The following is a 71,838-nucleotide window of genomic DNA, read 5'->3' as shown; positions in this document are numbered from 1 at the left end:
TTCTTCATCTAAAGTTCAAGTCAAACTCTTAAATTGCTTGTTCATTCATTCCGAAGAGATTTGACTCTACCGCTCAATAACGCCAAGCTACCAGGAAAAGAACCTGTTAATTACTCGGGGGCGTTTTAGGTCTTCTATATTATTTTTTTTACTTATAATGTAGGAAGGATACTCCAGTCCCTCGAGATGACGCCTTGTCAGCATAGTTTAAATGAGCACGGCAGGCAGAAGGACAGTTAAAGTAAATATCTTAATATCGTCCTGGCCTTCACTGTTTGCAGCGTCAACTCCTCTAGAGTCTAGTAGCACCACTCTGAACTCTTGGCCTTTGGGATTCTGGAGATCATTGAACGGTAGAAAGATCGTCAGGAATTGGAAAAAGTAACAATGTCAAAAATGACCCTTGAGATATAAACCTTGAGTTTCCCACCTTATATTTCTCTGTCAGGATCCATAATCATATTCCCATGGTCTCGGCTACCATTTCTTGTCCAAGAGGAACACGTCCGATTGGTTAGAAGCTTCATTTAATATGTAAGACTTTCCATCCACTATGGACCAGCAGTTGACACCACGCATACAGGACCTATTAAAAAGGAAGAGGCAAAACGCAAAGTACGATTGGCTGATGATAAATTTCGTCTTATCTGTCCTTCTCTGGGTTTTATGTTAATGCCACTATTACTAAGTTTGTTTTCCATTTTTTCTTTTGTTAATTAATTTTTTAAAGCCAATGAACAAGTTCTCAACCAATATTTTTTTTCATACGGCATGTGCGTACCTTTAGGTGGTAAACATTTGGTTATAAACTGGTTCAACTTCTTAACGAAAAAAAAAATATTCGGATAATGATCCATATTCCAAGTCCTGAGTTACGTCATTAACAGAAAATAAAACGTAACAAAACAACAAATTATTCAATATACCGGTATTATTTAAAAATTCCACATTGCTATTAATTTGTTGATAATTGACCTTCTCTCTCAACATTTATATAGGTCATAAATATTACCATTGCAAGCTTCCTTATCACCTTTCTACAGGGTTCGTACGGTTCCTGGAAAACCTGGAAAGTCATGGAATTTTAGAACTTCACTTTCCAGGTCTGGAAACTCATGGAATTTAAGTGTGGGTCGTGGAAAGTCATGGAAAATGTTTTTTTTTTAAAAAGGACACGATGAATTTATTTTTTTCGCAAAGAAGATGGTAAAAACTTATCCAAAATTAAAGATGATTTCCAACAAAAAGGGTCAAATTTAGAGCGTGGAAAACTTGCAGAAGTCATGGAAACTCGTGGAATTCGAAAGCTCAAAAGAGTATGAACCCTGTTCTACCCTCCCTTTTGGCGCCAAACAAGTTGTAAGTAGTACCCAGGCTTCAAAATTGGACTCTAAAAAACCCTCTGGAGGACTGAGAAACAGTATCCCCATGAGACATTACGCACAGAATGCCACCATATTGCATTCGCCGAAAAAATAAATGACGCGCGAAAAATGGGGACGAGGTGGGGCGTGACTGATCGCATGGGGGGTGGGTCTTGCCCCACCGTGAAAAATTTCCAAAAACACAACAAAAAGTTATCAAAACGTTTGTCAACTCTAAAGTGTAGGGTAATTCCCTAATTCCCTGTCTATTATAATTATATATAAGATATAAATTAATTTTTACCTTTTGTTGTCATCTTGCAAGAACTGTGCTAAGTCATCATGGCCATTAGCCCTGGCAACATCCTTTGGTAGTGGAGGTTGGTCTTATGAGTACTGAAAATGATATTTCTAGCTAGAGCTAAAGAACTGAAGATCATTTGGCTAAACTGCTGAGCATCTGTTTGAGCTGCTCTATAAACAAGTAACTGGCGAACTTTGAGAGCTTGGGCTTGTTTTGTTTGAATCAAAGAACCTAAAGAAGACAGATAAATAGGAAAGTTGTCAGTCAGTTAATCTTCAGGTTTGACTATGACTGCAAAAAGCAAAAGTCCATAGTGGGGTCTGATGGCATGCTCCCCCAGAACACTGTCTTTCTAGAAGCTTTAAAATAATATAGTCCATCCTTTATTCTATTTCCATACACATGCTGCACATCTGTTTGAGCTACTGAATAAACAAGTAACTGAATAACTTGGAAGGACTTCATTTGATTCATCAAACCTAAAAAAAGGACAGAGGCAAAGTTAGTATAAACTTCACAAAAAATTGATGATAATAATAATAACAATAAAAACAACAACAATAATAATAATAATAATAGTAATAGTAATAATAATAATAATAATAATAATAATAATAATAATAATAATGTTGTTCCTCCTTCATATTCGAAGATGACCATAAGACATCTAGATTCTTTGGTGAGTCTGGAGATGGCTGATAAGGCCAATCTGGGCAAGGACGCCTCTCCCACATGTGGAGCAGAAGTGGGTAGGGGTTGTGCTGTTGGTGCTGACGGCTCTTCCCTTGCGTACTGCTCGTTTCAAGTGGCGAACACTTGTCCTGAGCCGCCTGTGTGCAGGTTCACGACTTCAGCTCCCAGTGTATCCTCACCTGCTGCTTCGCCGAACACCTATCGCCACAGGACTTGAAGAATAGGTGGTGGTGATGTCATGACTTGCGTGTGACTTGGATTAAAGTGAGGGAGACATGTGCAGGATCAGCCTCACTCTCTCGTCCTGATGCGCCATATCCAGTGGCAAGACAAGGTCGAGACGACTGGGGACGGACCAGGATGCAGGAGTTGCTGGAAGGTGACAAGTATGCCATTCCAAGGCAGTGGAACCGTAACCCTGGTCAAGGGAGGCTAAGGGTGTACTAACACTTGCCCAAGGTGTCCACCCAGGCTAGTGGAGGGAAGGAGGCACCTTACTGCTCCATTCTAGACCGGCTACAAGCAAGGTCTAGCCACTGCCCTTAGCAATAATAATAAAAATAATAACAACAACAATAACAATAATAATAACAATAATAGCAAGTAATATATATAATAATAATAATAATAATAATAATAATAATAATAATAATAATAATAATAATAATAATAATAACAATAATAATAAAATAAAATAAAATATAGTTTTTCTGGTGCTATCTCGCATAGTCCACCAGATCAAAATCAAACAACACGTTAGTTTTGTTAGTGCACATATGTATGGTTAGAAACTAACCAAATATGCACTAACTAGCTAACTCCAAAGGAGAGGTGTGTTTTTTTTTTATTATTCAGTGTCAACCTAGCATTACAATTTTCTTTAAAAATGGGTCATTCCATTTCTCGCCAACTTCCTGACTTGCTTTGCTGATAACTTCCTTTCCTTCGGTAAATCGATGAGCAGCATGAAATCCAGAGAGCCTGTCGTGAACTTCCATCACTCTTTTCAAGATTACTTCTCTGGAAAGCTATCCAGCACTTTTTGAAGAACATAAGAACAGTTGAAATGACTGCTAATGGTGGTGGTGGGGGAAGGGGGGGGGGGCATGTGTTAACCCTTCTCCCGGACCCCTTTACATATAGTCAGCATGCAATCATTGAAAAGGGACAAAAGATTTAAATGCTACATTGTTTACAGGTTTATGATCTTGCATGCTTATTAAAGTAACAAAATAGTATCATAATTGCTTCTTACCTTGGTCATGCATGATCAACGGACCTTGGTCCAGCCCAAAATTACCATCACTTTGCTCCTGGGAATACAAGGTTGCATATAGAGACTGTAGTGCCTCGTCTTTATACAGGCGCTTCAACACCTCTTGAGTCTTGTGATCCACATAGTAGAAATCTGTAAGCCCCAGTAATTTACCAGCTTGTGTCTTGACCCTTACGCAAATGCGGCCAGGCTTCAAGGTAGCTGAGTACAAGTATAATAAAATCATTTTATAATTCACAAAGAGTCAGACCCATTTCTTTTAGTCTTCTTTCACACCATAACAAGACAGCACTAAATCTCACTTGCTTAAGCAGGATTTAATTTTTGTTTTTCGTTAATGTGCATGGTGATCAGTTATTGATTCTAAATCTAAATTGCGCGGCTTTATTGACATACATCGTCTTTGTCTTGTAACTGTGTAGATGAAAGCACTAACCAACTAACCAAATAAAATGGATGCATGAACCCAAAAAAACTTACATTTAGGAGTAATTCCTGTTAAGGTGGTAGGGTTGGACTTCTTTAAGTAGACAACACGAGCCCCATCAAACTCGGCCAAATATCTTTCTGATGTATTATCTTCAGGAATTGTTTTTGTCAATGTTATATCAAATCGCAGTCCGCCCTGTTTAGAGTAATCAAAATAAAATTTAACCATGGATAACCACTGAAATTTGACATTGGGTGGGGGATCTCCCCAGGGGTGTACTCGGGATTTCAAGTGACAGGGATGATTAAATGGGGGCAAAAATCAAGACCCCAAAAATCGCTAGGGCTTCCAACATAACCCCAAAAATCCCTAGATCAAAAATTGACCCCTCAAAAATCAATAGCAAAACAAATTTGTTTGTGCTTTTGTTACAGAACTATTGCAGCAAAGGCACACAAATCTTTAGAGTGTTTTTAATACTCCAAAACATCCCTACTTAATTAATAGAAAAGCTTGCCAAATTTTCCTACCCAAAAAAATCCCAGAATCGAAATTTCAAACCCAAAAAAATCCTTTGACCATCCCCATCACTTGAAATTCGAGAACCCCCTGGGGGTCCCCTTGCTAAGAAAGTTATGATTTCTTCTATATGTATGTTTAAGTTCATTGTTGCTGTTCATGACTTAATAAACAAGTAAAAACAATTAGCATGTCACAACAGTGCTAAATACCTTGACAATTAATTAAAAGTGATTCTTTTTTACTTTTTTTACTTTTAAAGTTGCAGAATATTCAGTGGCCCTTATGGCTTGTGTGTCCGACTTTGGATGGAACAGACTAGTCTCACCAGGGTCATTCGATAAGCAAGATATCTGCTTTAACAATACCTTATCTCTAACATGCTGCAATGCTGTGCTGCATGCAGGAAGTCTGTAACAAGCTACCAAGCAGCATGCCAACAGGTTCTGTTTGATAGCCAGTATTTGAGTGGATTTTAACTATTGGATTTTATCAATCGCTTTGGAAAGGCCTTGACACTAGCACACAATGGCTTGAACTTGCTTAAAGGTCAAACTGGAAATCTGTAACTATTTCTCTGAATCAGTAGTGAGTTGCTAGACTCATTTACAAAAACACTTACTTAATGCTACTGACTGTGGTTGCATTAAAATGCACCTTTAATTTTCATACAACAAAGGTAGAAAAATAATTCAAAAGGCTAATTTATAAACAGAGACAAGAGTCAGGCCCAGCCAGGGGGGTAGTGGGATACCAATATACCCCATTTTCCCCCCTGGGATACCAAAATACCTGAAAACTGCAAAAACGTCGATACCAAATACCTAAAATTATTAAATCTGACAACAAAGGCTGGTGTGTTGTCTGTGCAAACAATTCTTTTTCGGGCTGTGACTTCCTGGAGGAAATATTATTTTTGTATGTCCAGATAGTGGCCTTGGTTCTTATTTACTGTGTATAGAACTTAAAACAAAACATGTCCTTTTCCTCTTTTTTTAAATGTTTGCAGTGAGCAGCACCTGCGTGAACTACTTTGTGAACATTTTTGTCTACTACATGTTTTGTGTGACCAGTGCTCACCTCTTTTGATCAGGGTGTCTTCAATGACATTTTTTATAAGCAGCTTTCGATTGGGAATAGGTGGATGTGACCACAGAAGGGGCCGTAAGGCCCCTTTCAGCCTAGGGGGGTCTGGGGGCATTCTCCCTCAGAGAATTTTGAAATCTAGAAGATCGGAAATGCAATTTCCAGCATTCTGGGCATCAAAAAGAGTGCTGTTGATCATATATCATGATGTATAAATGGCTGACTATCTATTGTCATCAAACTATCAATTTTCTCCTTCTCATGTCTGCAACAAATTATTTGAGCCTTTTTGCTCTTGCAAACAACTTTTTCAGGATTTTTGTTCCCATCCCCATCTCCAAAAAAATAATGGTCCATCAAAAATTCAGGAAAACAAAATACTTAATACCCGTATTTCAGCAAAAAGATACCGAATACCTAATGGTTAAAAACACCCAAGATACCGTATACCCAAAACCCCTGGCCGGGCCTGAAGAGTTAAGATTGAAGAATGCATCATTCAAAGCATAGTTTACATAAAATTATAGAGATTGACACATTCTAATTTTTTTTAACAGCTTACTATCATTACCTCTATGGAGCCTGCCAAAGGATAGATGGCCACTGCAACAAAATGACAGCTATTATTAAATTGGACTTAAGTATTTTTATGAAAATTAACAACAAATAAGAAAAGAAAACCAAGTTTTCTATAATGTAAGTCCATGCACTATACCTTTTTTCTGGTCATTGTAATTATATGGATATTTAAAACATATTTCATCTATTGGTTCTTTCAGCTCCTCCTCATTAAATATCTGATGGGATAAAAATAATATTCCCTATCTCAGACTTATAATAACTAAAGTACCGGTAGTAAACGAAACATAGGAAGACATAAACAGACATCCTTAAAGAGCTTAATTCTTCTGTTGCTTTAGAGGTGAACCCAAGATTTCCATACTGATGCTGGGGCATAACCAGCATTTTTGCCTAGAATGGGGTTCCTAAAAAATAATGTAATACTCAGCAGCTGGCCTGATTAACCTTCAAGCGATGAAGGCAGTGATCCTTGATTCTGAGCACAAATTTCCAATCATGTCTGAAGTGCCAGATGCAGCTTGCTAGAATTGAAATTGGATATCAACCCAATTTGACTCTCAGTGATTTTTGACAAATTAAAGCATTTTTTTGGACATTTTGGACAATTTATTTATTGCGGTCAAACGCAACATTATATATAACAATTACAATGTAAAAACTTGAGTAGCCCAAATCTGGCACAAGTCTTTAATTTCACACACTAAAACTTTAATTTCTCAAGGGTTAATACTTTCCGCTGTGGGTGATCAAAGCGCATGACTTGTGTCACTCTATAGTGCTTCAACACTTCCGTTCTTGTAGAAAAAACGTGACTTGTCAAATTTACAACGGTACCATTATATAACAATTAAAAAAGTGAGTAGCCCAAATCTTACGTGACATAACCAATTAAAAATGTAAGGGGTTCAGCGATCGAAGGCAACAAAGTTTAAAATGATTAAGAACGCAATTTGTACAGCTGGTACAAGTCTTTAGGCGCTAATATTAATTTAACCTAAAATGATTAACAACGCAAATTTGTACTGGTACAAGTCTTTCACACACTAAAACGTTGCTAATAGTTAACCAAAGGGAACTGATTTCGTGACAGCTGATTATTTCTGATGAGTTGCACAATTTAGAATTGCAACATCATTAAATGTGTTAAGTGATATTTACAAGTGTTTTTGTAGCCTGTTGTGAAATTACTTTTTGCTTCTGTTTAGAACTTAATTCATCGCCATTAGAAAAATAAACAACAACTGTTTTACTAGAAATGTAGTCGTTAGAAATAGTATGTGTAGCCGTAAGGTAAAGAATAACGCGAGGAGAAGCGGCTTTTGGGAATATCCAAACGAAAATTTACTTCTCGATGTGGGGTTAAGATTGCGTGACGAGACAAAAGGTAACACTGTCGCGCGTAACCTTTATCGGGAACCCTGCATTAAGCCAAGTAGAAATCTTTCTAACTCGAAAGGAAACAACTATTTCGATTAAAGGCAAACGTCAAAGTTTACCATTTTTAACCAAGCCAAAGTATATGAGTCGCAAAGCACCCAGCCGTCGCGACTGACAAATACAGCATTTCCTCCGCGAAAATAAAAAAATGCTTGAACTGAAAGACGTTTGAATCCTTCCGTGATACGTTTCTACTCATACTAACTTCATGCAAAAAAGTCAATATCTCGAAGAGATCTTTGATTTTCTTATCTTTTTGTTGTAGTCATTGGCCTTCTACTGGGCTTGCTTGCAGTTCAAGAATTTCTGAAAAAACACCATCCAAACAGGAAATACTCGCGATTGAGGAGCCAAGGGTGGTTGAGGCAAGAAATTCTCCTACCAGTTTTTCGCTTTAATTTCTAAGCATTTTTGTGGGTATGTCATGCACAGTTGATCGAACCAATCACTCTAATTTGGACATCATTTGGAAAGACCTTTCCCTCCTGCAGAGATTGAGTATAAGTGATGCCTTTTTTGATCAAAGATGATAAACAAAGAGCAATGTTCATCACGGCCAGTTTTGGCTGGCAAGCCAAACCACAAGTCAATAGTTGCTGAATACAGTCTTGCGCAATCTGTCCAATTTATGCATCTTTATAATATTGTAGCTAGTTAACCCTCCATATAACATGCGATGTCTTTTTAAATAATTAATTAATAGATGAAAAGCTCATCCCACCAAATTTTTATTCAGAAACAGGGTTTCCGATTTTTTTTCTCTTGAAATCTTAGGCCAAAAGGGGAGTCCTGAAACCCCTGGAACCCTCCCCTAGGTATGTTGTAGGCCGTAAATATTGTTTTTGGTTTTCAAGTTCAATCTGTTAAGTTAACCTGGGTTAATCGGTTTCAACCTGATTAACCTATAGGTTGGTAACAAATTTACATGTAACCCTAAAACCAATTAGATCTACAACAGGTATGCATGTTTTAAATTTTTGTGCACTGAAATTAACTACCAATCTGAATCAGAGAGTACACTACATGGATCTCTGTAGAGCTATATATGTCAATCTTCAGTATGGAATCTTTTGGGTTGAACTTCAGGCATCTCTTGAGTTACCAAAGAAAGAGTGTACAAATGTTTATGAAGAGAAATGTCTGTTTTATTGGGCTTAAAGGGAAAACTGAGATTCACTACAATTTTTTTTTAACATGTCAAATTAAAGAAAATTTCCCAGCCTGAAATTATGCAAATTTAATTTGCTGTGAAAATAATTATAAAAATCAGAGGATTATAAATTTAGCAAGTGCAACTCTTGGTATAAAATTATAATTGAAAAAGACCACTATAAGTAGGACAACTTAAATTTCACTTTTAAGTATACACAGAGAGAGTAATCAAGAACCAAGCAATACTCCAACTTTACACAGTATAGAAGTGTACCTCAAAGCTGGGAATGGTGATGTCTGGAGGATCAAGATCCATTTCTGCACTGTTGGTGTTGTCCAGAAGTGAGCCATCAGTCAGAATACCACTAGTAACATAACTTAGGCCATCATCTGGGTCACTAATGTTTAAGAAATCTTAAAAAGAAAAAGACACATATAGAGGATATTACATGGTTGCGCGGAGATATGAAATTTATCTTCGAGTGTTCAAATCGATATCTCACGAGTGAGTGCAGCAAACGAGTGGGATATCGATTTGAACACGAGAAGATAATTTTCATATCTCCAAGCAACCATGCATGTAATATTCTGTTTATTATATAAACCTACTAATTACGATGTTTTTGACGATTTTCCGAAGATTGCCGACCACAAGCGTAAACAAGATTTGGCAATGAACAATTTGAGGTCATGGTAACATCAAAATCTGTTTCCATGGCAACGTCATATGACGTTAAAGATACCCTATTTTGGATCTTTCTAGGCTCATAACTCAAAAACTATTCAGTGAATAACTGAATTTTCAAGGACCACCTACCAGAATGTAATTTTACGGATGGTACATTAATGCACATTCCCAGTCTAAACTAACAGGTTTTAAAGGTTTTTAAATGCCTTAAATGCATGCGGCATGCGCAGGACAATTAAGAGTTCTATACAAAACCGCTGGTGAATTTGTTTCACTGACATTTGAACTCAAGTGCGCAGTTAGATTACTTTTCTTCTCAATTTCACTTTATCAGCTGCTTTTACACCTGGCTTTTTCAGTGTTTGAAGCTGCTTTACACAGGAAAAGACCAAAGTCTTTGTAAAGCAATTGTCTTTCGACCCCACTACATTCAAAGTTGAAGAAAATTCAAGGACTTTTCAAGGACTTACACACAAATTCAAGGACTTTTCAAGGAAAAATGGAATTCAAGGACTTTTCAAGGACTCCCCCTAAAATTCAAGGACTTTTCAAGACTGTGCGAACTCTGTTAACACATGTCAAAATCTTGAAGTTTAATATTTTAACACATGAGGAAACCTTAAAACAACAACCCTCTCAAATTGCATAACTCTTTATTGATATACACTGCCTTTTTCTTGTAACAGTGTAAATGAGAGCAATATCCAAAAGTCAAAATTATAAGATTGATGCATGGACCTCCAAAAAACTTACAAGGAGTAACTCCAGCTAAGGTGTTTTGGTTAAGCTGCGTCAAGGGGACAGCACAAAGCCCATAAAAGTCTGCCTCATATACTTCTGATGTATCATCTTCAGGCAACTTTTTGCTCGATGTTACTTTAAATGACAGTCCACCCTGTTCAGAGTAAAACCAATGCCATGAATTCAAAACAATAATTTTAATTAAAAATAAAATTAAACCATGGACAGCCATTGGAATTTCAAAGAGTGATTTATTTGATATACAAATGTACAATATAATGTACCTATACCTATAACCGACACCTACAGCTACACCTAAGCCTAAGCCTATGCCAAATATCCTCATACAAAATCATCATTCCTGATCTCCATGAATTTTCTTATAGGATTTGTTGGGAGAATTGGTTGTTGTTTGTACATTTGTTATAATCATCATCATCATCATCAACATTAAAACCATACATGTGGAGATTTATATAACTAGAATTACCTCTAAGGGGCCTGCTGAAGGATCGATGAATTCCTCCACTGCAACAAAAGTCATAAAATTATAACAGTTATTATTAAATTGGACTTATTTTTTTGTTTATATGAAATAAAAAAAAAAAAAACAAATAAGGAAGAAAACCAATTTTTTTATTATGTACAGTGTAAAGTGTATACCGTAAAATTCTGGTTGTAAGCCCCTCCGCTTATAAGCGCCGCCCCCCCATGGTTATAGGCCCATCTACCTGGAAACAAACAAATACATCTGATTATAACCCCCCCTGATATAAGCCCGCCCCCCCCCTCTGCCGGTTGACAGTACTGAACAGGGCTAAATGTTGCTTTATTATGTGTTTTTAACTTTAAAACATATTTCGATCAACACTCCCGTAGCTCCTTCTAAAACGTTTTTTCTGTTCCGCTTATAAGCCCTCCCGGATATAAGCCCCTCCGCCTATAAGCCCACTCAAAATCACTTGCGAAGTTGTATAAGCCCAGGGCTTATAACTGGAATTTTACGGTATACTATTAAATACCTTCTTCAGAACAAATTTCATGTAGTATGTACTTTATATCCTCCTCGGTAAGATCATGTGTCTGGTGAGATAAATACAATATTCCCTAAGTCAGAATTTCTTACAGAAGTAGTAAACAAAACATATAGAGACCTAGCCTCTGTTAACTTAAACAGATATCCTTTAAGCAAGAGCTCAAATCTTTCCCTGCTGAATAGATGAACCCAAGAGTTTTATAATCATGATGAATTTTTGTGCACAGCTGCGAGCAACAACCAATCAGAGAAACTACCCTACATCAATCTCTGTAGAGCTACGTCATCAGTATGAAACCTTTTTGGTTGAACTTCAGACATCTCTTGAGTGACCAAAGAATAATAATTATTATTAAGTGTTCAAATATTTTTGGAACAAAATGTCTGGGTAAGGGAATTGCTGGGGGTTTACTACAAACATACATAGTCAGTCAGTCAGTCATGCATCAGTCATTTATTTATTAACATATCAAGAGAAAATTACCCCAGCCTGAAATCGTGCAAATTTCATTTGCTGTGACATTATCATGAAAACAGGCTGGTGGTATTGAGTAAGACTGTTCAGTAGGACAACATAAATTTTGTCAAATCAAGAACAAATCATTACTCCAACATTGCACAGTATTTAGCAGTGTACCTCTGGAAGATTAAAATCGTTTGCTTCACTTTTGGTGTTGTCCAGAAAAAAACCATCAGTCGGATTACCACCAGTAGCAAGGCAACCATCTTGCTCACTATTGCTAAAGAAACCTTAAAGACATACATGTATATTAACCAGTTATAAAGATAAAGTCTGCACGTGGAACAAAACAGCCCATACTGCTGAAGCTTAATGAAGCAACTAGTAATATGTCCTCACAGGTAAAAAAAAAAAAGGTTGTCTGGGTTTTTGGGTCTAGCTATAGCTAGTGGCCCAAGAATTCAAACAGTACACCTTTATTGGAATACCTATGTGCAATGGTCTCTAAGGTGCCCTACAGTAAGTACGGTATTGAGTTGCTGTCAGTAGTAACAGATGTTGGATTTCCTTTTTGTGTTCATGGTCTTGTAGTTGTTCACAGAGGAAAACAAGTCATCATGATGTTCAAGGCATTTGTTTTAAATATAATCAGATAACCTGTTTATGTGTCACAAACAAGTTAGTACACTCGTCTTGCTAAGGTCTCGGTTGATAGCCATACATGTACAGGTAACTTTGTGGGAAAGTCAGGTTGTAGGCTGATTTGTCCAATAATTTGTTTACATACTTAGTAATTTGTGACGGTCAGTTTTCTGTGCACTGTAAAAATGTTGTTTGTTGTTGGTTGTTGTCTCGACTCTCAGATAGTTTCTGTAATGGGTGATTCCAGAAAATATACATGCCATACCAGGGACGGCTTTTTGCAATTCCCAGGGCAAGGGGGGTTCTTTGAACTGGAATTCCGAAGGCATGCCGGGGGATACTTACGATTGGAATTCCGAAGGCATGGGGTTGTTCCAGATCTTGGATTTCCAGAGGTGACAGACAAGAGTGTGTTTCTTGAAAATGCTAATTTGTGGACTACTAATTCGTAAATAAAGCATGAACTGACGACCACATCGCGGAAGCAGGATACAAGACAAGTATCGATCGATCAGGCCTGTGTTTGTGTTCATTTACAAAAGAAAACCGATATTGCGTACCCCCAGCCCCTCTGGAAAAAAAGATAAATTGTACAATGCTCTAAATTTTAGGGCACCTCTCTTGTAAACAGTTATAGCGTATAACTGAACGATCGGAAGATATGTTAAAATGATACATACATGTACTGTTGAAGACAAAATACAGAAATTTCAGGACTTAAAAGTAAACAGACAAAATATCTGGTAGTCACTTGTCAAATTACCTTGTTGTATAACCATCCATCCCTTTTCATTCCAATTGCTTTAGAAATTTACCGCTAAATGTATCAGAACACAGATTTGAAGAGTGTTGATATAAACATTCACCATATAGACATGATCGCAAAGTCGCTAATGCTCGCTGAGAAAGCAAGATTTAACAGGAAAATAACAAACAAATAGCCAGAAATAACAAGGACAAGTTAATCTTGAGCATCTGACATCATCACTATTTTCATCGCTTATAAACATGAAACTTTTCACAAACAAGGACGATTTCCCTTCGATCGAACGTGAAACAAGCAACGCTTGACACCAGTGCATTTCGGTCAAACCACATGACAAGTTTCGGGGGACTGGTAACAAGTAATGACAGACGAACAAACATGGAGGATTTCAGTGAAATTATTTGCTTTCAGTGTGCTTTCAGGAGAAAGAAAAACCCATTTTAAATTAAAGTAAAGCGATTGTGAATCAAGAACCCAGGGTGCTATTTTTTGCTAAGTAACACATTTGTAGAGTAGGTAATAAATGATTTTTGAAAGTAGTTTGCACTGCATCAAACTTTACCGTCTGGAAATGTAATTTCACTGGCAACCCCCTCCTCTTCGAATTTCCTGGGCCCTTGACCCCCCCCCCCCCCCCCCTCTGGAATTTCCAATTCCGTCCGTGGTGGGGGTATGGATATTTTCTGGAACCACACATTGCCTCAAACTGGTAATGAACATTAAAATAAGAATATTGTGTGAAGTGCGTACGTGCATGTGTACCCTCGGAAGATAATACGATCGAGTTTACGATTCACAAAATATTTAGTCCATTCAGTGGAGTGCGAAACTCTTTTGCTACGCTTCGAGACGCCATTTTGAAGCACATGGGATTGGGAGCGACTGCTGACCTTGAAGGCTCAAATTCAAGATGGCGGATATGTCAGTGCACTCGATCGTATTATCTTCTGAGTGTACACACGTACATCACACGATATTCTTATTTTAATGTTCATTACCAGTTTGAGGCAATGTAAAGTTAATGTAGGTTGTATCTGTTCAACAAGGGTAAGGAGAAAACTCTTATTATTTTTTTTTTACATTTTCATGCCAGAATTGTCCTGAGTCATATAATGACTTTTTCTGTTACAGATCAAGTCATTTGAAATAATGTGATGTAAAATACGCCAAATTGGGCATATTTGCAAACCCTGCTGAGAATTCTAAAGGGCTTGGCGAAGAAAACGAAAAATCCAAACGGGAGGGGGGTTAACGATTATTCCGAGGGCACGGGGGATAATGCATTTTGGAATTTCTAAAGGCAAGGGGGACTAAAAAATGGAAGCTGTCCGTGGTATGGTATGAATATTTTCTGGAATCGCCCAATGCTTAAAAATGGATGTTTTCCACTTTCTCCCATCTCTGTCATGGGGTGTTCTTACACATTAATTTTTAAAAAAGACTACCCGGTACAAAACATATAGGCATCTACATGTATAGCAAACAACATTTGAGCTTTGAAAAAGGGAAAGTTAACATTTTGCCTTACCTAAACAGAACAATATTGTGGTGCCCGGCTAATAATTTATTAAGCGCTCAGTATTTGTTTGTGTGTTGTGTGCAAGTCATTTTACACTTTATTTATTAATTACCATCACAGCTGGTATCCATTGCTTCATCAAAACCAGTGTCACTTGAGGTAGGGTTTTCGTGAGAACTTTTGCACACCTTTGAAAGGAAAGGGAAAAAATCAACTCCCTTTCTTGCCAGTAGAGTAAATATGAGTCTAGTATTAAAAGTACATTGTATTTGGAGAAAGAAGACAAAAAGTTTAATAAATTACGGGCGCTTTCCATTCAACCAAAAATTCCGGAAATTTCGGAACAAGCGCGAATGGTACAGAAATTTCCTGGGAAAGTTTCCAGAAAATCCGGAAAGTGTTGACTTTCCGAAATGCGAACCAATATTCAACCGAAAACCCCGGAAATTCCAGGAGCAAAATCAAATGGAACTGAAAGTTCCCGGAAATTGTTTTCGAAAATTTGGGTCTACCTTGCGAGGTTGTCCTCTTTTCCGGAAATTTTGGAAAAAACTACCATTTTACACTCAGCCCAAGTTCCTTTGGCAGAAAATTTAGCGATTTGGGCAGCTGAAAGCAGCTACATGAGTTAAGAAAATGTTCTTCAGTGAAACTCCAAATAAAAAATTTAGGTTAATTCGGTTGTTTTCGTTGTTGTTTTGCAGGCGGCAGCAAAGAAATGTACAAATATTTATAACGTGCGTGCAGGCTACGCCATTGTAATTCTCATTGAACTTTTTGGGTTGGCGACGTTTTCGTTGCTTGTGTGCCTTTTGAAAGGTCCCTGTATTCGAGGCTACGGTGTCATTCTTGGCGGTTTTTTCAGTGCTCGGAATGCTTTTTATTTGCAAAAATATCAAGTTATATGTGCAGCAAACCTGCCACAGTGCATTATTTAAATGCACTGTAGAAATTTCCATATTCGACGCACTACCATATGCAAATTTTGTTTTGCCTTCCGTGCAGTAAACCGGAAGAGTCGGAAAATACTGCTCCTTTCGCCACTGGAATTTTCCGGAAACTCTAACCAGAATTTTTGGTCGAATGGAAAGCGCCCAGGTACAATTTACATACATGTACATCCTTAAAAGGAATGATGTGATCCTTGCAGTGTGTAAGAACTTTAAGCAATTGCATTTTTTAGCCTGAAATTGTTAGGCATTGAAATTTTTTTCAGGCTAAAAAAAAACACACTGCGAGGATCACGTCATTCATTTCATCATTAATCCACAGTTCACATATTATGTCTTTCATATATTCACTATGTCATGTACATTTTTGTTTATGCATGTATTGTCAAACCATTTTAAGCAGACACTCTTTATTTAGCAGAAACATTTGAAGTAGCAAGGTCCCAAAAAGTTCATACAGACACCTAAAAAGTTTCTTTCTTTTGTTTAACAACTGCATCTCTATGTCAAAGTTGGGTGCACAGGTGATTCTGAGGGCCTCCACTGAGGGCCCTAGCCATGAGTCTCTATGCCATGCTGAAGAATCTTCCAGGCAGACCGGACTGGCTGGGGAAGTCTGAGTCCCTACCGCTTTTTCTAAAAGATGAAGGCACCCAAATGAACCATTCAAGGAGTACAAGACAGACACATAACATGATACCTGCCATAAAAGCCAACACTTAATCTTGATGAAAAAAAGACAGACAGTCACACAACTAATAATGCAGTTTCTGATGGCTGGTTCAGGTGGTATTGTTCTTCATAACGTTTTGAAAGTAGTGAGCTCCTTTTAACTGAGAGCAACACCAGCAGAAGGCTGTTAAAAACAAAAGTGATGACCCTCCCTACATGTTCTTCCTGAACTCATCTAAATGTACATGTATGTACATGTACCTCGTGTAAACTCTTAACTGGCTGTACATTGTTTATTTTATATTTATATTTTAAATTACCTCTGATGAAATGTTGTCTGTCTCCTGTTTACTGTCATAATCAGTCAGCGACACTTCTGATCCAAACAGTGACTTCAATATCCTGGGTGGCATCTGAAACTGTCTTTCAATGATCTCCCCTTTTTCATTTTTCTTGTGTGACTCTTTATACTCCTTAGCTCCTTCTTTTTCATAGGAATTGAGAAGCGCTGACCTCAAGTTATTGCTGGCCTTCTTGTCGCTTATGTTATCAGTTCTTGATTTAAAATCAGTATGATAATGCATAGGGGCACTCGCCCAGTTGATAGCAAAGCGCCCATTGCCATCCACAAACCGTGCATCCTTTCCTTTAATGATCAAGTCATGGATGAAGCAGTACACACCACCACCACTGGTAAACTTGTGTCCTAAACAATAATATCAGAAGATTTTCATTAGGGATCATTTTATGGATCTTGACTGTCGAGTGTCTTTTCTGGCGGGGTTTTGATTTGAAAATGTGGAGATTCACACAAGTCATATTTTCCCAGACTACATTTTTAAAACTTCCAACAAAACAGTGAAAGAAACCCCTAAAAGGGACAGTGTCGCCATGATTGAGCACTACTTAAAAATGCAATGAAGGTGTTGGATAGGTATAATTGGAAATTCACTAAGTAATAGTGGCCTGACCTTGCTAAAACATACTGTACTTGTCATGAAAATTGGTAACACTAAAGGTGGTTTGGCTATAAAAGATAGGAGTGCCCTAAAACTTGAAAATAGTCAGGCTGACATTTTCAAGTTTGACAGTGTTACTTGGAAGAAAACCACTAAAAAACTATTGATTACATTTAATCGCTCCCTAGAAAATGAATGTATATCTTTCTTTTGTTGTTCAAAGGTAATGTTGTTGATCACTGAGTACAACCTCATACATTCTATCATGGTTTACACAAAAACATAGGTGACTTCCCGTGATACTGCCTCCAGAGAGTAATAAGACAAGATTGAGAAAACGGTACTCACCACCCCTTGCCCCTTTCCGAAGAATAATATTAATGACTTAATTAATTAATCAACCATCAAAGTTTAAACCTTAGTTATCATTTTAGCAAATTGTGCTTATCATCACAAAAGTGCACGCTGCACTAAAAGCAAGTACTGTTCTAGTCCTCTCTCTGTGTGTCATGCAACATCGGGTTGTTAAACTCATTTTGATTTGAGTCTCATGAAAGCGAAGGCAAATGACATGCATGGTTAAGCACCGAAAATTAAACATTGACATATGTCTCTTGTAGTTTTAACACAATATTTTAAAATATTCTTGACATTTAAAATGATTTGGCACAACTACTCAAGTAGCTTCAGCAGAGATGATTGACAGCCACCTCAAAAGTACATGTGCATGTGGATTAAGTGACTAGTGGAGAATCTTACATGGAGGGAGGGTGCCCGGGCTATTTTCTTTTCTATTTTTATGTCCAAGCTCTTAACTCTTTAATGTCTGTGCTCTCTTCTTGCCCAAGAAAGCTCGTTTAGCAGGTAGGCACCCGCTTTCCATGTAACCAAGGCCGTAAGAGATGAGCATGCATGCATGTGCAGCCGGGGGGGGGGGGGGACCCATATTAAAGGGACAGGGATGCTTGTCGGAAATTTTGAAATGAACCCCTAAAAGAGATCAATTTGGGCGTGACTCAAGCTATTTTAGACCCTTAAAAGATACCAAAATTCTAAAAAAAGAACTGATATTTGTATTTTAACTTTGTGTTTAACCCTAAACGAGACCCTGAAGGCTAAAAATATTGCCATTTTTCTAAAAACACCCTAAGCGAGACCCAAAGTCCGAAATTGACACCCCTAAGCGAGACGAGCATCCCCGTCACTTTCATATGGGAGTCCCCCCAGGATGTGCAGACAATTGTCCCTCTCAGAGAGAGAGGGCCAAAACTGGACTTCACTTTATAAAGTGCTATTACAATTTTCTTCCCAGGACACAATCACCAAATTTCATCAGTAAAATCACTTAGTAAATAATACATAATATCTTAAGTTTTGATTCATACAAAGCGTAAGGATTGTATATTGGGCAATTCCAGAAAATATCCATACACCATGACGGACGGCTTCAATATTTTAACCCCCCTTGCCTTCAGAAATTCCAAAATGCGTTACCCCCCCATGCCCTCGGAATTCCATAATCCTTAACCCCCCTCCCGTTCGGATTTTTCCTTTTTTCTTTAAGTCCTTTACAATTCCCAGCATGGTTTCAAATATGCCCAATTTGGCGTATTTGACATCAAATTATTTCAAATGACTCGATCTGTAACAGAGGCTGGGATGAAAATGTAAAAAAAAATAAGAGTTTTCTCGTTACTCTTGTTCAACAGATACAACCTACATTAACTTTACATTGCCCCAAACTGGAACAGAACGTTAAAATAACAATATCGTGTTATCTACGTGTGTACTTTCGGAAGATAATACGATCGAGGACACGATCGAGTGCACTGACATATCCGCCATCTTGAATTTGAGCCTTCGGGGTCAGCAGTCGCTCCCATTCCCACGTGCTTCAAAATGGCGTCTCGAAGCGTGGCAAAATAGTTTCGTGCTCCACTGAATGTGCTGAATATGTTGTGGATCCGCTTTGACAAGAAAAAAGAGTGAATGAAGACATTCATCAACGTTAAGGCCTCTGGAGCTTGATGTACAACCCACATTTTATTGGTTTTCTTTTGTAAATGAACGCAAACACAGGTAGTATCGAAAACGAAGACCCCGAAAACGAAGACCTAAGACCTAAGACCCATACGAAAACTAAGACCCGTACGAAAACTAAGACCCATACGAAAACTAAGACCCATACGAAAACTAAGACCCATACGAAAACTAAGACCCGTACGAAAACTAAGACCCATACGAAAACTAAGACCCATACGAAAACTAAGACCCATACGAAAACTAAGACCCGTACGAAAACTAAGACCCGTACGAAAACTAAGACCCGTACGAAAACTAAGACCCATACGAAAACTAAGACCCGTACGAAAACTAAGACCCGTACGAAAACTAAGACCCATACGAAAACTAAGACCGTACGAAAACTAAGACCCGTACGAAAACTAAGACCCATACGAAACGAAGACCCGGCCAAAACCAGCGTTACCAAGAGTTGCGTGACATTAATAATAATAACAGAATAATATTGAAGCAGACTGAGCGTACTGAGAACGTACTACTGAAATCGAAAATCAATGAGCGCTTTCCATTTACATGGAATTTTCGGTGAGAATTTTTCGACAAATGGAACGCTACAGTTATTTCAACACGTAAACGGAATGAAAAGATGCTGTTCCTTTTGAAAATTCCATTCTGATAGCACTGCGGGAGCCTAGGTCACACATGACTTGCCAAGGTTTTTAATCTTTTGGTCGGGGAAATGAGACAAGTACAAATATCAGAGACAAGTACAAATTTTCCCGCGTGAACTTAAAAAAAGTGATTGACATCTCCTGTTTGGTTTAAGCGGACCTCTCAGAAAATAGTACAGTTGTAGCTGCAAAGATGATTGGAGGCTTTCGATCCGTTTTTTTTTTTGGTTTATTAGTTGGTTTTTGCAATCGCTAAGCCCATTTCGCATGGAATCTGTTTTACGGATACGGAATATTTGGGTAAAAAATTATAGGGATACAGGATTTTTTTTTCATTATGAAAATCGATAGGGGATATTTGTGAAAAAGGGATATTTAAACAAGAGATTTGAGGATATCGAACATACATGTTGGAACAACCACCGGAATTAACTGGATAAGGGATATTTATTCCAAAAATTAATGGGATATAGGATACTCAGTCCCCCCTAATGTCATGGCCTCTAAAGGCATCATTGGAGAGCATCCCAGCACAATCCCCCCCCCCTCTCCGCACCCTTCTACGCGGATGTAAAGCGAGAAATAATAATCGGGTAGCGAAGTTTATTGAAGCAAGTATTGTGCGCGTTAAGATTTCGATACGGTGCATTACTGTTGGAGACTTTGGCTGTCTCTTCTGTGACGCAGCAACCGTTTTCGATCAGGTTTTAGTTTTCGATCAAGTCTAGATTTTTGATCAGTAGTACGTTCTCAGTCCCGGGGGGTACTCCAAAAAGTTTTGTACGGGGAGGCTCCGCCCCAAGTTCTAACCCCTTACCCTTTTATATACCATTTTTGACAGAAATTGTACCCCTTTCGTATACCTTTAACTGAAAAAAGGTACCCCTTTCATATACCTAAGAGACATGGCTTGGACTTAAAATAGGACGTTTTCTTGTCATTTTTATGTAGCGCTTAATAAATTAAAATAATACAGCCATGAATTGCGTATGTTTAAAATATATTAATTAAAGGCCCTTTTAAATAGCCAAATGACATATTTCCATACCCTTTCATATACTTAAACGCGTGAAATCCCTACCCTTTTATATACCTGAAGCCTGAAAAAGGTACCCCTTTCGGGCGGAGCCTCCCCGTATAGGCCATTATAGGGAGTACCCCCCCCGGGTTCTCAGTACGCTCAGTCTGCTTCAATATTATTCTGTCATTATTATTAATGTCACGCAACTCTGGGTAACGCTGGTTTTGGCCGGGTCTTCGTTTTCGTATATACGGGTCTTCGTTTCGTATGGGTCTTAGTTTTCGTATGGGTCTTAGTTTTCGTATGGGTCTTAGTTTTCGTACGGGTCTTAGTTTTCGTACGGGTCTTAGTTTTCGTACGGGTCTTAGTTTTCGTATGGGTCTTAGTTTTCGTATGGGTCTTAGTTTTCGTACGGGTCTTAGTTTTCGTACGGGTCTTAGTTTTCGTATGGGTCTTAGTTTTCGTATGGGTCTTAGTTTTCGTACGGGTCTTAGTTTTCGTATGGGTCTTAGGTCTTAGGTCTTCGTTTTCGGGGTCTTCGTTTTCGATACTACCCGCAAACACACGCCTGATTGTTCGATACTTGTCTTGTATCTTCTTGTATCCTGCTTCTGCGACGCGGTCGTCAGTTCGTGCTTTATTTACAAATGAGTAATCCACAAAATTAGCATTTCAAGGAACACACTTTTGTCTGTCTCCTCTGGAAATCCAAGATCTGGAACTCCCCCATGCCTTCGGAATTCCAATCGTAAGTATCCCCCCATGCCCTCGGAATTCCAGTTCAAAGAACCCCCCTTGCCCTCGGAATTCCAAAAAGCCGTCCGTCATGGTGTATGGATATTTTCTGGAACTGCCCATTTTATGAAAGTTTTAATTTTTACATCAAAATCCCTAAAATTCACATACAAACTATGCAATCTGGGACACGCTTGCCCCATTTTCAAAATGGCGGATTTTACAGAGAAAAGGTTGAAAAAGTAATGGATGGGCAAAAGTCCCTGGGGATTGCATACCATTCTAACTATCTCAAACGAAATCCAGTTTCATAAAGGCTTGATCGAACTTAACGCTGACTTGTTCACAGAAATGTCAGAAATTTGAATGAGTGACTTGCTAGAACTCACTGCGTAAGCAAGAACATTAAGCTTACCTTCTCCTACGTCAGACATGTTATGCCAGATCAGGCTTGAATCAAAATCGCAAAATTGTTCATCAAAACTATCACAAAACAGTACAGCTTACAGCTCAAAAGCTACCACTGTACTGAAGTTTACGAGGTACACTCAGCATTTCATGTGCAAACAAACTTTTTGTCCAACATGGTTACTTGGATCGTGATTGGTTGACATATAAAAAAACAATTGCATCACTGCCTTGCATCTTGATCTTGGACGAAACCAAGCGGAAGTATTTGGGCATTTGACAGACTTGAAAACCTAGAGCCCGCTTTTCTTTTGGTCAGCAGGTACGTCGTGTATGGGGACACATATTGTCCCGTTGCACTGGGCATGATGGTTCATCAGTATTAAAAATCACTCAGTCAATAATACATAATATCTTAAGTTTTGATTCATACAAAGCGTAAGGATTGTATTTTATGAAAGTTTTTTTTTTACATCAAAATCCCTAAAATTCACATACAAACTATGCAATCTGCGACACGCTTGCCCCATTTTCAAGATGGCGGATTTTACACGAAAAGGTTGAAAAAGTAATGGATGGGAAAAAGCCCCTGGGGATTGCATATCATTCTAAGGGCCTGTTTACATTATTCCGGAATGACTTTCATTCCGGAACGAGTTCATTCCATCCCCATACATTTCTCTGTATCTGTTTACATGATACCGAGACGAAAGTCAAGTCATTCCGGAATGAGTTCGTTCCGGTTTTCATTCCGGAATGAAAGTTTCGTTCTGGAATGACATTTCATTCTGGTATCATGTAAACACAGAACGAATTTCGTTCCGAGATGAAATCGCAACTCATGAAACCGCACACGGACTCCACAGTTTGAATTCAAAGCGAAAAAACGTAATAGCATTTACTGTTTAGCCCAAAGAAGCAGCTCTATGGTCAAATTACTTGTTAAAATCGCAGATACGGCCATTAATGGGCACAAAAACATGTTTGCGCGAAACATACGCCATCTTGTTTTGATCTCGCGCGAAAACCGCGCACGTGAAAATGCCTTTGGTTGAACCGGTCGACTCTGTCATGTGAATGCAGAACGAACTTCATTCCGGAACGAGTTTCGTTCCGGAATGAAAGTCATTCCGGAATCATGTAAACAGGCCCTAACTATCTCAAACGAAATCCAGTTTCATAAAGGCTTGATCGACTCGTTCACAGAAATGTCAGAAATTCGAATGAGTGACTTGCTAGAACTCACTGCGTAAGCAAAAACATTAAGCTTACCTTCTCCGACGTCAGACATGTTATCTGTGTTATGCCAGATCAGGCTTGAATCAAAATCGGAAAACTTTTCATCAAACTATCACAAAACAGTACAGCTTACAGCTCAAAAGCTACCACTGTACTGAAGATTACGAGGTACACTAAGCATTTCATGTGCAAACAAACCTTTTGTCCAACGTGGTTACTTGGATAGTGATTGGTTGACATATAAAAAAAACATTTGCAGTACTGTCTTGCATCTTGGACGAAACCAAGCGGAAGTATTTGGAAGGCACCAACCTCGTCCCCAGGGCCTTTTCAAAAAAACTTGACAGACTTGAGCCCAAGAGCCCGCTTTTCTTTTCGTCAGCACCAAAAGCAAAGTGGGAGGTAGGTACGTCATGTATGGGACACATATTGTCCCGTTGCTATTAAATAACAAGCAAAATATAACATATAGATTTAGCCAAGCCTAAAAGCGGAGCTCCACACTTTTTTCTGGTTCTTAAAATTGTTATGAAAATACTCTCGCTGAAAACACTGTTATTGAAGTTAACTCAAGAAAGATCCCTAGCCGAAGTAAATCGACAACAATCGAAAACAATAGGCCATTTCCGAGTTACCATTTTCCACTGTTTCAAAACGAGTCTACGTGCGAAACCATTCATATGAAAATGAGTTTCACATACAGGTCCATCCAAACTGGAACGTCCATTGATAAGATGACATTCTCGGGTACCCCCGATCGGGCTCCGTTGAGACTCCCCTCCCCCTCCCTGAGAGTCTGTAGACGCGCGCAGGCGTACGCTCACTAGATAACCAAATTTTTTCTTTCGTTTTCTCAGAAACGATAAGGTATTATTTTGGATTCGATGTGAACTATTTACACAGTGGAGGCTACTATCCAATCAGGAGAACGCTCGCAACTACAAAGTAAATAAGTTACATACCTCAAGGTCTGAGTTTATGTCTCCTTTACATAAAATGGACAGTAGGTGTTAAATGGGAAGTTACTACTGAATATGGAGTTCTCTTCATTTTTAACTCGCGCATAAATTCAGCAAATTCAACAGACACTTGGATCTCCAAATTAAAATTAACCCCAAACCCACCTCTCCTTAGACGTTACGCTATTCTCACCCTTTCCGCAATCTGGAAACGAAAGACTATTTCTTTTTGAAATAGCTGCTGGTTAATGATATCCTTACAATGCAACGATTTCTAGACGTCTCCAGATTTTTGTACTCTGGGGTTGGCAGCTATGTCGTTGCGCGCAGTCAAGTCCAAAAGGGGAGGAATCGAGACGGCTTTTCTAGTCCTTTATACTGCCAGACATATGGAGATTCCCTTCCTCAGATCCAAGAGGGCCTTCTGTAGACCTTCTGTAGCTCATTCGGCTTCTGAATTGACCTTTGTTGAAGAACGAAACTGGATAAATGTCACGTAATGGCACGAAATCGCGCGGGTGTGACAGATTATCTTACGTTGCGTGACTTGGCTACGTCATTTTCATGGTACTCACATCGACGATACAGATGATACAGGTGACCATAACTTTCAACAAATGGGCACGCGAGAATTCTCTCAGTTTTATATAAAATAATAGCGACTAGAATATGGGTCATCTAAAACAAATATCACACCAGTTAGGATACCGCTTGGTGTATCTGTCGTTACATTCCGGATTTGCTTACAACCGAAAATTGTCTCCCCTTTTAGTCCAGTCAATCTAAGAGTTTTGGATGGCCCAGATCAAACAAATTGCGACAGAATTTTCCTCACTGTGATATACTAAAAAATCCCCCAAAATCCGTTTAGGGGAACATGCCTAAAATTTGGCATTTTAAGTTTTGAGCTTTAACCACAGGGTACCCACTTCAAATAAAATCGTATTTTTCAACAGAAAATGTTTTTTTTGTGCGTTTCTCGGTCTAGGCGCCTGATTACATGAGCCGGGCTGGCTTGGTTTGCCCAGATGTCTTCAAGCTCGGTATTACATGAGTCGAGCCAGCCCGGTACAAAGAAAATTTTGTAAGACATGGCTTTTGACTAGGTTTTTATACGAAATCAGGCCAAAATTTTTAAGCCTCGGCGCTAGGTATCGCGATGCCGGGATGAAAATTTTCCAAGTAATCGAGTTCACCGGGACAGCCCAGCTTGCTGGGCCAGCATTAAATTTCCCTTTCAAGCACACTGCCAACCACAAAAATCAATATTCTTTCTAAATAGGATGAAGTGGCAGAGCAACTCATGTAGCTGTATAGCTGTAGAAAATAAAACACCAAATTGCTGAAAAAGGTCATCAACATTGCGCCGAAATGTTGCAATTTGTTTGATCTGGGCCATCCAAAACTCGTAGATTGACTGGACTTACAGACCGCTCATATTCTCAGCAGCCTAAATGTAACACAATGCCGCGTTCATCAGGTAGCCACGTCGCACTCGATACGCTTATATAAATCATGAACATTTAATCATTTTCTCGAATCGTACATCCATTCAAGCAGTCATACACCCACGATCGTACAAAGAGGAGGCTGAGCGACGGAGCCCCATATTAAACAGCTGGAGCAAACTTGCTACTATAACAATAAAATTTTGTTGCCTCTACTACACATCCAGACACACTAGTCAGTTATTGAATGGGCGCGTGGGCCAGCCAAGCCACCGTCCCGTTTATTCAAGGTCAACAGTTAATACAAGAAAAAAACTATGAATAAAGTGAGAAAACTAAATGCACCAAAGCCGGACACGAAAACCCCTTAAAACCAGCAGGTGGAAAAAAAGGGGAACGTGTGCCCCCGACCAAAGCAGTGGTGCAACCCTTGGGGTTTTAGGGTATCCTGATTTAACATAGTGTAGACAATACTTTTCGAAATAAATTATCTTACAGTGATACAAAAAACAAAGCGAAAGCCTTAATCCGGGGATGACAAATTAATTCAAAACAAAAACAAATTTAACCTTTACGCGGCGCAGGCTGGCCGTAGAATTCTCACTTTCCTAACGGCCGCTGATTACAAACGCAAATCCCACGACACACTGCGCACCTAAATCCCACCCCAACCCTCTTAATGTCATTAAATATGCCATCTTGGATTTAACTGTTTTACATAACGTCGGAAAATAATGTAAACATAAACGGTTGCTTTTAAAAAGCCATTACCAAAAAAGGTTTATAAACAAAAAACAATAGGAAAAATCTACTATTGCTTATTATAGTTCTCAGTGGCAATTCCTGCCAATTTTTAGTGTGTTCTTCCTCTGTCTCAGTGGAGTGTAACGCTTGCTCATCGCCTGATACTTTCATTTTCTCGATTTCATCCTGATGGCCATCAATCTTCTCAAGCAGTGCTGTTACCTCTTTAGTATGCTTGTCATTCATTTCCAGGTTTGCAATAAAACTGTATAGTCGTTAAGGAAATTCACACATTAATTATTGATGGAATGTTTTATGAAGTACCCCCAACATAGTTTTTTATAATGAAATAACTAATTTGATGCAAAATACTTTGGCACACTTCTTTGGTTTTGTTTTAGTTTTGATTTTTTTTTTTGTACGTTTTTTGTTAACCTTTGGCATGATATGTCATATACAATTCTTTCAGTGGTGAAAGGTTTGCCCTATGTTAAAATCAGTGACTTTTTAAAGGACTTTACTTTCTTCATCTAAAGTAAAGTTCAAGTCAAACTCTTAAATTGCTTGTTCATTCATTCCGAAGAGATTTGACTCTACCGCTCAATAACCCCAAGCTACAAGGAAAAGAGCCTGTTAATTACTCTGGGGAGTTTTAGGTCTTCTATATTATTTTTTTACTAACAATGTAGGAAGGATACTCCAGTCCCTCGAGATGACGCCTTGTCAGCATAGTTTAAATGAGCACGGCAGGCAGAAGGACAGTTAAAGTAAATATCTTAATATCGTCCTGGCCTTCACTGTTTGCAGCGTCAACTCCTCTAGAGTCTAGTAGCACCACTCTGAACTCTTGGCCTTTGGGATTCTGGAGATCATTGAACGGTAGAAAGATCGTCAGGAATTGGAAAAAGTAACAATGTCAAAAATGACCCTTGAGATATAAACCTTGAGCTTCCCACCTTATATTTCTCTGTCAGGATCCATAATCATATTCCCATGGTCTCGGCTACCATTTCTTGTCCAAGAGGAACACGTCCGATTGGTTAGAAGCTTCATTTAATATGTAAGACGTCCCATCCAGTATGGACCAGCAGTTGACACCACGCATACAGGACCTATTAAAAAGGAAGAGGCAAAACGCAAAGTACGATTGGCTGATGATAAATTTCGTCTTATCTGTCCTTCTCTGGGTTATATGTTAATGCCACTATTACTAAGTTTGTTTTCCATTTTTTCTTTTGTTTTTAAAGCCATCTGAACAAGTTCTCAACCAATATTTTTTTTCATACGACATGTGCGTACCTTTAGATGGTAAACATTTGGTTATAAACTGGTTCAATCAACTTCTTAACGAAAAAAAAAATATTCGGATAATGATCCATATTCCAAGTCCTGAGTTACGTCATTAACAGAAAATAGAACGTAACAAAACAACAAATTATTTAATATACCGGTATTATTTAAAAATTCCGCATTGCTATTAATTTGTTGATAATTGACCTTCTCTCTCAACATTTATATAGGTCATAAATATTACCACTGCAAGCTTCCTTATCACCTTTCTACAGGGTTCGTACGGTTCATGGAAAACCTGGAAAGTCATGGAATTTTAGAACTTCACTTTCCAGGTCTGGAAACTCATGGAATTTAAGTGTGGGTCGTGAAAAGGCATGGAAAATGTTGTTTTTTTTTAAAAGGACACGATGAATTTATTTTTTTCGCAAAGAAGATGGTAAAAACTTACCCAAAATTAAAGATGATTTCCAACAAAAAGGGTCAAATTTAGAGCGTGGAAAACTTGGAGAAGTCATGGAAACTTGTGGAATTCGAAAGCTCAAAAGAGTATGAACCCTGTTCTACCTTCCCTTTTGGCGCCAAACAAGTTGTAAGTAGTACCCAGGCTTCAAAATTGGACTCTAAAAAACCCTCTGGAGGACTGAGAAACAGTATCCCCATGAGACATTACGCACAGAATGCCACCATATTGCATTCGCCGAAAAAATAAATGACGCGCGAAAAATGGGGACGAGGTGGGGCGTGACTGATCGCATGGGGGGTGGGTCTTGCCCCACCGTGAAAAATTTCCAAAAAACACAACAAAAAGTTATCAAAACGTTTGTCAACTCTAACGTGTAGGGTAATTCCCTAATTCCCTGTCAATTATAATTTTATATAAGATATAAATTAATTTTACCTTTTGTTGTTATCTTGCAAGAACTGTGCTAAGTCGTCATGGCCATTAGCCCTGGCAACATCCTTTGGTAGTGGAGGTTGGTCTTATGAGTACTGACAATGATATTTCTAGCTCTAAAGAACTGAAGATCATTTGGCTAAACTGCTGAGCATCTGTTTGAGCAGCTCTATAAACAAGTAACTGGCGAACTTTGAGAGCTTGGGCCTGTTTTGTTTGAATCAAAGAACCTAAAGAAGACAGATAAATAAGAAAGTTGTCAGTCAGAAATAGGAAAGTTGTCAGTCAGTTAATCTTCAGGTTTGACTATGACTGCCAAAAGCAAAAGTCCATAGTGGGGTCTGATGGCATGCTCCCCCAGAACACTGTCTTTCTAGAAGCTTTAAAATAATATAGTCCATCCTTTATTTCCATACATATGCTGCACATCTGTTTGAGCTACTGTATAAACAAGTAACTGAATAACTTTGAAGGACTGGGCATGTTTCATTTGATTCATCAAACCTAAAAAAAGGACAGAGGCAAAGTTAGTATAAACTTCACAAAAAATTGATGATAATAATAATAACAATAAAAACAACAACAACAATAATAATAATAATAATAATAATAGTAATAGTAATAATAATAATAATAATGTCAACAATAACAATAATAACAATAACAATAGTAATAGTAATAATAATAATAATAATAATGTTGTTCGTCCTTCATATTCGAAGATGACCATAAGACATCTAGATTCTTTGGTCAGTCCGGAGATGGCTGATAAGGCCAATCTGGGCAAGGAAGCCTCTCTTACATGTGGAGCAGAAGTGGGTAGGGACTGTGCTGTTGGTGCTGACGGCTCTTCCCTTGCGTACTGCTCGCTCGACCACTTGTCCACTCGACCACTTGTCCTGAGCCGCCTGTGTGCAGGTTCACGACTTCAGCTCCCAGTGTATCCTCACCTGCTGCTTTGCCGAACACCTATCGCCACAGGACTTGAAGAATAGGTGGTGGTGATGTCATGACTTGCGTGTGACTTGGATTAAAGTGAGGGAGACATGTGCAGGATCAGCCTCACTCTCTCGTCCTGATGCGCCATATCCAGTGGCAAGACAAGGTCGAGACGACTGGGGACGGACCAGGATGCAGGAGTTGCTGGAAGGTGACAAGTATGCCATTCCAAGGCAGTGGAACCGTAACCCTGGTCAAGGGAGGCTAAGGGTGTACTAACACTTGCCCAAGGTGTCCACCCAGGCTAGTGGAGGGATGGAGGCACCTTACAGCTCCATTCTAGACCGGCTACAAGCAAGGTCTAGCCACTGCCCTTAGCAATAATAATAAAAATAATAACAACAACAATAACAATAATAGCAAGTAATATATATAATAATAATAATAATAATAATAATAATAATAATAATAATGATAACAATAATAATAAAATAAAATAAAATATAGTTTTTCTGGTGCTATCTCGCATAGTCCACCAGATCAAAATCAAACAACACGTTAGTTTCGTTAGTGCACATGTATGGTTAGAAACTAACCAAATATGCACTAACTAGCTAACTCCAAAGGAGAGGTGTGTTTTTTTTTATTATTCAGTGTCAACCTAGCATTACAATTTTCTTTAAAAATAGGTCATTCCATTTCTCGCCAACTTCCTGACTTGCTTTGCTGAATTTCTTTCATTCGGTAAATCGATGAGCAGCATGAAATCCAGAGAGCCTCTTGTAAACTTTCGTCACTCTTTTCGAGATAACTTCTCTGGAAAACTATCCAGCGCTTTTTGAAGAACGTAAGAGAACTCACAGCATTGCAATTTTCTCTAAAAATGGATCATTCCATTTCTGATCGCCAACTTCCTGACTTGCTTTGCTGATTCCTTTTCTTCGGTAAATCGATGAGCAGCATGAAATCCAGAGAGCCTCTCGTCAACTTCCATCACTCTTTTCAAGATTACTTCTCTGGAAAGCTATCCAGCACTTTTTGAAGAACGTAAGAACAGTTGAAATGACTGCTAATGGTGGTGGTGGGGGAAGGGGGGGGGGCATGTGTTAACCCTTCTCCCGGACCCCTTTACATATAGTCAGCATGCAATCATTGAAAAGGGATAAAATATTTAAATGCTACATTGTTTACAGGTTTATGATCTTGCATGCTTATTAAAGTAACAAAATAGTATCATAATTGCTTCTTACCTTGGTCATGCATGATCAACGAACCTTGGTCCAGCGCAAAATTATAATCATTTTGCTCCTGGGATATCAAGGTTGCGTATAGAGACTGTAGTGCCTCGTCTTTATACAGGCGCTTCAACACCTCTTGAGTCTTGTGATCCACATAGCAGAAATCTGTAAGCCCCAGTAATTTACCAGCTTGTGTCTTGACCCTTACGCAAATGTGGCCAGGCTTCAAGGTAGCTGAGTACAAGTATAATAAAACCATTTTATAATTCACAAAGAGTCAGACCCATTTCTTTTAGTTTTCTTTCACACCATAACAAGACAGCACTAAATCTCACTTGCTTAAGCAGGATTTAATTTTTGTTTTTCGTTAATGTGCATGGTGATCAGTTATCTATTCTAAATTGCGCGGCTTTATTGACATTATCGTCTTTGTCTTGTAACTGTGTAGATGAAAGCACTAACCAACTAAAACTAACCAACTAACCAAATAAAATGGATGCATGAACCCAAAAAAACTTACAAGGAGTACTTCCTGTTAAGGTGGTAGGGTTGGACTTCTTTAAGTAGACAACACAAGCCCCATCAAACTCGGCCAAATATCTTTCTGATGTATTATCTTCAGGAATTGTTTTTGTCAATGTTATATCAAATCGCAGTCCGCCCTGTTTAGAGTAATCAAAATAAAATTTAACCATGGATAACCACTGAAATTTGACATTGGGTGGGGGATCTCCCCAGGGGTGTACTCGGGATTTCAAGTGACGGGGATGATTAAATGGGGGCAAAAATCAAGACCCCAAAAATCGCTAGGGCTTCCAACATAACCCCAAAAATCCCTAGATCAAAAATTGACCCCTCAAAAATCAATAGCAAAACAAATTTGTTTGTGCTTTTGTTGCAGATCAACTATTGCAGCAAAGGCACACAAATCTTCAGAGTGTTTTTAATACTCCAAAACATCCCTACTTAAATAATAGAAAAGCTTGCCAAATTTTCCTACCCAAAAAAATCCCAGAATCGAAATTTCAAACCCAAAAAAATCCTTTGACCATCCCCTTCACTTGAAATTCGAGAACCCCCTGGGGGTCCCCTTGCTAAGAAAGTTATGATTTTTTCTATATGTATGTTTAAGTTCATTGTTGCTGTTCATGACTTAATAAACAAGTAAAAACAATTAGCATGTCACAACAGTGCTAAATACCTTGACAATTAATTAAAAGTGATTCTTTTTTACTTTTTTTACTTTTAAAGTTGCAGAATATTCAGTGGCCCTTATGGTTTGTGGGTCCGACTTTGGATGGAACAGACTAGTCTCACCAGGGTCATTCGATAAGCAAGATATCTGCTTTAACAATACCTTATCTCTAACATGCATGCTGCAATGCTGTGCTGCATGCAGGAAGTCTGTAACAAGCTACCAAGCAGCATGCCAACAAGTTCTGTTTGATAGCCAGTATTTGAGTGGATTTTAACTATTGGATTTTATCAATCGCTTTGGAAAGGCCTTGACACTAGCACACAATGGCTTGAACTTGCTTAAAGGTCAAACTGGAAATCTGTAACTATTTCTCTGAATCAGTAGTGAGTAGCTAGACTCATTTACAAAAACACTTACTTAATACTACTGACTGTGGTTGCATTAAAATGCACCTTTAATTTTCATACAACAAAGGTAGGAAAATAATTCAAAAGGCTAAACACAGACAAGAGTTAAGATTGAAGAATGCATCATTCAAAGCATACATAAAATTATACAGATTGACATATCTATAACAGGTTACTATGATTACCTCTATGGAGCCTGCCAAAGGATAGATGGCCACTGCAACAAAATGACAGCTATTATTAAATTGGACTTCATTATTTTTATGAAAATTTACAACAAATAAGAAAAGAAAACCAAGTTTTCTATAATGTATAGTCCATGCACTATACCTTTTTTCTGGTCATTGTAATTATATGGATATTCAAAACATATTTCACCTATTGGTTCTTTCAGCTCCTCCTCATTAAATATCAGCTGATGGGATAAAAATAATATTCCCTATGTCAGACTTATAATAACTAAAGTACCGGTAGTAAACAAAACATAGGAAGACCTAGCCTCAGTAAACAGACATCCTTAAAGAGCTTAATTCTTCTGTTGCTTTAGAGGTGAACCCAAGATTTCCATACTGATGCTGGGGCATAACCAGCATTTTTGCCTAGAATGGGGTTCCTGAAAAATAATGTAATACTCGATCAGCAGCTGGCCTGATTAACCTTCAAGCGATGAAGGCAGTGATCCTAATTTGATTCTGAGCACAAATTTCCAAAATTCTCTGCAGTGCCAGATAGATGCAGCTTGCTAGAATTCAAATTGGATATCAACCCAATTTGACTCTCAGTGATTTTTGACAAAAGCATTTTTTTGGACATTTTGGACATTTTTTTTATTGCGGTCAAACGCAATTTGTACTGGTACAAGTCTTTTGTCAAATTTACAAACATTATATAACTTACAATTAAAAACTTGACTAGCCCAAATCTGGTACATTAGTCTTTCACGCACTAAAACTTTAATTTCTCAAGGGAATACTTTCCGCTGTGCACGTGGGTGATCAAAGCGCGTGACTTGTATAAAAGTGTCACTCTATAGTGCTTCAACACTTCCGTTCTTGTAGAAAAAATGTGACTTGTCAAATTTACAACGGTACCATTATATAACAATTAAAAACGTGAGTAGCCCAAATCTTACGTGACATAACAAATTAAAAATGTAAGGGGTTCAGCGATCGAAGGGAACGAAGTTTAAAACAATTAAGAACACAATTTGTACAGCTGGTACAAGTCTTTAGGCGCTAATATTAATTTAACCTAAAATGATTAACAACGCAAATTTGTACTGGTACAAGTCAGCTTTCACACACTAAAACGTTGCTAATTAGTTAACCAAAGGGAACTGATTTCGTGACAATTGATTATTTCTGATGAGTTGCACAATTTAGAATTGCAACATCATTAAATGTGTTAAGTGATATTTACAAGTGTTTTTGTAGCCTGTTATGAAATTACTTTTTGCTTCTGTTTAGAACTTAATTCATCGCCATTAGAAAAATAAACAACAACTGTTTTACTAGAAATGTAGTCGTTAGAAATGGTATGTGTAGCCGTAAGGTAAAGAATAATGCGAGGAGAAGCGGCTTTTGGTAATATCCAAACGAAAATTTACTTCTCAATGTGGGGTTAAGATTGCGTGACGAGACAAAAGGTAACTCTGTCGCACGTAACCTTTATCGGGAACCCTGCATTAAGCCAAGTAGAAATCTTTCTAACTCGAAAGGAAACAACTATTTCGATTAAAGGCAAACGTCAAAGTTTACCATTTTTAACCAAGCCAAAGTATAGGAGTCACAAAGCACCCAGCCGTTGCGACTGACAAATACAGCATTTCCTCCGCGAAAATAAAAAAAATGCTTGAACTGAAAGACGTTTGAATCCTTCCGTGATATATGTTTGAACAACAATGCCCAGGATAAACCTTCTACTCAGGCTATGTTTACACGGACACGGTTATCAATCGACACGGTTTCATGACCTCGAAACTGCATCGAAAACGACACGGTTTTGAAGTGTTTACACGGAGCCTATTTAACGATTTTCCGACTGTTTTCGAATGTGATTGTATAAGCAAGCGCTGCTCTCTATGCTTGTTTCACCATGTTTACCCTTCGCAAGCCAGCCAGTTCGTGCCAAAATACATGGCCGTTTTCAAATCGATGCGGTTTCGCCGTTTTTGACCGTTTACACGACAACGAAACCGTATCGTTTTGAAAACGCTCCACTTTTGACAGCGTTTTCAAAACGACCCGGTTACAGTAGTGGTCTCGATCGGTGCCGTGTAAACGAAAGGCGTAACCGCATCGCTTTCGATGCGGTTACAAATGAAACCGTGTCCGTGTAAACAGTGCCTCATACTAACTTCATGCAAAAAAGTCAATATCTTGAAGAGATCTTTGATTTTCTTATCTTTTTGTTGTAGTCATTGGCCTTCTACTGGGCTTGCTCGCAGTTCAAGAATTTCTGAGAAAACACCATCCAAACAGGAAATACTCGCCATTGAGGAGCCAAGGGTGGTTGAGGCAATAAATTCTCCTACGAGTTTTTCACTTTAATTTCTAAGCATTTTTGTGGGTATGTCAGGCACAATTGAACCAATCACTCTAATTTGGACATCATTTGGAAAGACCTGTTCCTCTTGCAGAAATTGAGTGTATAAGTGATGCCTTTTTTGATCAAAGATGATAATGCCACGAGTGGAACAAAGAGCAATGTTCATCACGGCCAGTTTTGGCTGGCAAGCCAAGCCATAAGTCAATAGTTGCTGAAATATAGTCTTGCGCAATCTGTCCAATTTATGCATCTTTATAATATTGTAGCTAGTTAACCCTCCATATAGCGTGCGATGTCTTTTTAAATAATTAATTAATAGTTGAAGATCTCATCCCACCAAATTTTTATTCAGAAACAGGGTTTCCAATTTCTTTTCTCTTAAAATTTTAGGCCAAAAGGGGAGTCCTGAAACCCCTGGAACCCTCCCCTAGGTATGTTGTAGGCCGTATATATTGGTTTTGGTTTTCAAGTTCAATCTGTTAAGTTAACCTGGGTTAATCGGTTTCAACCTGATTAACCTATAGGTTGGTAACAAATTTACATGTAACCCTAAAACCAATTTGATCTACAACAGGTATGCATGTTTTAAATTTTTGTGCACTGAAATTAACTACCAATCTGAATCAGAGAGTACACTACATGGATCTCTGTAGAGCTATGTCGATCTTCAGTATGAAATCTTTTGGGTTGAACTTCAGGCATCTCTTGAGTTACCAAAGAAAGAGTGTACAAATGTTTATGAAGAGAAATGTCTGTTTTATTGGGCTTAAAGTGCATATGAAGCAAAATTTTTTAATGCATATTTTTAAAGTTTAACATCTTATAAGAAAACCCTGAAAGTTTGAAAATAAAATAAAATAAATTGACGATTTTTTTTCTGGAAATTGTCCGGAAAATCGCGCGGCCAAAATACCACATGATCTCAGCTCGCGACGTCACATTGGTTGATTATTGATTTCACTCCAAAGCATCAGATATGGCGGACAGGGCAAAAACTTCGCGAAGAGGAGGGGAGAGGTGACCGGAACAACGAGAGTTGTCGAAACGAATTGCGGTCACATCGTTCCAAGGTTACTTCGTTCCAAGTCACATCGTTCCAACTTTCGGTCAGATCGTTCCAAAAAAAAGTCACTTCGTTCCAACTAAAAGTTACTTCGTTCCATTGAAAAGTCCGATCGTTATATTAATTCTACCGTTCGTTACGAGCAATACGGTTTTTATTACGTCTTAGTTTGCCGTTGTACCTGCCAAATTAATTTGTATGCCTTTACCTGTTTAGAATTCCTTGCGTAGTTGTTTTCTATCAATTGCTTAACACCAAGTTTATTGAATATTTTCGGTTCTGTTACGTTATGCGTCGGTGTGATTGAAAAGAAAAGTTCGCCATGTTGAATTGTTATCAAATTCAGTTCCCTACCGCGTATAACGAAAAGTAACGAAAAAAATTCTTAGCTACAAAAGTTTTCCTTTTAGCTTAGAAATTGTTTATTGAAGTTTCAAGTTTATATGGTTCTTATATGCGACTGCTTTTGTTGCGTGTAATACGCCTTTACTTAATTTAATCTTGTGTTCTTTACTTACGATGTTTTATTAGTGTCGCGCGCTGAACAGAACTCTTTAACTGTATGCGCCATCGAATAGGGAGATTAGAGAGAGGCCGGGGTTTGTCTATTGACTTTAAAATATCAACTCAGTAGCTGATACAACTTAGGTTTTAATCAGCGGTTTACTTCAGTTCTGCTTCAGCTCGACTTGGATCGTCTTTTATATCTAACTTTTTATTTTGGTACGATCGAATATTTCGATGGAACGAAGTAACTTTTAGTTGGAACGAAGTAACTTTTTTTTGGAACGATCTGACCGAAAGTTGGAACGATGTGACTTGGAACGAAGTAACCTTGGAACGATGTGACCGGATACTGTCGAAACACAACTTTAACTCCGGGTGTCACAATGCACCAGTGGAGCAATTACAAATGCAGGGCCATTTTTGAAGCGATATAATTCGGTGGCTCAGCAGCTCGACGGCTCGGTAGTCGCGTTAAGTGTTTAAAGAACGAGTAAGGTATATACAAATTTGGCTGCTCGACGTCTCGGTAGTCGCGTTAAGTGTTTAAAGAACGAGTAAGGTATATAATTCGGCCGCTCGACGGCTCGGTAGTTGCGTTAAGTTTTCAAAGAACAGGTAAGGTATATAATTCGGCGGCTCGACGGCTCGGTTAAATAGTCGCATTAAGTGTTTAAAGAACGAGTACCGTAAAAACCCGCAGATAAGCCGCACCTTTTTTCCAAAAATTTTAATGTTTACAGTGTTTTTATATACAATATATTAAAGAACTAAAAATGACAGAAAAATATTTTGCTTCATATGCACTTTAAAGGGAAAACTGAGATTCACTACAAAATTCTTTTTTTTTGACATGTCAAATTAAAGAAAATTTCCCAGCCTGAAATTATGCAAATTTAATTTGCTGTGATAATAATTATAAAAATCAGAGGATTATAAATTCAGCAAGTGCAACTCTTGGTATAATAATTGAAAAAGACCACTAAGTAGGACAACTTAAGGGCCCACTGACGGATTTCTCGCGCGTTGCTAAGGTGCTAAAAGAGCGCGCGCTGTATTGCGTGTACGGGTTACTCACGCTATCTGTACGCGCCAGATGTGCAAAAAAATTTCCTTTCGAGCACTTCTTCAAACTCGCCAAATAAGATGAAACAAAAGGAACTACCGAAAAACTTCCTGACTATATATAGCTAATAGTTGACTTCACATCTGAGAATCAGTCAGATTAAATTGAACCAGGAAAAGCAGTTTTTTTACACATGCAAATAATCTCAAAAGCGTACGCGTACAACTAGCGCGCGCACTGTTCTCTTGTCAGATGAATTACGCATGCGTTAACAAAATGATTTCCGGTTTGCAGAAAAAATCTAAATACTTGGCGGTCTTTAATTTGATTCACTTTTTTTCGACGTTATATTTTTCCGACCTGGGTCGGGAACATAACTAAGTATTCATTTGCTTAAATCATTGTTAATAAAAATTTTATGGACAAATCAATATTTTAAATCTCTCTAAAAAAATTATTTTCCACAAATGAAATGAAACCCATACTTACCAAGATACAAAAACAAATAAAGATCATGACACCATGAATGATTTTCTGATAACATGCAAAACATCAAAAATTTTAGACTTTTTCTTTATTGGTCACGTGATCATGGGCGTGTCCCGATGACGTCATATTTACGTTATGGACTGAGTAAAAGATTCAACCATAACTAAACAAGAAAAATTGCTAAAACTATATAACCGTGAATGTCCCTAGCAACGGGTCCAAATATATAAGTCAGTGGGCCCTTAAATTTCACACAGAGAGAGTAATCAAGAACAGAGCAATACTCCAACTCAGTTTTACACATGAGTATAGAAGTGTACCTCAAAGCTGGGAATGGTGATGTCTGGAGGATCAAGATCCATTTCTGCACTGTTGGTGTTGTCCAGAAGTGAGCCATCAGTCAGAATACCACCTGTAACATAACTTAGGCCATCATCTGGGTCACTAATGTTAAAGAAATCTTAAAAAGAAAAAGACACATAATCAGTTATTAAGATATAGCTAGGCTGCACTTGGGGCAAAGTGGCACACACTGTTGGAGCTTATCCAGGCTTTCGTGTAATGAAGCATCTAGTAACATAAATTATGTCCTCACAGGGAAAAAAAGGTCAAGTCAGTGTTTTCAGGTCTAGTGGCCCATTGGACCAAAGCTTATTATCCTTGTTTCAATAGCATGAAGTGACTGGCAGTACTTCTACTCCTCCCTGGATGGGATGCTAGTCCATCACACGGAACTTACCCCAGCATAAATTTGCTTGTACCCATTTATACACCTGGGTGAAGAGAGGCACTGTAAGAGTAATAAAAGTGTCTTGTCCAAGAACACAACACAGTGACCCCAGCTAAGGCTTTAACTCTGCTGTGACTGCTTAATCCAGAGTCCAATGCGCTAACCACTAAGCCACCACCCTTCTCATGCCTAATCACAAGTTACCTTTTTTCTTGTCACAGAAAATTTAAGTCTTGGGCACCACTGCCTATTTTTTACCTGACCAGTGCTATCCGGCCAGTTCTGTCAAACACACTCCTCTAATCCTTGATTATAACTACTTATTTTTATTTGTTAATTACCATAAAAGCTTATAATATCCATATTTGCTTCATCAAAACCAGTGTCACTTGATGAGTTAGGAGTTTCTTGAGAACTTTTGCACACCTTTGAAAGGAAATTTAAAATAGTATCAACTCCCTTTCTTGCCAGGAGAGTAAATAAGTATTACATAATTAGTTAGCACTAGTAAAATTACTAATTTTAAAAACACGAAACAACTTTTTAAAGACATGTTTCGGCATGACTTATGCCATCTTCAGTTTATTGAGAATTTAAAATCTAGAAACTCTTAAACGTAACTCATTTCCCTCCCACATAATTGACAAAATCATTAAACGTTATCTAGATAATGTTAGACTTAATTCCTCTAGTGATGTTAGTATTAGTAATTCTAACAACACTAGCACTCGCTATTTTAAACTACCTTTCATCGGCAATGTATCTAATATAACCCAGATAAAAATTAAACAGTTATCTAGGCGTTTTTGCAGCGACTTAAACATTAAGTTAGTTTTTTCCTCTTTTAAAATAAAGAATTTTTTCAGTTTTAAAGATCCCATTCCTGATGCTATTAGATCCTCTGTTGTTTATCAATTTACTTGTGCGGGATGTAACTCCCGTTATATTGGCGAGACTTCCCGTCATTTTTCAACAAGGATCAAAGAGCATACTTTAACTGACAAAAATTCACATGTTTTTAAACACCTTAACAGTTCATCTAATTGCAAAAATTTATACACATCTGATTGCTTTAAAATTTTGGATTCTGCTCAAACCGTTTATTTTCTTAAATTAAAAGAGGCCTTTTACATTAATAGTTTAAAACCAGATTTAAACACTCAAGTGCAGCATGTCAACACCTTTTTATTTTAATCTTTTGTTCTATTAGTAACGGTCTAAAGCTCACACTGTGAGTAATTACTGTTCTAGACAGTACCAGACAGTACCTGCCACTTTGTAACGGCTTTACCATTATCTTTTGTTATTGTAATTTTACTTTGTATACATTTCTATTTTTGTATTTGTAGCTTGGGTATATATATAGCCCTAGATTTTAAATTCTCAATAAACTGAAGATGGCATAAGTCATGCCGAAACATGTCTTTAAAAAGTTGTTTCGTGTTTTTAAAATTAGTAATATTACATTAGTATTTAGAGAAAGAAAACAAAATTTAATTTAAATAGGTTTTATTCTTGGTTTATAGTGAAACTTGCTACCCACATGTAGTGTCAACCATTTAAAGCAGACACCCTTTATTTGGCAGATACATATTGAGCAAACAGTGGGTGGGTGGAAAGATGAAAAACCTGACCAAAAAGTGGAACACTTTTAAAAGCTCAAAGAACACAAAATGAAATGCCACACAGAAGCTCTGCACAAAATATGGACACAACATCTATGGTGATCCGTGTAACTCCCATGAACACTGCTGGCAGCTAAACAAGCAGGAAGTGTGGCACTTGCAGTGACTGGACCAAAATGAACTTAACACAAAACAAACTTCTAAAAACTTATTCACCTCATGCTGTGAAGTGCTTCTAATCATTGATTCCAAAGTATGATTGACCAGCAGCACACTCCCAAGGTTGCAACACGAGAAAACGAGCACGGTTCGAGTCATTCCATTCTCATTCTCTGGCCAATCACAAAGGACACAGACACCCGGGGGCACTTCCATCATGAGAGTGATGGGGATGTTTGTCGTCTTGCTTAGGGGTATAAATTTCGAACTTTGGGTCTCGCTTAGGGTGTTTTGGGGAAAATGCAGGAAAATGGCAATATTCTTAGCCATCAGGGTCTCGTTTAGGGTTGCACACGAAGAAATATACAAATATAAGTTCTTTTTCACAGGATTTTGATATCTTTTAGGGGTCTAAAATAGCTTGAGCCACGCCCAGATTGGTCTCTTTAAATAATGGGTTCTTTTCAAAATTTCCGAGCATCCCCGTCCCTTTAATATGGGATCCCCCCCCCCCCCGGGCACAGACAATCCAGTGAACCAATCAAAACTCGAAGCAAATACATGTAGTTGGTACGAAGCGCAGGAAAACGTGCGCGAGCGAGTCATGATTGGTTTTGGTTTTACTCCTGATTAGCTGATAAAGTGGCGCAAACTTTTTAAACCAATCATTAAGTGTAGTGTTCAAACACAAAACCAAAGCAAATGCAAATTACTTTGGACACTCAATTGAAAACTCAGTGCTGCTCTGTTATTCACTTCAAATTACCTCTAATTCAATGCTTTCTGTCTCCTGTTCTGTGCCATCATCTGATCCAAACAGTTCTTCAAATATCCTGGGTGGCATCTGAAACTGTCTCTCGATGATCTCCCCTTTTTCGTTTTTCTTTTGGCCATCTCTAAACTCTTTAGCTCCTTCTTTTTCATAGAAGTTAAGAAGAGCTGACCTCAAGGTATTGCTGGCCTTCCTCTTGCTTATGTTCTTGTCTTTTGATTTATAATCAGCATATCGCTCAGGAGATGTCTTCCAGTTAATACCAAAACGCCCTTGGTTATCCACAAGCCATGCATCTTTCCCTTCCACAATCATGTCATGGACGAAGGGATACACTCCATCTTTACTTGTTTTTTTGTGTACTAATAGAAGGGGAAAATCATGATAATTAGTTGTGTCTAGCAGATCTATTACATACTACGATTTCCAGTTGAGTGAGACGCGAACAAAGTTTGGTGACGAAGTTTCAACATAACAACGGCATTGTTGTCAAGGGCAAACTTCTCTGTTACCATTGGTAACTTGTCGTTACAGGTACTGACCACCAAAGTTCTTTTTTACAAGGAGGACCTCTGGGGAAACAGGGCAATTTTTTGATTGGCTAATTTCGATCCAAGATGGCGCCAGTTTTAATTGAGCAATTTTTTGATTGGCTAATATTTTGAAATTTCGATCCGAAATGGTGTTAGCTTATGTCAGCTTTACGAAACGCTAAATGTTCTTCATTTCAGTTCGCGAATTATTCATTTTGCACTTGAGAAAGATATATTATTTAAAGCTGAAGGAATTCTTAAAGCTGCTAGAAAATCCCTGGGGTTGGAAAACGATAAAATTTCAGTTGAACGGTAACTCTAACGAGGAAGGTAAAGTGACGCACGTTAAACATAACGTCAACTCTCAACACAGATCTGTTACCATCTATATAAAATAGCTATGGCATAATATATTTCGTTATTTGTTTCTTTTATTGTTGTTTCTGTGTATATATTTTTTATTTGAAAGCGTAATAAAGTGTTGCTGACGATATTTGTAGTGTTTGTATTTATTTAAGCATCGAGATTGTCGAGCAAGGCAGTTACAAAAACAAATTTGTTACCAATGGTAACAGAGAAGTTTGCCCTTGACAACAATACCGTTATGTTGAAACTTCGTCACCAAGCTTTGTTCGCGTCTCACTCAAGTAGTGTAAAGGCGATTAAGCTTTAACTAATTAACAACCCTCTAAATTGAGAAGAATGATCTTGAAAGCATGAAATTTAGCGACTAAAAGTTTTCACTGACGACCAAACTTTGATCAGTCTGTGGCCAAATGGCCACTAAGGATAAAAATAAACTTGGGAGGCTGCTAAAAGATTTTTAGTGGTGCAACGGTACGCTTCGATACCGATTTATTATCTATTGCAGTATTTCTAGCTATATTGATTGATCTATTGCAGTATTTCTAGCTATATCGATAAACAAAGACGATAATCGATAAACAAAGACGATAATTCACACTAAACTTACATTAAAGAAGAAATTGCACCACTCTGATTGGCGCAAACGAAACCTTGTAAGCTCTGTTACATCGCTGAGGTTAACAGAAATTCTAGTGCTAATTTGACTTTCTAAAACTTACCGCGTTATCAGCGAGAAATGAGCACTTCAACATTACTTACCTTTTATTTTCCCTACTTCAGCCATGCCAAATGGATTAGATTTATAGGAGCACAGTCTCAAAACTGTTCATTTAGACTAATGTAAAAGTTAACGAACACCTCTTCACCACAAAACAGCTCAAAAGCTACTAGAAGAATATGGTTCATTCAGTGTCTCATGTACAAACAAAATTTGAGTCCAAGTAGATCGTGATTGGTTGATAATTTTAGACATTACAAAGCGGAAGTACTTGGACACTTGAACACTTGGACAGTCACTTCGTCACTTGGATGGTGACTCATAGTAGCTATTTACGTGTCTTGGCACAGGGAGCCCTCACATCCGTTAAGAATATGAATAAAAGATTAACCTACCTTTATCGCGCGCGTGTTTTGTGGCGGCCATTTTGAATTTTTAATACGCGCGCGGTCTGCTAGTGCGAGGTCTGGAACCGATATTACGGAGATCGCGCGGACGCTGCTCGGAGCTCTAAAAAAATGACAAGGGATGAAACTGAAATGATAGCGTTCCGAATTTCGCATAAGTTCAAGGGGAAATTTACTTCGTAATTTGACAAAAATTACTCTGTGGGAAGAAGAAGCATTAAGCTAAACATATTTAAGTTTATTTAGCCCAAACATTAAGAAGGTCTGTGATATTTTGGCGTTGTTTTAAACTACTCGCTTTCGCGCTATGTCTCTGCCAGTTGGGAGCCACGGAAGTGAAAAATGCGAAAAGTTGATTGACAGAATCGAAGCGGAAGTGCGAGCGTCGCTTGTTCTGATTGGTGTGCTTTAATTCCGGAAGTTGGATGACTTTATTCCGGAAATAGAATGCTGCCAAAGGCCAGGAAAACCCGATTTATGAAGCCACAGTGGCGGGAAAGTTCGAAAAACTTTTATTTGGAATAGTTCAGCAATTTTATCACCGAATATTACGTTAAGAAATTTCTTCCACCTGACAATATGAGGTACGTATAAAATAGTAGGAGAAAATTTCGCCAATGTCAATTAACTCGAAGGTAATTTTGTGCTTTGAGACGCCGAGGTTCTCGTAATTAATGACCTTTTCGGTACTGCGATTCAGATCAGCTTAAAAAATATGTTGCTGTTCGTTTGCCTCTAGCGTTTTGACTGACTGCCAAAAGAAAGTGCTGGATGTCGTTTTGGCTGGCCATAATACTTTTCTAGCTGGGGCCGCCGGTAGTGGGAAGTAGTTTCTCATGAAGCAAATTTGCGAGCACACAGAGAAAACGGTTTTCGTCACAAGCACAACTGGGCGTGCGGCGAAGGTTTTAAACAAAGCAAAAACAATCCATTCTTTTGCAGGAATTGGTGACTGCCACGAACCTAAAGAGGTGTTTTGTGTGTTTCATGTTTATCTGGCTGTTTATTTTTTTTGGTTTCAGAGAAATAACTGATATGTTTGAATATATGGGTGCACGCTACCGGTACACGAACATAACAATGCAATGCAGGAAATTTAATGTATTATTGTAGAAATTTCAACATTTTTTTATGAAATATAATTGGTAAAAAAGAGCCTGGTAAATTTCGTTATGTTATTGAAGCATGATATCCAAAGTTGAATTGTTCACAAATTATCCGGCTGAATATGGGCTCTGAAAACAGATCATTAAAACAGCTGAAGTTAAGGAGGAATCTTACGCCGGTCTTTCGGCTTTCTCAATGATCAAACATTTTTATACAATGTGCACTTCATGATGGATGAAATGCTAAACCATCAAAGCTTCTTTTTTGCAATATACACATCTTGTGAAGAATTCTTTAACTCAAACATTTTCATTCAGCTTTTTGCTTAAGCGAATTTAACTGCCGAGAATGATGGATGGAAATGTTGATCGTTTAAAAGTGGCGGGTGGTTTCACGGGCCTTGAAACTTTGAGAAAAGATGAAAACATACACAAATTCATTCATCACAAGCGATAAATTGTTCGCTCTTTCACACAAAACCCGTTTAGGTCCGTTTCTGTATACCATTTTTTTCTTGGAGTAATTAGATTGGGCCGACTTTTCAGTGCTGAATTTGCTAATACTTGAGTAAATTTTTTTCACTGTACGGCGCGCCAAATCATTTGACATGAAATGGCATTTCATTCCACTCTACCCGTAAGGCTGATTTCTAGTTGAATGCTTGTGAAGCCACAAAACGTAGCCACTCCAAAATACGATATGACGATTTAAATCTGTAAGGTGATTCACGAGTCCTATAGACACGTACATGTAGATCTCAAACACAATCCTCTTTTTACGCTAAATACCATGCCGTGACCTAAGGTCAAGGTTACCGCGACCGTGCAAGGTCAACTACTGTTTATGACCGGGAATTCAAATTGTTTTTATTTTAATTTTTGTAAATTAAAACTGTTAAAAACAACTTTGCCATTCAAAACCACGGTATACAGATTTAAAAATGCTAAGCTACCTGTGGAAATCACATCTCTCTTCGTTAACACTAAAGCGCATTCGAGGAAAAGCCGCGAGTTCGTGACATGGGGACATCACGCTTAGGCCATCATTTAGTGTCAATAAAGATGATTTATTGACACTAAAAACTCCGCACAGGGCACATAACTTCTTTCATTCGCTTCGCTGTAATTTTCAACCAGCCTAGTTTAAGTCGAGAGAAAAAATTTCAATGCATGACTGACGCGTACACCCATCGATATTCATTAAAATTCGAGTAGCCAGCTAAGCCTCTTGAACTTAAGTACTCACCATTCCGTTATTTTAAGTTTGTTTGTCGACTCAATGTTGATTCCTTCATTTTCCACAGCGCTAGCTGAATTACTCTTCAAATCATTTGCAACATTAAGAGGACGCCATTGGTCCGCCATGTTGAACGCACGTCACGCAACCCGCATTTTGACTTCCGGTCTTTTATTTCCATCTTATTTCCGTTCCCCCCAACTGGCAGAGACATACGACGAAAGCCAATGAGAAGTTTCATCCCTTGTCACTTATTTATTCTCGGTGAGCGATCGGATCCTCCGAGAATTTACGAATTCTGCCGCCCGTCCCAGACTTCCGTAATATCGGTTCCAGACCTCGCACTAGCAGACCGCGCGAAAATTAAAAATTCAAAATGGCCGCCACAAAAACACGCGCGCGATTAGGTAATCTTTTATTCATATTCTTAACGGACGTGAGGGCTCCCTGTGTCTTGGGGGGCGAAAGAAGATTGGATACTAGCGAAATTAAGGCGCGCGGCCATTCTCGTCCCCATAGCGCTAAGCAAGGCCTAGGCACGAGGAAACAAAGGGCTCTGGGGACACAGGATTTCCAGTCCTAGATTCTAGGACTTCCGGTCTTCATGTATGCAGTCGTGAGATGTCTATAGACTATATGTGCCTAGGCCCTGCCGGCTAAGAGAAACGAAAAGGGCTATGGGGACGAGAATGGCGCGCGGCATGACACACCGCGCGCCTTCACCGCGGTCAAACGTCTCAGGCAGGTTTTCTTTCCATTTCGCCGTTTTTTGTTCAAATTGAAGTGATTACGAGCAAGGATAGATAAAAATAGTTGTCGAGTGAAAGCATAATCCCATTCCCTCAGGTAAACCAGTGTTTTTACTTTTTTTAAAAAGTAACATTTAAATAAACAATTGCGAAACATTTAAAAATGTTTCGCATCTGAACCAAAGGTGCTTTGACAGACATGACAAATGGCGCCGACAAGTCCGCATATCGCTATTTTCAAACACGTAGAACTTTTTTAGTAAAGCTCCAAAAAACTTAGTAAACCCTTAGGATACCGGTTATGTATCGAACTTTGAACTGTGAAAATTAAAACCTTATCTTTGCAGTACTTTTCTTATTTTTTGCATATTTCTGTCGTTTGACCGCGGTGGACTGCGCGCCTTAGTTTCGCTAGTATCCAATCTTCTTTCGCCCCCCAAGACACGTAAATAGCGACTGGGTACGAGTCTGACTTGGATGACCACTTGGACAACCAACGCACTTTAATAAAATCAAAGATCTCTTCGAGATATCGACTTTTTTTGCATGAAGTTAGTATGAGTTAAAGGTTTATGCTGGGCATTGTTGTTCGAACATATCATGGAAGAATTCAAACGTCTTTCAGTTCAAGCATTTTTTTTATTTTCGCGGAGGAAATGCTGTATTTGTCAGTCGCGACGGCTGGGTGCTTTGCGATTCATATACTTTGGCTTGGTTAAAAAGGCGGAGGGAAGGCTCAGGGAAGGCTCATTTTTCCGTTGAGCGAGAAAAATAACGCCTGATCGCACGTTAGGTTACGCACGACAGAGTTACCTTTTGTCTCGTCACGCAATCTAAACCCCACATTGAGCATTAGAAGTACATTTTTGTTTGAATATTACCAAAAGCCGCTTCTCCTCACGTTATTCTTTACCTTACGGCTACACATGCCATTTCTAACGACTACATTTCCAGTAAAACCGTTGCTGATTATTTTTCTAATGGCGATGCATTAACTTCAGAACAGAAGAAACGTTTAGCGTTTAGTGCCCGGGGGGGGGGAGGGGTACTCCCATATATGGGCTATATAGGTATGTGCCGCCCGATAGGGTATGATTTTTTAGGTTCTCGGTCCTTAAATAGGGTATCATTTTTGCTCCTTTTGGCATTTTGTTCCTGGTGTGATCCTTAGATAGGGTACCTATATTCTATCAGCTTTAGTAAATGTCCAGATAAACAAAAAAAGGTATCTTAAAACTGAACTACCCGTTCAAGTATTAGTAAAGCGATTTTATCAAGATTTGTGTCTTGCCGTGCGCGGTTAGCCACTATTTGGGTCATCACGCAACGCGTCTCCTTCCCTTGAATAGGGTGTCATTTCTCGGTTTGGACCCTTAAAAAGGGTATCAATTTTCGCTTTCTTTATCCTTGAATAGGGTAAGGGTTTAAGAACCTTGGGGGCACACCCCTATCCGAAATTTATGGGAGCACCCCCCCCCCCGGGGTTTACTGCTTCCACTGGAAGTAATTTCACAACAGGCTACAGAAACACTTGTAAATATCTGACTCGTCCCCAGTCGTCTTTTGAGTCCGTCTTGAGTCGACTGCTGAACACGGAGGGAATCATATCATCCTTCGCGTCTTGCAATTTTCGCATAAGAGACGACTGGGGACGAGTCAGTGTAAATATCACTTAACACATTTAATGATGTTGCAATTAGCGAAGCGCACTAATGACGTCACAGAATTTGACCCCCGGTGTGAGTCAGATAAAATTCGGACAAACAAACCGCTCTCTGTAAGAACAATGTATGGTTGGCGGGCACTTCGGAGGCATATTTGGCGATTGTTTCACAAAACCCAGGCACAAAACCATGGCCAGATTGGCTCAGAATTCGAGAGAAAGCCTTACCTGTGCAACGTAGAAAGCTTAAACCGTGGTTTGAAACAAAAGGTTTGTCAAACAGAGTGATTAAACAATAAATGTGTAAAATGTTTTACTTTCAGTTATTGAATGGATTATAAAGGCCCGATTTGCTGCCGGGATTTGCTGAAAGAAAACATTTATTTTTATGAGAAATGCAAAACGTTTATACTGTTCTTAGTGGCACATTTTGCAACACAACAGAGCTAACCTCAGATTTATGCCACCACAAAATTACACAAAGAAACGCTCGTCCGATCGGTCTCCTTGCCTGACCCGAATATTTATAGAGGTCAATTTCGTTACACAATTGTCGCGTATTTAATATAGGCTGATCGAGTTCGGCAGCTGTAGCTGCAGTCTGTAATAGTAATGGGGATAAATTTAAATTATTAAAATCGAACCCTGCCGTCAATTCCATTAGACAGGCGTTTGAATAGCATAATATTTTCGCCCTCTATCTATCATGTGTCGAAATGAGATCGGATGGCCGGCGATCAGTGCCGTCAAATTCGGGAAGAATTCTGAATTTCTTGCAACCGACGATCTTTCCGGGGCCTAAATGAAGCGAACATACAAGTGCTATCCTTCGCAATTATATAATTCGATAGTAATTCGGCATCGCTATCCGCCGCTTAAATTTCTCGGCAGCCTGAATAATTTTGCAGTGGGAATCAAGGTGTCATTGCCTGATCTTCGACTAATAAATTCAATTTTGGGCCATTTTTTGGATACCTTCAATCTGTTTTTCACTTACTAAAGCAAAAATGTTCGGAATCTATCATTTTTCGAGCCTTTCGAGAATCTCGGCCTCAAATTGTGCCTTTTTCACCCTTTTTTTGTCAAGAATGCGTTCCCTCCATACAAAGCCTCTGCCGAAACTAAAATTGTTGTCCGACTCACGCGAGGGGTATCATGCAGCGAAATCTATTTTTAGTAATAGTGCAATTCTAAATTGTGCAACTCAGCAGAAATAATCAATTGTCACGAAATGAGTTCCCTTTGGTTAACTATTAGCAACGTTTTAGTGTGCGAAAGACTTGTACGAGTACAAATTTGCGTTGTTTATCGTTTTAGGTTAAATTAATATTAGCGCCTAAAGACTTGTACTAGTAAAAATTGCGTTCTTAATCGTTTTAAACTTCGCTGCCTGCCTTCGAGCGCTGGACCGCTTACATTCTTAATTGGTTATGTGACGTAAGATTTGGGCTACTCACGTTTTTGATCCTTATATAATGTTTGTAAATTTGACAAGTCACGTTTTTACTAGAACGGAAGTGCTGAAGCACAACTATAGAGTGACACTTTACAAGTCACGCGCTTTGATCACCCACAGCGGAAAGTATTCCCTTGAGAGTTAACAAAAATGCGATCCCTTCCGGTTCAGATTTGAGCCCATGTAAACGCTATTCTACTTTTTTGCTTGTAAACAAGCAAAAAAAGTCGAAATGAGCAAGAGGAGGACACATGCATAATGTTGCAAGTTTGTAGTTAACTGATCGCTGACTTTTTCTTTGTGCGGAAAGTGTTCATGGTTCAACTATGGCAAGTCAACGTCTTGTGGAAATTCGTTCACGCATCATCTCCATGGTCGATTTGAAAGAGAAATGCTGAAGCCCAATCTTACCTTGAGGCAGAGCCAGAAGATAAAAAGGAATCCAGTTTTCTTTGTTTATTTAAATCACATTCGCCTTCCGTTTATTCGATGACATTTTCACGTGGAGCCGGAAACTCCGACAACAAGAGAATCTGAATGAAACTATTAAACACGTCTTAAAATCACGTGCTTTCAAAGGAAGATTGCATTGTTCAACATTTATACCTTTTCAATCACAGTCTCGCATGAATGGTAAATTGCTCTCTTTAAAAGATGAATAATAATTTGTACTGATAAACTATTGCGGTTTTTTTAATTCACAATTTTGTCATTTGATTTTCAATTTCCAATGTTTTGGTTTTGTATTAAAGTAGCCGGGGCTCAAAGTCGTTGTAGCCGGGGAAAATCCCCGGCCCCCGGGCCTTAGTGACAGCCCTGCCGGCCATTAGCTTTTTAACTGGGGGAAGTTGGCAATTTTTCTGTTCAAGATATTCTTTTTCACCTACAGGTTGCACAATAATTGTTTTTATCAATTATCTTCTGTAATATGTATTCCTCATGGCTTCCCTTGTGCAGGATCTTTTTTTGGGAAATTGCCCAACCCCTCCCATCAAAATAATATTGGTCTATCCCCATTGAAGTCAATTAAAGCCAGGTCGCGGCTGTTCAAAGTGCAACTAATGCTATCCACCAGATAAGTCATGACTATTTATTATTCCACTATTGCGCCGTTTTACCATATTGGGGCAAAAAAAACGCGCAATATATGCCTCGTTATTACATTGTAGAACAGGGCAAAAATACGGACGCGCAAACTTACGGAATACGGACCCAAACTTAGTTGAAGAAAAACGGTGGAATAATAAATCCATTATTCGATGGTTTAACATATAATACGAGCGAACATTTTGCTCATTGCTCGTATTTTTCCCGGCCCCTAAAGGGGCAAAATATCTGTAAACCATCGAATAAGGTGTATTTGAACAACTCAGCCCAGCAGGGATACCGCGCATGTAAGAATTTCTGGTTCCTTCCCTGACCTCTGGCGGATTCGGAGGTCCCTCGCTCAGATCCGAAGCTGCCTTCTGCAACTCTTTCGGCTTCCCAATTGAACTTTGTTGGAGAACAAAACTAGATTAATGCCATGTAATGGTACCAAGAAAACTGCAAAGGTGAAAATTTAATTTGAACGCCCAAAAGCCTTACCTAAATACAGTTAAGTCTCCAAAATACGGAAAAGGAAAATAGTCGAACTTCAGTTTTATCGTTTTTTATTAACATTTGACCGCATTTATCTACATCGAAAATGAATATTTATTTATTGAGGTTGATTACCAAGTTTGTATTGTTCTCCTTGGATGGAATCATCCCGCTATCGAGCAGTTATCAAAGCAAACGACGAGAGCGGCAAAAATCGGCCATGCGAAGCTTGGGGACAAGCAGGCACTGCGGCACTCGGCACTGCTCGTGACCAACGTAACCCCGCTCATGTCACAAACATATAAACTGTACGGTTAACACAAATAACCATTCAAATATAAATTGTGTGTAGGTGACCTCGGTGCTTGACAGAAGCTGGGTTAGGTAAGGTGCAGAAATGATTTTACTTGTGCCCATGACAGAGAGTAGCATTTTAAAGGAAACGTTATGTCTAAGGCGTCAGCAGCTGTTGGAGATATCACAGACTGTCTGAAAAAGAAAAGAAACCCAAATACGACAAGTTAAATTTTACGAATTGGTGTTATTCACATTTGTCGCTCCTTACACGCAAAATAACGTAACATAAATCATCAAGAAACCCCATCCAAAAATACCTCTTGTAACACCCTCCCCACACCCCACCCCCGCAAAAAAAAACATGAACATACTGACTGAACTTTATAAAACCCTTACCCACTGTTAAAAATAAATTTGTAAGTTCGTGAGCATAGTTGCGCGTTCGTCACAGTTTTTGTGGGAGTCGCATATTTGGGGGATTTTTGGCGTAGGTTTAGTGTTCACCGCGTTACCGTTTTGGTGGTGTTTTGGCCTATTAAACGTGCTTGTTTTCCGAAGAGTTTTTCGTAACCGTTTACGAACACCCACCCCTCTTGCCAATTTCACACCTCATAATAGCCTGCGAGCGGACTCCCGATTTGATCGCCCAATCCTCGACCAGAGAGCCTGTTCACAGGCTAACCTCATAAAATCCATCACAACTCCAGCCCTCTACTCCTTCATCTCCCTTGTTCCCAGAGTCCCGCTTCTTAGCATATTGTACCTGCACTTAGAGATTAGAGTTGTTGATAAATTTACGGCTTGTACGTTTTCGTTTATAGCGGATCTCCTGGCGAATCGTCTGTTTCACCATCGCCTCTTTCTACAGCGCGCCTGGTTTTATCAGCCACTGAATTTTGGTCAAAATCAATGCAGTTTAACTCTTCCTTGTGAATAATATCCGCATTTTCCGTTTTATTTGACCTTTCTGGTGCCTCGCTGTTATCTCGTAGGTCATCATTACAGTTGTCACACGCAAGACCAGTCGGTTCTTCCTCGTGTTTGATTGGGAAACCTGAAAACAAAATACAATCAAATTACCGGTATAGTGGCTTACGCAGGGATAAATCTGATTGTCGTGCAAAGTCGAGACTGTAACCCAAGTAAAAGAGTTTTCTTTTCATGCTCTCAATTCTTCTCTCGCACAAGAGACGTTCAATCCGAAAATTTTCCATACTGATGACGAAGCTCTACGAATTTTCGCGCGCAAGTTACAACCAATCAGAGAAGCTACGCGGATCCCTCTTGAGCTACGTCATCAGCATGGAATTGGGAGAGAATCTTAAACTTCCCTTGAAAGGGAAAGAATAGATTATACGAGAGAGAAGAGATGATCGTTTGCACAGGCTCGTGATCAAGACTGAATCCCCCCCCCCCCCCCCTCTCTCTACCCTCCGGCTGGGGACGTACTTCACTTTTGCAAACAACAAATAGGTAGAAATGACGTATGCGATCAATAAAATTCGTTACCTGAAGAATCTAATTCGATAATTCTTGCGCGTGCATCACTTTCGAGTCCATGGAATGGTAGACTGTCAAGGTTCCCACTTATAAATGAATCTGGACTGTTGTATAAGCGGTCGCAAAATACAAAAAACCTCATTTCTCTGTTAGCTTGTTCTTGATCACAAATATCCCCGGTATTGCAAAATGTCTGAAACGTTGGTTGTGAATCAGATTGTTTCTCCATGTGTTGACTCGTTAATAATTCCCATTCTCCTTCGATTTCCCTTTTCTCTCTTTCCACAGTGTACTTCATACCATTGGAGGGTGGCAACTTTGAGTTTTGGCAATCATCTGAAAACAAAACAGTGAAGAAAAAGGTCCTTTAAAGAAACTGTTACATATTCATCATGTTCATGTTTTCCCGCAACCTCGTCCCCAGGGCCTTCTCAGTACCGATAAGGCCCGAGGGGCGAAGTTGGTTTTCCTGCCCTTGGTGCCGCTTACATGTTTTCCCGCGCTTTACACCTGTTATTTTCCCGCGCTTCGGCACCTGTTACATGTTTTCCGGCGCTTGGCAACGGTTACATGTTTTTCCGTACTTGTCAGTGGTTAAATGTTTTCTCGCTCTTGGTACCAGCGTATTCGCTTTAACTTGAAAAAGTAATGCATTAAGATACCTTTACTGCAGGGAACATCTCTATCTTCTGAAGAATCAGAGGAGGCTTCATCGTCCGCGTCATAATCACTTTCTTTTTCCTGATTCCCTGTTGAAAAAAAAAGCAAACATTGTAATGTTCCCCGTAATGGAAATAGGCAACATCAACGATGGGACACGACACAGACATGATGCAGAAGTATTCTTTCAGAGCCAGCGCTGTTAGACTGCAAAACAGTCGTATCTTTTGCGAACGCACTCGGTCTTTGTATAATGTCTTAGTACGACAGCGAGAGGTCTGGCGCCAATGTAAAACTGTGAGTGGGACTGAGCGCCTCAACGCGCTTTTTTTTAAAGACTTAAGAGAAAAAAACGACTGCTTTGCAGTCTACAGCGCTGTATTATTCAGGAGATTTTCTCATGTAGTTCTAAGTTTACTGAACGCATCAAAACTCACAATGTTTCCAACCTGTAAGATGCAATATCGCATGGCGAGAATCACTTTCAACTGAAGAGAAATTAATTTTAAGTGCTCGCCCATATTCCCTCGATGTTTCGAAATTTTGCCACACGAGAAACATTGTTTCCAGTGTAACTTTGGTTCCAAGAAGCAAAATTTGCTTCTGCTAGACGGCAGAAACTTTTCGTGTTTCCGCGCCGCATGGAAACATGGCAAAACGAGAAAACAATTATGGAAACATGTTTCCTCGTTTTACCCGGCCTTTACGTTACACTTCAACTATAAAACATGGTTCTGTTGTCTTCGTATCGATTAAACATTTGTCGGTGACGTGAGCCGTTTCTGAGAGCCCGCTTGACGGACAGCCACACAACATACTGATACTTTGCGTGTCCCTTGGGTGTGAGCATTAAAGGGATTAGTCACGGGAATTTCAAAGATTTTTGGTCTAAACTGTTCTAAAATTAGTGGCAGGCAACTTAAACCTAAATAAACATTATCTTTTAACATCTAAAGGAATATTTAAACTTAATTTGCGAATAAAAATCAACCTACGGCTATAAATATCGATATTTCGCAGACGCGCGGAAACAATTTGAAAACCTCTGCCTAACGTTTTCAAATTGCAATCCGTTTCCATCCGAGCCATCCGCAGCCAAAGTTTCAGTGCTCTAATTTAGCAATTTTTAATAAAAATGGACTATTGTGTTTAGGTTTCCTGCGACTCAAATATAAATTTTGGCCGTTCAAAAATCAGTTAAAATCCGTGACAAAGTCCGTTTAATATAGATACATATTTACAAACCAGTTGAGATTATGGTTACTGTACATGTATGCATTGTATCTGTAAATATTAAAATACCATCTCAATAATAAATCTGTAGTGAATGAACATCGATACCGACATACCTGGAGTTTCCAAGGTTAAAGATTCGGTTGGTTGTAAGTTACCACTTTTGAACTCTTGAGACCAGAGACGGACAAATAGATATAATAACTTTGTCAAGTTGGGTCTCTCAGTAGCTGAAAGAAGAAAAACACTTATTTACGGGTCATTATCAACCAAGCCAGTTTCACGGTTCTGAAAAACTGTGTTTCTACACCCTCTTACTACTGCAAGAAATAAATACATTTGTCCCCAATGTTCCCTGAAAATAAAGCAGCCGTTACCTGTCCCTGAAGGAAAGCATTTATTTCCTTTGCATGTCCACCAAAAATAGTTAAACCCCTTTTTCTCATGTTTTTTTTTTAAAAAAAAAATAAGAAAAGAATGAAAGAGATAAAAGTAAAGAAATTAAGCGAAAGGACGAATTGTGCTCCAAATCGAAAAAAGTCCACATTTAAAGCGATGGTAACAGGCATTATACATGCGCTATAAAAAGTAGTTTTCTCTATAAAGCATCAAAAATAATAAAATTAAACTAAGAGCTTGAAAAGAAACGAAACATACTTCCTGTATTAAAATTAGAAGGAGCTTGTGACGAGTGTCGTTGTTTAGTTTCACTTTCACTTGTTTCATTTCCAAGTCCTTGAGCCCATAGATGAAAAAACGTACTCTGTAATTCCCTGTCGTGTATTAACAGCCGCAGTACGTCCTCAATATCATCTATATACGTAAATGAAGTATCTCCAAGATAACTCCCTGTTGAGGACATCACTTTGACCTTTACAGGGCCGGGTACTTGGTAGGCTAAAAGGCGAAATGAAAAACTTTTAAAACATAAAGAAAGTTTAGCCTTAAATTTTACTGTCATAGATATATAGGGGCGTGCGGTGGCTTCATCATCATCATCATCATCATCATTTATTTGCCACTTCAGAATTAAACATACAAATTAAAATAACTTAAAAAGATAGGACGAGGAGACCTCCAAGAAACCACAAGGCTTAATTTGGGAGGCCACCTCGGGTTAGCAATAAGTTAGTAATTTCGCTGTGAATGTGCAGCTAGGCCAATTTCAGACTCATTTTATTAGAAATTTAATCATTTTTTTCTTAAAAGAAGAGAAGCTACTCGAACCAGTGATCGATTCTGGTAGAGAATTCCAAATTTTAGGACCCTGGAAAAGAATTGTAAACTGCTTTAGATTTGAACGACAGTGATGTGGTCGTTAACACTTGGCTATTCTTGTGTCATAACTGTGTATTTGACTACTAGTAGAAAACAAATTGAGAAACATCGGGGGCAATAATTGGTTATGATAGTAAAACATAAATTTAGCTATTTGCAATGCATGGACTTGGAAGATCTAAGATTAGCAAATAAGGGGGCAGAATGTTCTCGATAGTCTGAGTTGGTAATAGCTCGCACAGCACGTTTTTGTTCATGGTTTTTTCTAGTTCATGATTAGTGTTCGTATTTGTTCACGTTTTTACTTCATGGTTAGTGTGCTGGACTCCGGATCGAGTCTGGTACGAGCCCTGCGCAGAGTCACGGTATTGTGTTCTTAGGCAAGACACTTAACTCTCATAGTGCCTCTCTCCACCCAGGTGTATCATAAATTAGGTACCGGCGAATTTAATGCTGAGGGTAGTCTAACCCTGCGATGGACTAGCATCCCACCCATGGGAGGTGTAGAGGAAATTAACGCTTGTGTTAATTAAGGTATTTGAAATTAACGCGACTTAAATTAACGCGAATTGAAGAAAAAATTACTTCCCAATAAAGGAAATTAACGCGAAATAGGGGGTAACATTTCAAAATAAAGGAAATTAACGCGACGTAAACAACAGGGACAAGTTTAGTTCAACACTTGTAGGCGTATAATCTTAAACGAAAACAATGTTCGTGGTACTTTTCCCACTTTGAGCGTTCTTCGCAGTATCAGTGATAGTGGCAAGATAAAATTATGCTTTTTCCTTGGAGTCAAGAACATCTGGAATGTAACGAAAAATTGGGGCCAAAATAATGGAAATTAACGTCATGGAAATTAACGCTCCACTTAATTAACGGCGCGGAAATTAACGTTAACAAAAATTAACGCGACTTAAATTAACGCGAAAATGTAAAATTCGCGTTAATTTCATGACGCGTTAATTTCCTATAATAAGGTAGCAACCGAATACCTTGCAGTTTAGCAAGGATGGTAATTTGAAAACAACGAGAAAGAAAATTAAGAAACACGAAAATACCTTTCTGGTTTTTAGTTTTTTCACTTGGGTGTCTGAAAAATCTCGCGCCACTTTCTCAGCCAATCAGGAGTAAAACCAAAACCAAACGTGACTCGCTCGCGCACGTTTTTCCCGCGCTTCGTGCCAGCTACATGTGTTTGCTTCGAGTTTTGATTGGTTCACTGGATTGTCTGTGTCCTTTGTGATTGGCCAGAGTAATTACTTTGGTTTTGGTTTTACGACACTCAATTGAAAACTGCTCTATTAGTCATAACAAACTCTAGAGAACATTAGCGGCGAAGAATACTTTTATAAAAGGAAAATTACATGTAAAACCTCGATTGACTTTTTTATTCCTGTGTACTGGCATTTTACTAACTTAACAAGCTGTCATTGTAAAGAGTCCGAAAAAAGCTTGAAAATCATGCATACAACAATCCTCGAACAAAATAATAATCCGAGTAATTGAATAATTGAATGTTACTTGAATGTTACTTGAAGCGATGGTAACCATGAACAATAAAAATAAACTTACCAGGAACAGTGCCTGTCAAATTGACCTCATTTACTTTATTCAAAAGAACTGGAACACTGTTTCCAAAATAGGCATAGCCAAACTCTACATCAGAAGGGAGGTGCTCCTTCAAAATTAGGATAAACTTATTTCCACCCTAAAAGGTAGAAAAGGCCTTTAGTCATCAATCATTCTTGAATTCTTTTTTTTAAGGTGGGTGTAAATGATTATGTGACTTTAAGTTAAATTTTAGGAGGTTTAAAGAAAGGAAAGGAGAAAGAAGATAGTTTTTGAAACACCACCAGAAAGTTGACCCCCACGCAAGAGCACTCCAGGTTGTCAGGGGGACTAACTGGTGTCTGTTGACCAATTTTAACTTCAAATTCTAATTTTAAAATCACATAAAATCTCCAATATTTCTTATTTCTCTAAATTTTACTAATCCTTTGAGAAAAATCATCTCCTCCCAAAAAATCCCAAAAATTCACAACACCGCAAAACATAGATTTGTGAAATGAGCAGAGTTTTTGGATTGCTTAAAACGCTAACGAGAAGTTCGCATTTAACCCACATTAAATGGTGGAAAAATGGCTTTCACGTGAACCCCGCCTTAAATTTGTCACGCAATATAAAGTGGGTAACGCAATGTCACACATGAAAGGGTTTATGGTTGATCTATGTTAGGGGTAAGGTCACACTAGTCTCAAAACATATTGACAGGGCTTCATGTATGTCACGCAGTTTTTAAACATGGTTCAGGTGCTGTACAAAGTGGGTCAACGTCTGGCTGGTGTCACGCAATATTACATAACCTTAGTCAGGTTAATGTCACGCCATGGCAACGTTAGGTCAAGCTAGTGTCACGGCATGTTAAGGGATCTAGGTAAAGTTTAAATGACACTCAGAGGTGAGCTAACAACGTGTCAAATCAAATGAAAAAAGCCCCTACCCTGAGTGAACTTTTGTTTGGGCAGATCTCAGCAACAACTGTAAATATATTCAGAAACACATTAGTCTAAGGTAAAACGCAGGGAGACAGCGTAAAAAATCATAGCATGCCACTACAATATACAAAAACCGAATCAGTCCACTTACTTGATTTCTGTTCCCTGATCTGGTGAGAGAATAAAGACAAAAAACTTAAATGTTTGGAGCCAGTTTTTAACACCCAAATCCTCAAAAGTTTAAAACAAATAAATCATTTTGACAGTATTGAGATACTTAAATTCTAAGAGCGAGTACACTCAAATCCTCAAAATGTTACACATAAATGTATCATTTTAACAGTGCTAGTTATAACCACTAATTTTACATGGTGTTATATCTTTGCAATACCAACCTCCATAGCAGCAGTCAGTAGAGAAAGTCCACTCCCTAAATAAACAGAGAGAATAGCTTAATATAAAACAATACAATTTATTTTGCACACATTTTTTTTTCTTAATTTCTTGCAAAATAGGAGAAACACACTTTTCAGTCAAGTTCCAAATATACTACCTCCTACTACGTCAGTCCTTGAACACTCTGCTTCGTTCATTTTCACTAGACTGGATAAAACAGCCAAAAAAGCTTTAACATGTTGTACTATACAAGTAAAATTACCCTTTTACGCGCCCCTAAAAATTTGGAAAATCTTTTCATATGACAGATGTTAGATCAGAAAGGATTTTCTAAGGAACTTGTCCTTATTCTAGCGGCGCTAGCAGTAAGGGTCAGAAAGGTTACAGTAAAATAAATAATTAAAAAAAAGCTTACAGTTAGGGACACTGAGTAGGGGATTCCCTGTTTATTCTAAGTATTGCTAAGGGGGATTCCCCTGCCTTTAGAAATCAAGATCTGCAAACTTTCTCACATACAATTTTGAGTCATAGATGACTACAGGAAATTGAAATTTTTTTTTTCTTTGGTGTGTTTTAAACTTTTTATCAAAAACAACAGGTAATTGCTAAAATAAAAGTGTTCCAGCTCATCAGTGAAAGTGAAACTTGCACCAAAAAGGAAAATCAACTTATTGCTGCCATCCATGGATTAAGAAATTGAAATGCTTAACTTCCCCCACCACTCCCCACCTATATTGTGTCGGGGGATTTCCTCAAGCTTGCAGTCACAAGGATCGGTGATCTGCAAAGTTGTGCTAAGAGCGCAATTATTGTTGAGGGGATTCCCCTTGTTCTGGTAGTCATGGCTATCGGCAAGTATGTGCCACGAAATGACAACTTTTTCATGTATTCTAGTAGACATAAGGATGAGCAAAGAATTGATTTTAACACTGAGTATTTTTAGGGGGATTCCCTTTATTCTGGGTGTCATGCAACATGGTTTGGTAAAGTATTGTTAAAGGGGATTCCCCTATTCTAGCAGTAATAAGTATTAAGAGGGTTATGCTTTTACTTGAGATTAGTAGAGAGTATTGTGTATTGGGGATTCCCTCATTCTAGCCATTACAACAATCAGAGTATAATTATTGCTTTAAGTAGAAAGTGTCTGGACATAATTATCTCAGAAAGTGCTCATTGGAATTCTGCTTATTCTGGTTATAATACTGATCAGCACAGTAGTGGCTTCTGGCCACCTTCTTCAGAGTGAAAAAAAATGCTTATAGTGTTGTTAAGGGGGATTCCCTTCATTGTAGAAGAATTTGCAGTATTTAACCAAAAAGAAACATACATACAGTACATGTCGTGGGTATCATTGTCCTAATATAACATTTTTGTGGGAAATAAAGGATGACTTACTTTTGCTGTTGTCTTTGTGTTCTCTTTGCCTCATCAAGATATGATTCCTTGGGCTGGGAAATATCTTCTGAAGTCACCAGTCAAAGAAAGAGTGAAAAAGTCAGTCAAAGAGTACCATAAATGTTAACAGCTCATTTAAAAATCAATTAAAATCCATGTACATGTAGACCTTAACAGCTTTCAGTTTTAAGTGTTAGACCTTGACTGAAAACAGGGGAGTTAGATTAGAGACTGTGTACATTCAAGTTAATGTCAGATGTTTGATATCCATACCTCTTGTAATATCAGTTGTCTCTATTCCTGAATCTGTTTGATCTGATGACTGTGACTGTGAAATAAAAAACAAATACAATATTTTTAATCTGTTATAATTAAGCCATGGAAGTTCTTTAAGCTTAAAGCATACTAACCACATTAATTGTTTGCTTTAATGAATGACTGACCAACCCATGGACTGACTGACTGACTGATTGATTGATCGATGGATGGATTGATTGGTTGTTTGAATGATTGATTGATTGATCGATCAATTGATTGCCTCTCAAACTACCAAGTTGTTGTTGGGGTGATCATTTAATATTGTCACTGACATTGTCCTTGTCACTGGTTAACCAACTACTGGTTTTTAGCTTGGGCAAGTACTGTCAGTATTAGATAATGCGATAACAAATACTAAGTGCTTTATAACCTTATCCTAAATAGGTGACCTGTATCCAAAAACTGCCCACCCTAGGCCTCTTAAGCTTCTAAATTTACTTTAATTTTGCATGCCTCAATGATAAATTAAATCAGGAATACCTCAGGATCAGATGATACTGCAGGTCGGTGCTGATGCTTATCTGCAGCGGCAGCCATAGATGCAGTATGTGCACATGCTCCTTTTTCCATTATCTGAGATGAATTTAGTCTTGTCTGATCAGGATATTTGAATGTAAAATCATCCTGTGGCGCTGACACTGTTTTGTAAGAGTTCTCAACTGGAAGACTTCTCCTACTTTGCGCCAATTTTGTCATTGGATGATCTTGCTGTAATAATTCTGTATCATCCGTTTGAATATTCTGGTCTCTTTTTGCAATGGATTTCTCTCCAATTACAGGTTTCTGTGGTTGCTGAGAAGTTGCATTTGAGATATTTAAGCTGTTCATTTGAGGTGTTAACGTTGAAGACACCACCACTTGTGGAGGTATGTGTAACCCTGTATGCCGCACATCATGGCCCTTAGCAACATGAAAAACTGCGTTCCCTAAACTTTGGTGATCAGACACAGTGGAGACTGCTTTATTTCCTATTGGCCCTTGCTGTGCTACGACAATCCCTCCTGCAGGAACCATAATTGCTCCTGGATCAGAAAACAAGGTATAAATATTTGCACATGTAGTTAACACATAAGCTTTTTTCTATTTGAAAACAATCTACCTTGTATTATATTCTTCTGTATAATTATACTAAAATGAATATACTTAATACATGTATAATAATATATGCTATTTTTTAAAATAAAATAAAAACACGTTAATTGACTATTGGTTCATGCTTTAGTGTGTACTATGGAGTTATGGTGAACCCAGGAAATTGAGAGCACAAAAAAAGTTCTTCTTGTGCAAGAAAACATTTTCTGGCAAGCAAGATGTTCATGCCAGGCAGCATGAGCTCTATCAGATTTTATAGTTCGCCACTAAATTTTCTCCGATTCTAATTGGTTTAAATTGAACACGTGATGCGATAGTGCCCGCGCGCCGGAGGGCACTATCAGCCCATAGTGCCCTTCCGAGCGCACCCGTGCCTTTTTTTGTAAACAAGCGTGCCTGCAGACAAAAAAACCCAACCAAATTGACTGCATTTAGTGGGTTTCTTGTCTGGTTTTGTTTCGTTTGTTAAATTCCGGCTTTCAATTGAGTTTTTTATCCTAAAAAGTAAAAATAATTCACCATGCTCGTTTTTGTATGTGCGCGCGGAAGAAAATTTAGTGGTGAACAATAAAGACAATAGAGTGTTTCTGTCTCAGAACTATCAGTCTGATAGTTGCCCCTTGGAAATTTGATGTTCTTAAAACTAGCATATTAGCCGTCGAAGCTTCGCTTCTCGGGCTAATATTTGTTTTAAGAACATCAAATTTCCGCGGGGCAACTATCAGCCGATAGTTCCTAGACAGAAGCACTCAATTGTTAAAATAGTGCATAGTTAAATATACTGAAGCTGCTAGCTATGAGTTATCAATTAGCAGTGGAAATGGCTGATACAGTACAATAGTGCATTTCTGTGTGTACTGTTGGCCTGTTTCTAAAGTCCTTATCTGAATGGCAAAATATCAGAGGTAAATCTTAAGCAATTGCAAATACATCGTGACCTCAATTTAAGTTACACTGTACAATGAGTTACTAAACAAGTTAAACAAGTTTTTTTTGATAGAAAAACCTCACCCATAGGAAAGGCTGTTGGCAATGATGATGTTGCCATGGTAACTACATCTCTTGCACTAGGTATGCTGTGAACTGTTGATATGCTTGGACGACAAACCGGTGGCGACATATGTTGGGAGGTTACCAAAACAAAACCTTGCATAGCTGCCAATTTGTCCAAACCTTCTTGCATTGATTGTTTTTCAGTTGACGGCAAGTTGTCATTTTTTTGCACAACTGTTTGTGTTTGTCCTGGTACCACAACTGGAAAGCTTGTGATGTGTTTGAGAGGATTACCATGTGCAGCAAAAAATTCAGCTTGTTTTTCAAATCCGATTGGAAGTCTCGCCTGCATTTTCTCAGGCACCATATCACTTGTGGACTGCTTGGACTGTTCATTTGTTATTATCTGATCATGTGAGCGTTTAAGTGTTGTCTGTTCTGGCGCTCGTATGTCCAGCTGGTCACCATGTTGTTGCTGTTGTAGCTTAAAATGAAAAAAAAATAATGCAGTTTTATTGTAATGTTCTTAATACCGTGCTTCCGCCGTGCTATATGGAGGCAGTGCAGCCTAGTGGTTAGCTATAGGGTGCATGGAAAAAACAAAATCCCCCCCTCCCCAGAATCTGCAATCCAAAACCAGAACCGGAACTGAAATACATAACAAACGTAAAAGAGCCATTTTAATAGAGAAAGGAAATACTTGACGTACGGTTTTGATCTTTTAAACAATTTGGCATTTCTGTTATTGGATGTGAGTGTTCCGCAAAAGGTTGAAATACTGGAAAATATTTCGCTCGGTTTCAATACCAACATCAAATTTCCAAACCAGAGAGAATTTGATTTTATTTAACTAAGGGAATTAAAAAGATTGATTTTAAGAAATGCAATCTGAGCAAGAAGAGACAAGACTACAAAAATTATAACTGTATTTGTCGCTCCCGAATGCAAACAGCGCCCTGCATGACTTGTTGGATAGGTTAGGGTGCGGAACTTGAAATTTTCCTCCCTGCTACTAGTTAGATTTGTGTTTGGTGGCCCCGAATTCAACTTCTCCATGCTTGGTAAATACAGTCGAAGCTCTCGTAAGCGGACACCCTGGAGCTGGCCGCTTACGAGAATAGTTCTCGTAAGCGGCCACTAGAGGTGTAGGGGATAGGTGGCCGCTTACGGGAGCTTGCCCAGCTAACAATAACCAGATGGACGTAAATGATGACAATACAAATACTAAAATATGGTACAGTAACTACTGTAAAATCATTGTGACGAACAGCTGTGTGAAGTTGATTGATAAAAACAAGACACAGAGGTTGTTAAAAAGATCTCCTTTGGGATGTCCGCTTACAGGAGCTTAAAAACAAAGAAAAAGTATAAGTCGTAATCTCCGAAAGTGTCCGCAGCCGCTTACGGGAATGTCCGCTTACGAGAATGTAAAAATACAGAGTTTGTATGGGAACGTAAAACGGGGTTTCAAACAAGGTGGCCGTAAGTAGAGCTGTCCGCTTACGATCATCATCATCATCATAAACTTTATTTAAGTGTCAATGGTATTTAGCTAAAGAGCTAATTGGGGACACTAAAATAAATATACAAATATAAAAATACTAATATTATACAAATAGATATAAAATATAAAAACACTAATATTATATAAATAGATAAATAGATATAAAATATAAAAATACTAATATTATAAAATAGATATATCGATAGATAGTTAAAATGACACAGATATGTTTTTAAAATTTCAATAAGTTAAAAATGATTACAAGATTACTAAAATTAGTTACATTATTATATTGTGCAAGCGTAGCATCTGCAATGTCCGTCCAACACATCAGTAATGTTACTGCCCCGAACTGCTTTTTTGAATTCAAAAAGGCTTTTTTTGTTACGAAGATCTTTATGAGATCTTTACGAGAGTGTCCGTTAAGAGAGCTTCGACTGTAGCCACCTGGTCAGCATTCAAACAGTTGAAATTTTTAACAAGTTTCTGTTCTGTTTACAATATTTGTTTGTTTAGTGTCCCCGGCCCAGTGTGGGAGGCGCGGTGGCCTAATGGTTAGAGCGCTCGACTCCGAGTTGAACAGCCCGGGTTCGAGGCCTGGCCGGGGCGCTGCGTTGTGTTCTTGGGCAAGACACTTTACTCTCACAGTGCCTCTCTCCATCCAGGTGTATAAATGGATACCGGCGAATTTACTGCTGGGGATAACCCTGCGATGGACTAGCATCCCATCCAGGGGGGAGTAGCAATACTCCTAGTCGCTTAATGCTACTATGGGCCTCATGGCTCGGAGAAAGACTTTACTTTTAGTGTCCCCACCTAGCACAACAGTGCTAAAGACATCAACACTTAAATGAAGTATTATTTTCTTTCCTTTTTTTCCCTTCCTTCCTTCCTTCCTCCCTCTCACCCTCCCTCCCAGAGATTTCATAACAAAGTCTTTCTAAGGAAGAACCCCCATTCCCTGCTCGAAAGGTCTTGAAAAGAAATACCTACCCAATGTTTATAGAAGTTTAAGGTATTTCATTAATGTAGAGCTTAAATAAGCAACCATAAAGGGCTCCCATCACAAGAAATCTGTCTCTTAAACAAAACAAGAAATTGTACAGTAATACCTCTTCTGTTAAAATATAGAGAGCCGAGTTTCCTTTTATCTTTCTCTTTACAGTGGGTCCGTCCCAGATGCGAGGCTCACCATGGAAGTCTAATCTTGATCGATTGTCAACTGCCGCAGCACACGAGAATCTGCAATAAATAAAACATAAATCACACTCATTGTTATTATTTTCCTTTATCAAGATCATGGTTGACTGGCAGCATTTATTATGTTATCACTGTTAGGGATAGACCATTATTTTTTGGAGGGGGGGGGGTTGGAAATATTGAAAAAATTGTTTGCAGGGCCTAGAAATTAATTAAAGACAAAATAAACTGTTTGCAAACAGGATATGTATGACAAAACAGGGATGGAATTTCGAAAAAAAAATGTTTGCAGAGGTGCATAAACAAAAGTTTGCAGAGGAAAATATTTCATACCCCCCCCTCCCCCCTCCAAGAAAATAATGGTCCATCCCTTAGTTGCTAGTTTGATTAGGAAATTCAAAGTTTGGTGTCATTGAAAATTACTGGAAATTCTGAGGGGAGGGATGTAATTTTAAAAAGGAAAATATAAAGCTAAAGTTGACTTTCCTGAGAGGGATGGGGAGATGAGTGACAGAGAATTGGGGATGGGGGGATGGGAGAATGGAGTTAGGGTGTTAGGAGATGGGGGATATGAGAATTGAGGGATGGGAAATGGTGGTTTGAAGGATAACGGGAAGGTGGATGGAAGGATGGGGGATATATAGGGAGGTTCAAGTCAAAACCCTTTTATGGGAAGAGTATTAGGGGTAAAAGTGTGTGGAACACAAACCTTACAATAACACCTGAACTTCTCATCATCTTGATCCGGTTAGCGCAGTTGGTCGAGCGACAGTCTACAGTGTGGGAGGTCTCGGGTTCTAGTCCCAGACCGGACCAACACTCAGGGTCTTAAAATAACTGAGGAGAATGTGCTGCCTTTGCAATAACATCTGCAAATGGTTAGATATTCTAGTCTTCTCGGATAAGGACGATAAACCGTAGGGCCCCGTCTCCTGCATCTTTAGTGTTATGGTCAGCAGGGGACGTAAAAGAACCCACACGCTTATCGTAAAGAGTAGGGCATGGAGTTCCCGGTGTTATGGTCTGGTCTTTGCCCGTTGTATTGTGTTAACTGTGAAATGCTCGGAGATATTAGCTGTATAAGCTACTCTTTAACTCATTGTTGTCACATCAAAAATAATGCAAAATTGACCGTGTCGCACGTTTTATTTAATAACTCCAAAAGTATTTAAAGTCTCCAATATCTCATTTGAAAGGGCACAAAATATGCTTTCTAGAAAAAATAAAATCTCCTTCATGGATACTTAAAACGTTTCAAAAAAAATTCTGAATCACAAAAAATCAGTAAAAATAAGTCACAAAATTTAGGCAAAACTGAAATAGTGCAAAAACGCTCCACTGGGTAAATTTTAAGGTCCAAGTAATCATTTTCCGTATTCTAAGACAAAATTGGTGCCGAAAACCGGATGAAAAAATTCCAAACAGGGAATTAATTATTAATTTTTTTTCTTACGTAAATAGAAGGATCGCATTTCAGTTTCCATGGCAACGACTTATCAGAGCTCAAGTTACGTGCGGCTACTCACGGCTGCATAATCCCTACAAAACGAGTGATTATCAAAGAAATTGAGCTTTACATTCCCAAACTCGACAAAGGACAAATTGTTTATGATAAAGACGAGTTTTAAACGTAATAAAACGGCGATCCGAGCGGTTTTTTTGTCGCATTTTGAACAACATGACATTATTGTGCTCATATCGCAAACAGACACAAACACGTGCGAAGCAAAATAAAAGATCATTTACCTCAATTTTTCGCTTCGAATTTCGAGCTAACTGTCCAAATAACTTTGTTTGAGACTTGAAAAACCTTCTGGATCAACTTCCTCTTCAAAAACCATCTTCAACGGATTTTAAAAGCTGTTTAAATTCATTCGACTGATTCCGTAGTCACGTCCGCCATGTTGAATTTTTTTTTTCGCTTGGAAAAATTGGTCATGTAAGGCACATTCAAGTGTCTTGGCCCAAAATCGCTCTGTAATTGGCTAATCATATCAGCTTCCTGTTCTCCAAATTTGGAGGAAAACGTAAGTAAGGCAAATTTTCTAGGAATTTTCGTGCTACCGGTCCAAAAGGACCGGTAAATGGCCGTGCGTGACAAGAAAGAGTTAAATCCGAGGGTGATGATGATGATGATGATCCTAGCTCTCCTCTGGGAGAATAGGGCCAGACACTACCTGAGCTTCTACACAAACTATAATTTTATACAACTTTAACAAAACAAATTTACCTTTGACGTCTTAAAATAGGAAAGGTCTCCATCAATGTCTTTTTTATGTCACTTTCTGTCATCTTTGAAGAAATTTGTACATTTGTCTTAAATTGTCCCCTCTCTGGTTTCTTAAGTTGTGCCATTTCAATCGTGTTTGGCATAAACACGATAGTGTCTCTTTTTATAACATCGCTGCTCTTCAAAACTACAACACTTTTTCCTGTAACTGAACCAGCCTCTCTTTTCATCCGTTTTGCTGAGATTGCTTCTTTGTCATAATCTTCAGGTGTTGTCATTTTGAATGTGTTCTCAATTATTGTCGCCTCAGCCATAATGATGGTTTTCTGTTAAGATAATCACGGCATCATAAAAAGCTTTACTAGTGTTGTATCAAATGTAAGCCTGTTTGAGACAGGATTTTGGTTGGGTAGGTGCAAGTACCGGCGAAGGTACTAAAACTACTACTATGGGGAGGCTCTGTCCCGAGCTCTAACCCCTTACCCTTTTATATACAATGTTGACAGAAATTGTACCCTTTTTGTATACCTTTTACTGAAAAAAGGTACCCCTTTCATATAACTGGAAGACATGGCAGAGACTTAGAACAGGACGTTTTCTTGTCATTTTCATGTACCCCTTAATAAATTTAAAAAAAGCCATAAATTGTGTCTGTTCAAAATATTTTAACTAAAGGCCCTTTAAAAAACCTTAATGACAGATTTCCATACCCTTTCGTATACCTAAACTTGTGAGATCCCTACCCTTTTATAATATTTGCCAGCAAGAATTGGTGGCTAATTACAATTTCAAAGTTCCTAAACTTCTTGACTATTTGAGTAAAACTATTTACATGTAGTATATAAGCAAGTTTCTAGAACACTATAAAATTATGTTTTAACAAACAAGTCCATTGAGAGCAAACAAATCAAGACATGATTTATATTTGTGTCCATTTTTTGCAAAAGAACGTACTGTACTTCAAGTACATTCTAGCCTTTTCCAATAAGGATTTACCAGAATCCCCACTAGCCAATCACATCCAAGTATTGTTGGAATTACAGTGGAACCTCTCGTAAGCGGACACCCTCGGGAAGCGAAAAGGTCCGTAACTGGAGCGGCCGCTTACGAGAATGGTTCTCGTAAGCGGCCACTAGAGGTGTAAGGGATAGATGGCTGCTACGGGGCTCCGCCGGACAGACGTGGATGATGACAAAAAACACTGAAATATTGTACTGTAATTTCTGTGAAATCATTGTGACGAAGGCGTGTGAAGCTGATTGATAAATACAAGATACAGAGGTTGTTAGAAAGGAATTTCTTTGGGGTGTCCGCCTACAGGAGCATAAAAACAAAGAAAAAGTCTAAGTCGTAATCTCCGAAAGTGTCCACGGCCGCTTACGGGAATGTCCGCTTACGAGAATGTAAAAATACAGAGTTTGTATGGGAGCGTAAAACGGGGTTTCAAACAAGGCGGCCGTAAGTAGAGCTGTCCGCTTACGAGTGTCCGTTAAGAGAGCTTCGACTGTATTAGTATATACAACACTGTGCTGTGCATGGCATAGGGACCCATAGAGTTTGCTTGAGCCGTTTTCTTTAAAACATGTAAATAAAGGTATGCAGTTATTTGTGTTCATTATCCATGAAATTACTGAATCACACGTCACAAGGAGCATCAAAACAACAGAAGCGCAAAGCTTTTTTCAAATGTGGATATCAAATTTGCATACAAGGTACAACTAATGGAGACTAAACACGCTATTTACATGAGGCTCACAACTAAAACGTTTTTAAATGTTCGAAATGACATTGTCAAACGCCAGATCCCGTGCTTCGCGTAAAGTTATTACAGGGAAAAAGCTGTGGGGTGAAAATTCAAGCAAAACGAAAGTAATAAACATGACTTGAGGCGACGTTGGCTTAAAGCTGTCGCATACATTCCGCTTACGCATGCAATTGAAAGCAAGCATCTCAACATTTGCCTGTTAGGTTAAGAAAGTTCTCTTTGTAGTTATAACGAGCAAATAACAAGAATACGGGACTTAACTATCAGAGCTTTCGAGGAATAATTTTCGATCTGACGTTCTTGATTCTAAGAAAGAAACGCGTCAACAGAGTGAATTCTCAGAAAAAACATGTTCTCGACAATTCGACTATCATGTCTGGATTGTACGGAAATGTTGAAGTTTTAGGTTGCAAAAAGCAGAATGATAGAAATTTATGAATTAGTCTTCTTCAAGAAAATTCTTATCTGACGGACTAACACTATGACCTGTTCAGTTACGTCGCAAAACTCATGTAAGAACGAAATTTAATATCGAAAGAGGAACTACGTGTACCAATTGAACTGCTTGTGAAGTCCGCGCAAAAAAACGAGTCTTTTTAGACTGTTTGTATGCGTTACAAAAGCTCATATAACATGATAATTATAAGGTTCGGCGCTCTAATCATACAATCCCACAGTACCGGAAGTCAGTTCAATTTATCGTGACCCTTTTGTGTAGTTTTTGAGGCTGAAAATCCGAGTCAAACGCAGCGTACATATTTTGTTCACTGCGAGAAGCCAACATGTTTGCTAATGCGTTTTCCACTGAACAAGGAAACGGACAAATTTGTCGAGTACAAACGTGTAAAATTATAGTAGTACAAAAAGATACTATTTATTCAGAAGCATTTATTGAATAGCCGGGCACTATTTCTTACCTTTTCGTCGTATCGAACAGATTGAAGTAGCTGGCCTTCGTCGCGAGCTTTCTTGTTTGATCCGAAGAGCTACAGTCACGTGAACATTCGTAATGATACCAACGAGGAGACTGGGAACGAGAATAAAACTTCCTTGGTCGACGGAGGACAGGAAAGTTATCCCATGGGTACTTGGGGCAAAACAACCCACAGAGGTTTTTACAAGCTTGAAATATTCATCCTTTCCAGCCCTGTCACATAAGGGTGCAAAGTATTTATACACATAACTCAAGCCAGATAATGAATTTTTTAATGTGCGCATTTCCGCCGCACATAAACAATGCTTACATTTCGCTGTTTAAAAAACTCAAAAAATGGCGGCAATACTGTGGATTTCTCTGAAACAAAATGGAGTTATTTTCAAAGAAAGCATGAGATAACTAATTTGATCAAATTAATTCAACTACTGAATTTCCTGTACTTTGGCTTTCTCAAAGGCTTAGGGTACATGACGAATTTCAAAAATTCGTGCAGATAACGAGTGTTTCTTGAAAAATTTAAATTTATTTCTCTGATAGTCTGAGTACCTGGCGGGATTCGCGACCGAGTGCGAGTGCTTTGCTTATGGAGAACGGCAAGGGAAGGGAACGGCGAGGGAATTCGGCCGCTCGCCGATAACGCAAGCGGACTTAGCCCGCGAGTATTTTCGCGCTGCGCTAATAATAATATCTCTCTGAGTATAGCTTAACATTCGAGTAAGGCTAGGTACAGAAAACAGTAGAAAAAGTGGTTTATGCCTTGGTTACAGTGGAATAATTTAGTGTCCATTATTTCATTATTCCTACTCTCAAATTCCCATTATTCCTTTCTTTTTCCGCAGTCAAGAAGAAAATAATTCCAGAGAAATGTTGCTGATTATTCTTAATGAAACATCACTATATGCATTACCAGTTATGAAGCATAAAGCAAGGTAAGAGAACTTTGCATGCAAGCTGTTTAAAAGTTGAACGCGAGAGAGAGTTTTGTTTTAACCTAAGGAAGTGGTCACAACAACGTCAACAAGTGTATTCGAGGTAGCTTGCGTAGCTGGCGCCGTAGTTTCGAGCGCACGTATGGGAAACGCGAAAGGCGCGTATTAAAAAAGGTACACAGACGCCTGCTACGCAGGCTATATTCAAAGAGGATCCTGCGCCTAGTTCAGAGGTATACAAGTCTAAAAATTAAGATGTAAATTTAATATAGATTACGAACAGTCCCTATTTTTTTTCGCATAGTCCGTGGAGCTTAAAGGGAAAATTTTTTTCGAAGAGTCCGTCGAG

General features: G+C 38.6%; 3 protein-coding genes and 1 long non-coding RNA gene across 8 annotated transcripts in view; all 4 read right to left on the bottom strand.

Annotated features, from left to right (window-relative positions):
- LOC144638836 (uncharacterized) overlaps positions 1 to 23,720 on the bottom strand; it is a 24,770-nt gene extending 1,050 nt beyond the window's left edge. The window contains exons 1-14 of one of the 3 annotated variants that reach the window (XM_078498120.1): positions 23,571 to 23,720; positions 16,638 to 17,023; positions 14,808 to 14,883; positions 11,946 to 12,058; positions 11,295 to 11,355; positions 10,763 to 10,800; positions 10,285 to 10,426; positions 9,118 to 9,257; positions 6,388 to 6,469; positions 6,244 to 6,275; positions 4,118 to 4,262; positions 1,669 to 3,838; positions 431 to 586; positions 173 to 336 (exon numbers count right to left, since the gene is read on the bottom strand). In XM_078498120.1, coding sequence (XP_078354246.1) covers positions 3,600 to 3,838; positions 4,118 to 4,262; positions 6,244 to 6,275; positions 6,388 to 6,469; positions 9,118 to 9,257; positions 10,285 to 10,426; positions 10,763 to 10,800; positions 11,295 to 11,355; positions 11,946 to 12,058; positions 14,808 to 14,883; positions 16,638 to 16,901 — 1,332 coding nt within the window. In that variant the 5' untranslated portion in view covers positions 16,902 to 17,023; positions 23,571 to 23,720 and the 3' untranslated portion in view covers positions 173 to 336; positions 431 to 586; positions 1,669 to 3,599. The other 2 variants (XM_078498119.1, XM_078498122.1) reach the window with 2 other exon arrangements.
- A 6,595-nt stretch (positions 23,721 to 30,315) lies between these two features.
- On the bottom strand, positions 30,316 to 43,398 carry LOC144638846 (uncharacterized). The gene is made up of 8 exons (XM_078498135.1): positions 43,107 to 43,398; positions 41,443 to 41,810; positions 39,234 to 39,318; positions 38,484 to 38,622; positions 32,824 to 32,906; positions 32,679 to 32,710; positions 31,409 to 31,550; positions 30,316 to 31,122 (listed from the first exon to the last, which is right to left on the bottom strand). Exons 1-8 carry the CDS (start codon positions 43,129 to 43,131, stop codon positions 30,884 to 30,886), a joined length of 1,113 nt encoding a protein of 370 aa, XP_078354261.1. The 5' UTR covers positions 43,132 to 43,398; the 3' UTR covers positions 30,316 to 30,883.
- A 2,233-nt stretch (positions 43,399 to 45,631) lies between these two features.
- Positions 45,632 to 46,208, bottom strand: LOC144637594 (uncharacterized). Its single transcript, XR_013567741.1, has 2 exons — positions 45,825 to 46,208; positions 45,632 to 45,716 (listed from the first exon to the last, which is right to left on the bottom strand). It is a non-coding gene; the product is annotated as an uncharacterized LOC144637594 (long non-coding RNA).
- A 5,110-nt stretch (positions 46,209 to 51,318) lies between these two features.
- On the bottom strand, positions 51,319 to 70,596 carry LOC144638813 (uncharacterized). 3 transcript variants are annotated; one of them, XM_078498081.1, is made up of 18 exons: positions 70,541 to 70,596; positions 67,859 to 68,184; positions 65,541 to 65,670; positions 62,943 to 63,408; positions 61,320 to 61,861; positions 60,795 to 60,849; positions 60,522 to 60,588; positions 59,284 to 59,333; positions 59,126 to 59,160; positions 58,882 to 58,900; positions 58,736 to 58,773; positions 57,808 to 57,943; positions 55,612 to 55,851; positions 55,071 to 55,184; positions 53,724 to 53,810; positions 53,071 to 53,397; positions 52,325 to 52,615; positions 51,319 to 51,753 (listed from the first exon to the last, which is right to left on the bottom strand). In XM_078498081.1, exons 2-17 carry the CDS (start codon positions 68,170 to 68,172, stop codon positions 52,377 to 52,379), a joined length of 2,859 nt encoding a protein of 952 aa, XP_078354207.1. In that variant the 5' UTR covers positions 68,173 to 68,184; positions 70,541 to 70,596; the 3' UTR covers positions 51,319 to 51,753; positions 52,325 to 52,376. The 3 variants fall into 3 exon arrangements, with proteins under 3 accessions (XP_078354207.1, XP_078354208.1, XP_078354209.1); XM_078498082.1 differs by having other exon boundaries at positions 60,522 to 60,585; XM_078498083.1 differs by having other exon boundaries at positions 60,795 to 60,843.
- Between the last annotated feature and the right edge of the window lie 1,242 nt (positions 70,597 to 71,838).

This window comes from Oculina patagonica, chromosome 14, assembly GCF_052425735.1.
Source record: "Oculina patagonica isolate OP01 chromosome 14, crgOcupat, whole genome shotgun sequence".
In the NCBI taxonomy this organism is placed as follows: Eukaryota; Metazoa; Cnidaria; class Anthozoa; order Scleractinia; family Oculinidae; genus Oculina; species Oculina patagonica.
Note: the sequence above shows the minus strand (reverse complement) of the source record. Positions and strands in the feature narration are given on the sequence as shown.

Bases quoted from the DNA above. Each gene is read 5' to 3' on its own strand.
- LOC144638813 (XM_078498081.1), bottom strand. From the start codon at position 68,172: ATGGCTGAGGCGACAATAATTGAGAACACATTCAAAATGACAACACCT. The intron at 53,398-53,723 runs GTATCTTAATGC...TTTTGTTTTCAG, and splicing joins AGATGTTCCCTGCAGTAAAG to ATGATTGCCAAAACTCAAAG. The intron at 52,616-53,070 runs GTAACGAATTTT...TTTTGTTTTCAG, and splicing joins TATCGAATTAGATTCTTCAG to GTTTCCCAATCAAACACGAG.
- LOC144638846 (XM_078498135.1), bottom strand. From the start codon at position 43,131: ATGGCTGAAGTAGGGAAAATAAAAG. The intron at 32,907-38,483 runs GGTACACTTCTA...ATCCCATCAGCT, and splicing joins ATCACCATTCCCAGCTTTGA to GATATTTAATGAGGAGGAGC. The intron at 31,123-31,408 runs GTAAGTTTTTTT...ACTTGTACTCAG, and splicing joins CTTAACAGGAAGTACTCCTT to CTACCTTGAAGCCTGGCCAC.